At 42.9% G+C, this 72,089-nt stretch overlaps 1 protein-coding gene across 1 annotated transcript; it reads left to right on the plus strand.

The window, feature by feature from the left end:
• The first annotated feature begins 10,581 nt into the window (after nt 1-10,581).
• On the plus strand, nt 10,582-53,723 carry LOC121560976 (FH2 domain-containing protein 1). Its single transcript, XM_045211221.1, is given in 12 exon segments — nt 10,582-10,850; nt 19,488-19,524; nt 19,526-19,551; nt 23,349-23,451; nt 25,415-25,500; nt 26,175-26,275; nt 33,765-33,835; nt 34,152-34,259; nt 38,584-38,654; nt 42,479-42,596; nt 44,977-45,141; nt 46,763-53,723. Coding segments are annotated over 12 exon segments (3,438 nt in total). The 3' UTR covers nt 49,046-53,723.
• The last annotated feature ends 18,366 nt before the right edge of the window (nt 53,724-72,089 follow it).

Below are 72,089 nucleotides of genomic sequence, written 5' to 3' on the forward strand. Positions count from 1 at the left end.
TTGGAATTTTGAGTGGTAGAAAGTTGGCCTTAGCAGCAGAAACAGATGAAGAAATGTAGAGAGGAGGGAGTGAAAAGATGCCAGGTCCGCAGGGAGTCTAGTTTTCCTCCATTTCCGCTCGGCTGCCCGGGAGCCTGTTCTGTGAGCTCGCAATGAGTCATCAAGCCACGGAGCTGGAGGAGGACCGAGCGGCCGGGAGGATAGGGGGACATAGAGAGTCAAAAGATGCAGGGAAAGGGAGGAGAGGAGGGTTGAGGAGAGGCAGAATCAGGAGATTGGAGGGAGAAGGATTGAGCAGAGGGAAGAGATGATAGGATGGAAGAGGAGAGAGTAGGGAGAGAGAGAGCGAGGTTGCGACGGCGCATTACCATCTGAGTAGGGGCAGAGTGAGTAGTGTTTGAGGAGAGCGAGAGAGAAAAAGGATACAAAGTAGTGGCTTCGGAGACATGGAGGGGAGTTGCAGTGAGATTAGTAGAAGAACAGCATCTAGTAAAGATGAGGTCAAGCGTATTGCCTGCCTTGTGAGTAGGGGGGATGGTGAGAGGGTGAGGTCAAAAGAGGAGAGGAGTGGAAAGAAGGAGGCAGAGAGAAATGAGTCAAAGGTAGACGTAGGGAGGTTGAAGTCCCCCAGAACTATGAGGGGTGAGCCATCCTCAGGAAAGGAACTTATCAAGGCTGTACTAAGCGTGCATAAGGCCTAAGCTTTCTTCTTTTCCTAGCAAGTTTGGTTTGAAAGAGAATATAAATATACAGTTTAGAAACGAATAGACAGCCCAGGTAAAGGACTATGATATACAGCTGAAGTCGGAAGTTTACATACACCTTAGCAAAATACATTTAAACTCAGTTTTTCACAATTCCTGACATTTAATCCTAGTAATAATTCCGTGTCTTAGGGCAGTTAGGATCACTACTTTATTTTAAGAATGTGAAATGTCAGAATAATAGTAGAGAGAATGATTTATTTCAGCTTTTATTTATTTCACCATTCCCAGTGGGTCAAAGAAGTTTACATACACTCAATTAGTATTTGGTAGCATTGCCTTTAAATTGTTTAACTTCTGTCAAACCTTTCGGAGTAGCTTCCCACAATAAGTTGGGTGAATTTTGGCCCATTCCTCCTGACAGAGCTGGTGTAACTGAGTCAGGTTTGTAGGTTCTTGCTCGCGCCTTTTTCAGTTCTGCCCACACATTTTCTATAGGATTGGGGTCAGGGCTTTGATATGACGCATCCAATACCTTGACTTTGTTGTCCTTAAGCCATTTTGCACACAACTTTGGAAGTAGGCTTGGGGTCATTGTCCATTTGGAAGACTCATTTGCGACAAGGCTTGAACTTCCTGACTGATGTCTTGAGATGTTGCTTCAATATATACACATAATTTTCCTTCCTCATGATGCCATCTATTTTGTGAAGTGCATTCAGTCCCTCCTGCAGCAAAGCACCCCCACAGCATGATGCTGCCACCCCGTGTCACGGTTGGGATGATGATCTTCGCTTGCAAGCCGCCCCCTTATTCCACCAAACATAACGATGGTCATTATGGCCAAACAGTTCTATTTTGTTTCATCAGATCAGAGGACATTTCTCCAAAAAGTACGATCTTTGTTCCCATGTGCAGTTGCAAACCGTAGTCTGGCTTTTATGGCAGTTTTGGAGCAGTGGCAAGTTCTTCCTTGCTGAGCAGCCTTTCAGGTGCATGTCGATATAAGACTTGTTTTACTGTGGATATAGATACTTTTGTACCTGTTTCCTCCAGCATCTTCACATGGTCCTTTGCTGTTGTTCTGGGATTGATTTGCACTTTTCGCATCAAAGCACGTTCATCTCTAGGAGACAGAACGCATCTCTTCCTGAGCGGTATGGACGGCTGCGTGGTCCCATGGTGTTTATACTTGCGTATCTATTGTTTGTACAGATGAACGTGGTACCTTCAGGCGTTTGGAAACTACTCCCAAGGATGAACCTGAGGTCTTGGCTGATTTGATTTTCCCATGATGTCAAGCAAAGAGGCACTGAGTTTGAAGGGTAGGCCTTGAAATAAATCCACAGGTACACCTCCAATTGACTCATATGATGTCAATTAGCCTATCAAAGTTTCTAAAGCCATGACATAATTTTTCTGGAATTTTCCAAAGCTGTTTAAAGGCACAGTCAACTTAGTGTATGTAAACGACCCACTGGAATTGTGATGCAGTGAATTATAAGTGAAATAATCTGTCTGTAAACAATTGTTGGAAAAATTACTTTGTGTCATGCACAAAGTAGATGTCCTAACCGACTTACCAAAACTATAGTTTGTTAACAAGAAATTTGTGGAGTGTGGTTGAAAATGAGTTTTAATGACTGTATGTAAACTTACGACTTCAACTGTAGCGTGCTGATTTTACTATGGCGGTATCTTGAAAAGGAGCCTGAACAGAAAACACTGATCCGGTATGACACATTCATTCCATGATGATGAACAGTGAAAAGAGACAGATATGGACAAGATTCACTGTCACAAGGTCAACAAGCAGTCTTACTGAGGTAAACACTTGTAAAATATAGCTAAGAGATATGAAGAAGACATGAAAGAAGGCCATGGGCAATATGGACTACCTTACACACGTAGACAAGTCAAGATCGAGACCCTTTTGAGGGATCTAAAACATAGAAGTTCAAAAGCAAGGGGGAGCCATTCCCCCACTGAGCCTCCGCAAAGCTGCTCCTCCTCTAATAAGCGTTTCTGCTGCGATGATGGCAGATGCAGGATTGGCTTGATCCGAGAGGACCCTCTGCCCCGACTGTGCGAGTGAAAAGCCCTGGGGGGTTAATAGCACAGATTGTGTGTGTTTGTGTGTGTGGGTGGGACTGTGTGTCTGTGCTGAGGCCAACAAACTAAACAGCCACAGGAAGTAACCTCTCTCGGGGAGCCGGGACATTAAACTTGCCCCCTGACCTGGAGGGAGAGGATTTGTCTCCTTAGCCCCCAATATTGGAGTAGTGAATGACAAGATGGTGGTGGGATAGGGGGAAAAATATGAATGTAGTAAAGAATGTATAGAGTTGGGGGAACCAAAAACAAATAAAAATTTCCCATTAGAAGTAAGTATCCTCAGGGCTAAAAAGCCAGCCTGAATAATCCACACTACCCCTCCCCCTTTAAAGATAAACTTTTAGCGAGCCTTTGTGTCATTTAACCCTTTCTCTCTGTGGCCGGCAATGCCAGTGGTTAATGAGGCTGGGTGGGGCAGCGTACTGATAAAGACATAGGAGTGGGAACGCTGCAGGGACAACAGTGGAATACAATGAGACACTAAACAGTGTTGGGTACTCACTCTCAGTAAGCAGGTGGATGTATTGTAGTAGACACTCATTCAACTGTGACAGTCGCCCCCGAGGAATTTTACAGAGTTAACATAGTTTAATGTTTTTAGAAGTGAGCAGATACTCTTGTTGTTGTTTTTGGGGTTGTCTTCTCTTTTGTCTAAGATGCCCCAAACTAGCACTGTCATAAACTAGATTATATTTAATATAAATGATTGGCTATAAGGATTGGACTGAATGTGAAATATTTGGAATGTCCTTAGCTTGATGTTAGATATGATTGACATATGTTGGTATAAGGGTTATAATATAAGTGCATGTCTGTTGGAAGGTGAACCTGTCGAGGCACAGATCTGGGGAAGGGTACAAAAAATGTTGAACACGAAGTAAGAACACAGTGGCCTCATCATTAAATGGAAGAAGTTTGGAACAAAGACTTTCCTAGAGCTGGCCCCAGCCAAACTGAGAATCGGGGAGAAGTCTTGGTAGGAGGTGACTGAAAACCCGATGGTCACTCTGACAGAGCTCCAGAGTTCTCTGTGGAGATGGAAAAACATTCAGAAGGAAACCATCTCTGCAGCACCCCACCAATCAGGCCTAAGAGTGGAGATGAAAAACTCCTCAGTAAAAGGACATGACAGCCCGCTTGGAGTAAAAGGCACCTAAAACTCTCATGAGAAAAAGATTCTGTCTGATGAAACCAAGATTGAACTGGCCTGAAAAAGTCAGGATCGAGGAACGAGAACAAGAAAGAAGCAAGATCTCAGAAGGATCAGACTGGGGGCGAAGGTTACCTTCCAAAAGGACAACGAACCCTAAGCACACAGCCAAGACAAAGCAGGAGGGTTTGGGACAAGTTCTGAATGTCTTGAGTGGCCCAGCCAGAGCCTGGACATCTCTGCAGAGACCCTGAAAATGTTCTCTTGCTAGACGAGAGTGCAAGTTAGGTCAAGAAGGCCTTAACAGCTTTTACCCCAGCCATAAGACTGCTGAACAATTAATAAAATGGCCACCCGGATATTTAATTGACCCCCTTGTTTTTACACTCCTACGGTAAAAATGACCTTGATAAACGTTCCGCAATTGACTCGGTATGGTATCCTGTATATAGCCTCGATGATTATTGTGTTGTTATTATTATTTTTATGTATTTTATTTAGTAAATATTTTTTAATCGATTTATTGAACTGCATTGTTGGTTAAGGGCTTGTAAGTAAGCATTTCATGGTAAGGTTTATAGCGTTGTATTGCGCATGTGAAAAATAATATGTGCTTTGATTTTGATTTGATTTGATTTGAAATAGCTGTGAGGACGCTCCCCATCGAACTGACAGAGTGGAGAGGATTGCAGAGAAGAATGGGAGAAACTCCCCAAATGCAGGTGTAAGGTAACCCCGAGTGGCGCAGTGGTCTGAAGGCACTGCATCGCAGTGCAAGTGACTAGAGATCCTGGCGAATCCAGGCTCTGGTCGGAGCCGAGAGAGACTCATGGGTGCGACAATCCGCCAGGGTAGGGAGGAATGGCGGCAGGGATGTAGCTCAGTTGATAGAGAGAAATTGTGGGTTGAGCCACGGGGGCCAGTATAAAAATAAAAAAATTCACTAACTGTAAGTCGCCGCTGGATAAGAGGCTAAAATGACTAAAATGTAAAGTTGTAGCGCCAACCCAAAAAGACTTGAGGCTGTAATCAAACAAACTTGCCAACAAAGTATGTAAAGGGTTGAATACTTGTGTAAATGGGATATTTCAGTTTAGGCCAAGTCATCTTATGCAGCACTCCATACTCCCTTTTGGTAAATAGCCCTACACAGGAGGGTGTTGGGTTATTTTTCTGTTGAAAAATAAATGATAGTCTCGACGATGAAGGCGATTCACGCAGTTCCCTGAAGAGTTGGATGTTGAGATGTGTCTGTTACTTGAACTCTGTCAAGCATTTATTTGGGCTGCAATCCCCTGAGGCTGGTAACTCTAATGAACTTATCCTCTGCAGCAGAGGTAACTCTGGGTTTTTTCCTGTGGGGTGTTGATGAGAGCAGTTATCATAGGTTGATGGTTTTTGTAACTGCCCTGAAGAAACTTTTAAAAGTGGATGACTGACCTTATGTCTTAAAGTAATGAAGGACTGTCGCTTTGCTATTTGAGCTGTCTTGCCATAATATGGACTTGGTCTTTTACCAAATAGGGTATTTTCTGTATAACCCCCCCCAACTTGTCAGCAACACAACGATTGGCTCAAACGATTAAGAAGGAACGAAAATAATATATTAAAATATATTTTAATTGTTTAACACGTTTTGGTAAAGTAAAATAGGAAAAAAATAAAGAAAAACACTGAATGAGCAGGTGGTAAACTTTTGATGGTATGTAAATGTACAAAGAAATCTAACAACCTGTTTTGGCTTATCAATATGCGTTTGTGTAGATTGGATGAGGGGAAAAAACAATTTAATCAAATTTAGAATAAGGATGTAACGTGAAGAAAATGTGGAAAAAGTCAATGAATATTTCGTAATGCACTGTATGAATATGCAGCACATTCAGATGTGTGTTATTAAAGTAGTAGCTATGTGCCCTCCATCGAGTACAGAACCTGCAGGTGTGTGTGTTTGTGTGTGGGTTTAAATAAATCACATTATATTTGTATATGCTTTGTAAACAACAGGTGTATAATAGCAGTGAAATGCTTACTTACTGGACCCTTCCCAACAATGCAGAGAGGGAAAAAAATAGAAATAATAGAAAAATAGGAAACATAATAACAAGAGGAATAAATACACAATGAGTAACGCTAACTTGGCTAAGACACGGGGTACCAGTGAGGTAATTGAGGTAGATACACTATACATACAAAAGTATGTGGACACCTCTAAATTAGTGGATTCAGGTATTTACCACACCGACAGTGATAAAACCGAGAAGATCTCATAGACAAACATTGAGAGAATGGCCCTATGAAGAGCTCAGTGACTCACCGTATAGGATACACCTTTCAACAAGTCAGCAAAAATTTTGCCCTGCTAGAATTGCCCCGGTAACGTAAGTGTGTATTGTGAAGTGGAACTTTAGGAGAAAAACGGCCAGGGAAGTAGGCATACAAGCTCACAGAAGGGACCCGAGGAAGAGGAGGAAAAATAGCTCGGTTGCAACACTCACTACCGAAGTAAACTGCCGGATGCAACATCAGTACAATAACGTTTGTGGGAGCCTATGAAATGGGGTCATGGCCGAGCAGCCGCGACACAAGCCTAAATCACCATGCGCAAAGCAGGTTCTGGAGTGGTGTAAAACCCGCCATTGGACTCTGGAGCAGGGAAACACGGAGTGGAACTCACGCTCACCATCTTGCAGTGAGGACAAATCTGGGTTTGGTGGATGCCAGGAGAACACTACCTGCCTGAATGCATAGTGCAACGTAAAGTTTGGGAGAGGAATAATGAGGCTGTTTCATGGTTTGGCTACCCTCAGTCAGTGAAGGGAAATCTTAACGCTACAGCATTCAATGACATTGTAGATTATTCTCTGCTTCCAATTTTGTGGCAACAGTTTGGGGAAGGCTTTTTTGTTTCAGCATGAGCAATGGCCCCCATACAAAAAATGGTTGTCAAGATCGGTGTGGAAGAACTTGACTGGTGGAGAGCGCCGAGGGCCTTCCTTTGACACCGCCTGGTATAGAGGTCTGATGGGAGGGAGTGGCCAGTGATGTATGGGCATAGCACTACCCTAAGGGCCTTGGGGGATGCCGAAGTAGTTGCATACTAGGCGTGATGAGCCAGTCAAGATGCTCTCAATGGTGCAGCTGTATAATTTTTTTGAGGATCTAAGGGCCCATGGGGAAGAGGCATGTAGGCCTCTTATGAGTGTTGGGGTGTGTGGAATGATAATTCTTGTGATGTGGACACCGAGGAATTGAAGTCTCGACTGCTCCACACAGCGGATGTGGATTGGGGGCGACTGCAAGTAGTACAGATCATCTCCTTGTCTTGCTGAGAGAGGGAGAGGTTGTTGTCCTGGAACAACCCTGCCAGATCCGACCCTCTTCCCCTGTAGGGTATCGCCAGGAGATCAGGCCTACCACCGGTGTATACTGCAAAATTAAGATATGAAAATTAATGATGGTGGAGTAGGCAGGGGAAATGAATCCTGAGGGGCCCCCGGGCGAGGAGGGACGGATGTGTGTTGCTAGAACAAAGGGGTGGGTAGGAAGTAGGATAGTTGCAGAGGGAGGGTTAATCCCAGGGTTAATTTAGTGATGAGCTTGGAGGGCACTACGACTGAACCTGAGGTAGTCAGAAAATTCTAAGAAGATGTTCCTTTTGTCAGGTGGGAAAGGGCAGTGTGGAGTACAATAGGGATTGGGTATCTGTGGATCTGTTGGGGCAGTATGTGAATTGGAGGGTCAGGGTGTCTGGGAGGATGGTGTTGATGTGAGCCATGACATAAAGCATATGGACAGATGTGAGTGCTAGGAATAGTATTTAGACAGGTTATTGGTTGGACAGGGATATGGGGGTCTGCTTGAGAACATTTATGTATTACAGTTGGGTCAGGGGAGAAGTTGAAAATGTAATTGAAGACACTTGCCAGCTGGTCAGCGCTTGTCTGAGTATGGGCCCTGGCAATCCGTCTGGCCCTGCGGTCTTGTGAACGTTAACCTGTTTAAAGGCTCCTACACACATCGGAGACTGTGATCACACAGTGAACAACTATCCCGTCTATTCTCCAGTGATTGATGTTCGAATAGAACGGAGGGTTGAGGCGAATCACACCCGTAGCTCGCCCCGGGATATCCTACAGCGTAATCCCTCCTTCTTGGAGTGTGGAGATTTGGGCCTGGTCTGACATAATCAATATATATTTGTTCTGTCCAAACGAGGTTAGTGATGAGCTGTTCTGATGTCAGTAAGATCGGGTGTGGAATAACTTGACTGGCCGCGTAGAGGGAGGGTCCTTGACACCACCTGGAAGAGGTCTGGATGCAGGAGCCATACGATTACCCTCTTTAGCGCTTGATCGTATGCCAAGTAGGAAACAATTGATGAAACATTATGTACAAAAAAAATAACAAAAAATAAAAAAGAGCACAATGGTAGGAACCCTAAAAAAACCCACCCTCCTTGTGTGTGTGTGGGGAAAATAATGGAGGCAGCTGACGCCGCAACAAAACAGTATGACAACAACCAGATAGCCAGAGAGGAGAAGGGGCTGTAGCAGCTTTACCACCCCCCTCCCACTGCCTTTTTAATAGCATTAGCATAATAGCCATAAAAATAAAATAAGCAGCATCCTTTTAGAAGATGACTCACCATGGGGACAAGTGTCCTCTCAGGCCCCATGAATAAGACATGAGCGACGCGAGGCCTGGTAGGGACCGAGGACAGACAGCTGGAAGCGTGACCAAAAACGAGGCGGGGAACAATGAATTAAAAGACCTGGGACGGGAGAGGGGAAGAGAGGCCGCCATGACACAGCAAGATCAGGAAACAGCATGCTGTAAAAGAGACAAAGGATAGATAAAATTAAATCCTGACCCAGGGTAGTTTGAGTTTGTTTTGGCTCAAATGGTTAATGTTAGGGGTGGAGTAGGAAAAGCTGATCTTAAGTCAGTGCTTAGGGGGAGACTGGAGCACCTCCTTTTACTGATGTCCACGTAATTATATGCCAATCAGTTCCTTGGTTTTATCAGGTCAGCTATCCATTTCCTTGTTTGGACATGAGGGATACATGACCAAGGCATGTAGCTTGGCCAGGCTGTAAGTGATGTGTTGTTTGAAAGAGAGTTAGTACAGAACTATGGGCATTGATTTGAAAAGGAAGGATGACCACCTTATGGTGGGTTTTTATCAAACAGACAAAGGGATTAGGATGAGAGAAATGTGATGAGTGTAGATTCTGGAGGTACTCCTATAAATCAGACAATACCTGAAAGTATGTACAACAGAAGGTATTGTTAAAGCGGACCTTAAAGAGGTGGCTCACCCAAATTAAAAATGTATATATTGGTTTTTACTGGGGAGAAAACACAGCAATCCATGTTTGGTTTAGTTTACCTTTGCCATTTTCAAACATTTAGCATTTTTCAAAGACCAGTGCAAGTAATATCCTGAGTATTAATATGCTTTTGTATTTTAATGTACAAATCATCGAATTGAAATTTGACTGTGTAGCTAATAAAGTAATTTAAGATGATTTAGGTATGAACCACAAAACAACATTTAAGCAATCAGGCATTGCATGAAATGATCATGGTGCCAGGACTGGTTCAGCTGCTTCCCTTTCAGGAATAATTCATCATATTCAGGTTTGGTAGAAACCAAGGTCCTTTAAGGTGGTTTGTTTTGGTTTGAGCTACTTTTTCTCAAATTTGCTATGTGTGGTCCCCTGGCAACAGCTGTCTGGATATAGGTGTTGGCATGTTGAAATGTGGGTTATTATGAAGCGATGGAGTATTACTATTTATGCAAAGGTGAAGATGATGTACTCATGATAGATTGAGACTCAGTGATAAATGTAGGTAGTAGAACAATATATCAATCATGATATTAATTTACATAGAGAAAAACTCCATGGAAACTTGAGTATAAATGAAAAGCAATCCAATTAATGGTTTTATATTAAAACATAAGTGTGAAAGAAATGGATGTGTAAGAAAAAAATATGGAAATAGTATTGCATTGTGGTTGGAAAACATCAGTAACGAACGGACGTAAGTATGTGTAGACTAGTGTAGAATTTTACACTCCAACAGGTTGATCAATGACTTCAAAAAGAACAATGGAGTCTGTATATCCCTGTTGTGGTTAATGGGGGTCTCTTTTTTGATGTGTCGGACCCCAAATTTCGCCTAATTTAGATTTGTCTGGGGAGACACGGTGACTGCCCCCAATAATCCTGTCTTGAGTTGTTTTTGATCCCTATAGCTCATGGGGTTCCCAAACAAAGAACGCCCAGAACCCTAAAGGCCAGTTTGGAGTGATGGTATAGGATGAAGATGGAGACAGACGGAATCAGAGGGCATGCGCTAACCCCGTGACTGGAGATAGGACAGCAAATATATCTCATCCTAGGGAAAGTGAGTGCTCTATATTTTGGATAATGACGGATATTTGTTTTTAAAACCACAGAAGTTATAATCTTCGAATAGAATAACTTAGTTAAGTGGGAAAGGTTAGTGATTGGGCTACTTCAAACTGACGCACTGGCTCCTCTCACAGGAATAGGCCCCACCCCAGAAGGCTAGTGGGATGCGTGTTATGAGAAGAGTCAGCGATCAATGAGACAGAGAGCTGCAGCAGCGCTGCCACCACCGCCAGCACCACCCCCGACCCTCTCCCCAATGTCGGGCCACACCCCCCCCCCCTCCACTCCCCCCCTCCCCTCCCCAATGAACCCCCCTGCACCCCACCACACTACCCCACCACTACGCCCCACCGCCACCACCACCCCCGCCCCCAAACGCCCTCCCACCACCAACCCCCCCTCCAGCCACGGTGTGCGAGAGGCGGGGGGAGCTTTTTTGGAAGCCCATCCCGGGAGGAGAAGGTGCGGGCAGCCCAAGATCCGGACCATGGCGGCAGCGCTGCCAGCAGCAGTACCCAGATGACGGAGCCCGGGTGGAGGAGCTGTTGGCCAGCAGGAGGAAGTGCAGGGACAGGGAGGTGTGGCCGCGACCGGGCGGATCTCTCAGCCGCATCACCCGGTCAGGTCCTTCAAGGAGAACAAGACGAGGTGAGTTGATGGGTGGATTGTGAACGATGGATGGGGATAAGCTCTGACTGTTTATTTAGGAATTAGGAGAGAGTGTTGGTAGGTCCACTTCACTAGAAAAAGACGTAGCAGTATAATGTGCTTAACAATGAGTTTTGGGTTGCGTAACATGACTAAGGATTGACGGGTGGTATGGCAGTTTGACTTCCGTAGTAAAAACAATACAACAAAACATAAATTGAAACAAGACAAGTAAGAAGACACTATGTAATGTACACGAACGAATCAAAGTATTTTGAAGTAGTATTATCACAGAACACAAGCTTAAGAACCACTTCACAGCACAGCACAACTCAGCTTTGTTGAGGGATGGAAATAATGTAACCGATACAAAAGCCAATTGTACGGCATGGATATCTCGAAACAGGAAACGTAAGGGATGGGAGCATAGTGTAAATCATTGTATACCCCGAAATGAAGAGTAAAGATACCCACGTGAGCTTAGTGAAGTAATGTCAGAGTTTGACAGTTGAGCAACCTGGAGGGAAACTGGCTGTAGACAAATCATGCCTCAAGGGACTCCAAATATAGCAACATGCTACGCACTACTCCTGAGAGCTCCTTTTGAGTGTGACGTAAGGACATACAGTGCCGTCAGAAAGTATTCACAACCTTGACACATTTTGTTGTGTTAGCAGCCGAATTTAAAATGGATTTAATTGAGATTGTAGGCAACACAATACAAATGTCAAATGGAATGATGTTTTTAGAAATTGTTTACAAATTAATTATGAAATGAAAACGAAATGTTTGAGTCAATAAGTATTCAAACCCTTTGTTATGGCAAGCCTAAATAAGTTCAGGAGAGAAATGTGCTAACAATACATAATAAGTTGCATGGACTCACTCTGTGTGCAATAATAGTGTTTAACATGATTTTTGAATGATATCATCTCTGTAATCCCATAATATATTGTAAGAGTAAGAAGTGAATTTCAAACGATTCAACCACAAAGAATACATGGAGGTTTGAATGCTAAAGGGACCATTGAGATGGGAAAAATTTAAAAAGCAGACATTGAATATCCTTTTGAGATGGTGAAGTTATTAATTATTTTGGATGGTGATAATAACTCAGTCACTACAAAGATACAGGCATCCTTCCTGACTCAGTTGCCTGAGAGGAAGGAAACGATCAGGATTTCACCACGAGGCCAATGGTGATTTAAAACAGAGAAAGTTAATGGTTTGATAGGAGAAAACTGAGGATGAATATAAATGTAACTCCACAATACTAAATAAATCAAATAAATAACCTTTATTTATACAGCACATTTCAGACATGGAATGCAGCGAATGGAAGGAAAAACTAATAAAAAACAATGAAAATTAAAGAAATATATACACAAAAACATAAGATAAAAAAACAAAAGAATGACACATATGAACAACTAAAAAGCACCCTAAGGAAAAGAAAAGTAAAAAAATATAAGATCTTTTAAATATGAATCGACCCCTCAGGTCTCTGGCAGGCTATTGGGGGATAAAACTAAAGACTGCATCTCCATGCCTCTGTTCCTAGGGTTTGGGATAGTTAAAGGACAGTACATAGGACCTGAGGGACCTACTGGGTACACAACTTAAAAGCATGTCTGACATGTATTGGGGTGACAATCATGGATTGATTTAAAAACTAACCAATTGACAGAGTGAAAAGAAGGAAACCTGTACATAATAAAATATTCAAAAATATGCATTCGTTTTAATAAGGCACTAAAGCAGGGGTGTAAACGATACGAACAGCGGGCCGGATCAGACAGCCCGCAAACGTAATCGCCGCAGATGATTTAAAAAAAAATTTTTTTGAAAGATAAAATGGCTGCAATTCATAAAATAACGTCAATTGGTCACTGGATGGCGCAATAGAATTGTGTTAAGAAGCAAACTGTTATACAGAGTAAGTAGGGTAAGCACGCAGCCAACTGAGCTAGTTTGTTTTGCCCGGATATTTATTATGGTTCTACTTTTAAATTATGTGCTTTGGCACCCTCATTGCCCCAATATGTCTCTGTCAAAAAAGAGAAAAGTGGAGAGAGTGCAGAGTGTTCCAAGAAAAATGGTATCATTGATTCAGGAATTGAATGGGAAATTGTATTTTGGTGTGTTAGAGCATGTTGCAGTGTTAAAGAATAAACCCCGCCACTAGGTGAGTCTTCATGCCGACAAATATGAAACTTTCAAGGACAGCGAGATAAGAGAAGGGAATGAACAGAGGGTTGAAGAAACAGCAGTCTGTGTTACTCAGAGCCGAGACATCAGTGACGCTGCAGTGAAAGTAGTACCTCATTGCTAAGAAATCGGAGAGTGGCTTCAAAACCATTTAGTGAGGGTGAATTTGTAAAAACAGTGCATGATGAAGGCAGGGAGATTGTGTGCCCTGAAAAGCGGCAGGCTTTTGCAAATATCAGCCTGACAAGAAACACAGTTGCAGACAGGATTTCCGATCTTTCAGTGGATTTGGACAGCCAGTTGAAGCAAAAAGTAAAGTCATTTATTGCGTTTGGGTTGCAATTGATGAAAGCACGGACATTACAGATGTTGCACAACTGGCCATTTTCATCCGCTGGAGTTGATGACACATTGACCGTCACCCGAGGAGTTCGTGGAGTTGGTGCCGATGACAGATATAACGACAGCAGCTGATATTTTTACCGCACTTCGCCGGGAGTGCTGCTGGACAGGGTCGGAGTGGACTGGTCCCACGCTGTCAGCCTGGCTACAGATGGTGTGCCTCAATGATCGGGAAAAAAGCAGGCGTTGTGACAAAGTTCAGAGAGAAAGTGCAATCTGCAAATGGAGGAAGTGATTTTTTTGACTTTTCACTGTATTTTGCACCAGGAGGCTTTGTGTTGCAAGTCATTAAAGATGGATAACGTCATGAAGGTGGTCATCCAAACTGTTAATTTCATCCGATCCAGAAGCCTGAATCACCGTCAGTTTGACAGCCTTCTCAGAGAGAAAGACCACATCTATGGCCTGCCACCACACTGAGGTAAGATGGTTAAGCCGAGGTGCTGTGCTGAGGCGTTTCTTTGATTTACGAGAAGAAATTGAACAGTTCATGGAAGAAAAGGGGCAAACCAGTGTTAGAATTTCATTCCGCAGAATGGATGCAGGACCTTGCATTTATGGTGGATGTTACAGAGCACCTGAATAACTTGAACAAACAGCTGCAAGGGCGCAACAAAGTTGTCACGCAGTATTATGACAGCATACGTTCTTTCAAGTTGAAGCTGCGCCATTGTGGGAGAGCGAATTTGCCGGTGGTGATGCAGCTCACTTCCCCTGTCTGAAAAATGTGTGCGAACCAACATGTGGCAGACAGTGAAGCGGTTCAAAGATAAAATAACGGGACTGTTACGGGAGTTTGAGCAACGCTTTCAGATTTATGTTGATGTTTTTATGTTGATGTGCTATTGTTTTTAATTGTTTTTATTTGTATATTTAACCTATTCTTGACTCTGTGGTTCTTGCACTTGTTTGGGGAACAGGATTTCATTATTTTTATCTACATTTCTGCCTGAGAAATGACACCCTGATATAGTTCTGTGATCTGTGTGATATACTTCTGTGAATCACTGAGGCATTGTGTGTTTGTGTGTTCTTTTGTCCTCAGAACTTTCAAATAACTTGAGGTGTTTTATGATTGAATAGTGATGTTGTGCTTTTGGACACTGTCCTCAGGCTCCAGCTTTATGTTTATAAGTTTTTATGTTGATGTGCTATTGTTTTTAATTGATTTTATTTTATTTGTATATTTAACCTATTCTTGACTCTGTGGTTCTTGCACTTGTTTGGGGAACAGGATTTCATTATTTTTATCTACATTTCTGCCTGAGAAATGACACCCTGATATAGTTCTGTGATCTGTGAAACAGTTCTGTTAATCACTGAGGCATTGTGTGTTTGTGTGTTCTTTTTCTTTAGAATTTTCAAATAAACTTGACGTGTTTTATGATTAATAGTGATGTTGTGCTTGTACTATTTTGGACACACTGTCCTCAGGCTCCAGCTTTATGTTGTATGTTGATCGTATTAAAACAATACGGCCGGTCCGGCCCTCTTGGGAATAGATTTTCCTCCATGTGGCCCCTGAGCTAAAATGAGTTTGACACCCCTGCACTAAAGTAATACTGCAAAAAATGTGGCAAAGCAATTTAACTTTTGTCCTGAATACCAAGTGTTTATGTTTTGGGGCAAATCCAATACAACACATTACTGAGTACCACTTCCATTATTTTCAAGCATAGTGGTGACTGCATCATGTTATGGGTATGCTTGTAATTGTTAAGGACTGGGGAGTTTATCAGGATAAAAAGAAACAGAAAACCTAGAGGAAAACCTAGTTCAGTCTGCTTTCCATCAGACAGTGGGAAATGAATTCACCTTTCAGAAGGACAATAACCTAAAACACAAGACCAAATATACACTGGAGTTGCTTACCAAGAAGACTGCCAGGATTTGTGGTGCTGTACCTTAAAGGGATACTTTCGGGATTTGGGAAATGAAGCCCATTATATACATGTACTTCCCCAGAGTCAGATGAACTAGTGGATACCATTTTGATGTCTCTGCGTCCAGTATGAAGGAACTTAAAGGTAGTTCCGTGAACCAATGCTAACTAGCGTTAGCGCAATAACTGGAAGTCATAGGCATTATGAAGGTATTTTTATTACATATTTTATTGTTTTATGCAGTTCATTTGTCAGGGACCATGTACAATTTAAACAAATCACTGAGACTGCATTCTGATGCATTGTACGAGCTCATTGTGGCACCATTGTACAGCAAATTTTCATCAGCAGGCCCTGGGCAGGTGTACAGTAAAAACATGCATCAGAGTTCTTCTGGCTGGCATCTATGTCCCCGTCTGTGCCACCAGTATGTAACCAAACCTCAATGTTGCCCAATTTCTTAAAACCCATCAAAGTTGACAATAGTTTGAAGAAAACAGATATTTTCAAATGCACACTGATTTTACCAAGTCATTGTAAAAGGAAGTCTGCCCTATTTTGCTCTAATACGATCCCTTTCGCCATAGGCTAGTGTAAATGGGGATGATGGCTTGATGACAAAACTTTTGATTAGTTTTTCACCTTTAATTTATTTATTGCCTTAATGCACAATGCACTTCTTGGGCATCATGATGTCCTAATAAATCATCTCCATTTTTTCAGTAAAGCCTCAGTTTTGGATTTGTCCACTTTTTCGACAGAGTGCATGTAACGTGTACGCTGGGAGTCGGGAAGCAAGTACAGGGAGTGAATTTAATAATAAATGGAACAAAACAGGAAACACGAGTAGCGTACAAACATGCAAACACAGGAACAGGAATCAATAACGCCTTCAGGAAGGAACCAAAGGGAGTGACGTATATAGGGGAGGTAATCAGGAAGGTGATTGAGTCCAGGTGTGCCTGATGAGATGCAGGTGCGCGTCATGATGAATCCCAGGACCGGTGACCTCGAATGCCGGAGAGGGAGTTATGTGACAGTGCGGGTTGCCATCTCTCCTAGTATTCTTATTTTGAAACCTATGCCTCTATAACAGACACAAACTATTTGATATAAAGCAACTTTAAAGAGTGCAGACAGCCACCAATCATTTCAGACTCTCACTTCAGCCATGTATGCAGTCATCCAATACTTTTAAATACATGAAGAACGAGTGCCCACTTCTGGAGAAGGTTAGAGAATCGGAACAAAGCTGTAAAACATTATCTTAAAATAAACCATCAACTTAGTGAACACCATTGGTGTTTAAGATGATTGTGAAACAAGTTTGAAGAGTTCGAGATCTGGGGAAAATTGTTTGTATTTTGTAGTTTATTTGAAAATACAAACTTTTTAAAATACTTGAAATAGTCTAATCAAATCAAATCAAATTGTATTGGTCACATACACGTATTTAGCAGATGTTATTGGTGGTTTAGCAAAATGCTTGAATATAGCTCTTATAGAGTTTCAACTAAAAGGCAACTATTTTCTTTGATATTCAAATACAGGCCTCAGAAAAACAAATCATATTTGAAAGTATTTTGAATACCTCTCAGAAAACCAAATAATATTTGAAGGTATTTGAATATATGCAAGTTATTTGAAAAATAGTATATTTATTTGATGGCTGCCAAATATTTGATGAAGAACCAAAAAACTACAACAGTTTGTTGAATTAGTCTAAATATATTATCATTAGCACATGGTTTGAAGGGCTCTCAGATATGAATCCTAATATAGCCTATACCTTATAATTAAATATGAGGGACATGGAATCACCTCAACATTAGAGTATACCACTTTTGCAGCTTCAAAATAACTAACAAATATATTTTCATAATTTTCATTACATAGACTTTGTAAATCGCGTTATAAGTGGGAAAATAAGGAACAGTGATTATTCCTCTCTTTGTGTACAGTAGAAAAACTCTCACCCCATTGCTATGCAATTAAAATGCAATTACCAAAGTATTAAGTAACATGCTAATAAAATGTTTCTCCAAAAGTAATTACAGTTTTATTACACAGGCACAAGAACAGTTTAATGTTAAGTGTAACTGAGAATGCTAAAAGTAACACAATATGGCTATTAAGTGTCCAAGGAAACAAAATATCAGAAAACTGCCGTCTTGAATCGACTACAGCCAAGGTAAATGGGAAATCATGTTTTTTTATATTCTAAACTAGCCCTTTAGAGATGGTATAGTGCAGAGTTCCCCAATAAGGGGTGGACATAAAATACTGTAAAATCACCTGTAAATCAGCTCAATGTGATTTTAATTTAGGAAATCTGTTCCCAAGTATTTCCACGCATAAATAGTGAGGCATATGTGATCGTATCTCAATGTAATCAAGGTTTGAAATGATTCTGTTTTTGTCAAATACTACATCAGTTTGGGATTCATGCAGTCAAAATGTGCAATGTACAAATTATTTATAATTATGTTCCAGTCCCTCGACCACCCGCTCAAGGAAAAATCGTCCCACGGCTGAATGTAATTGGGGAACCCTGGTATAGTATGTTTGAAACAAGAACACTTCCACTCAGATGGACAAAGAGTTTCGGTTGTTTTTGCTAACCATTCAAATTGCTGTTTGCAATGTTTGCAAATGCCTTTTAATTTCTCTGCAGTATTTTCAGGTATCATCAACCAATTAATTGCAGCTTTCAACCCTTTCAGTGGCATGTTGGAAGAGTAGTTGGAAGAGTTGCAGCTTTCAAACCTTTTTCGTGGTATGTTGGAAGAGTAATGAGAGCTAATGGGGATCCCTAATAAATACAAATACAAATGTTGAAAGAGTCATACTTACCTGTACAAAATATATTTGGTTTTGTTTGACTTGATTATTTACACCCGAGGGGCAATGGACATTCAGGAGAATGGACATTTACAGAATGTTTAGATAGAAATGTATTGTGTAGATCAAATATGACTCAGAAAGATTGGAATAGTATAGGAAATTGTGTTCTATTCGTTCTATTTTCTCTATCTTCAATATGCAGTTCCAACCCTGCCATTAGTTGAAGGCAGCCAATCCAATAGTTTCTGAAAAATAGTCACTTCCTGAGATCTGTATTCAAATATTTTAAAAAAGTAGTTGCTTTCTCAGATCTGTAATCAACTATTTTTAAAAAGTAGTCATTTTTTGGAATCTGTATTCAAATAGCCTTAGTCACCTCCAAAGCCTTAGTCAACCCCATAGTATTTAACTATATTTAAAACTATAGTTATCCCAGGCTGGGATTACCATTGTTGATTAGCTGTTTATTTTTTCATTAATTAGGCTATTTTCTCTTTATCCATATGGTCTATCCACTTGAAACTCATGGACAATATGGACACAGATATACAAAAATAATACTATACATGAATACAGTTTTGAAAAAGTTATATACCATACCACGTTCAAAGGCACTTACTTTGTGTCTTGCCCATTCACCCTCCTACAGGCACACATACAAAATCCATGTCTCAATTGTCTCAAGGCTTAAAAATCCTTCTTTAACCTGTCTCCTTCCCTTCATCTACACTGATTTAACAAGTGACATCAATAAGGGATCATAGCTTTCACCTGGATTCACCCCCTGGTCAGTGTATGTCATGGAAAGAGCAGGTGTTCTTAATGTTTTGTATACTCGGAGTGTAGATTCAAATCAAATCAAATGTATTGGTCACATGACACATGGTTAGCTGATGTTATTGCGAGTGTAGCAAAATGCTTGTGCTTCAGTTCCGACAGTGCAGCAATATCTAGGAAGATTGCCATAGATTACCTGTTATTTACCAAAATTACTGAAGATCCTGGTAACTTTGGTAAATTACGGTAGCTTTGCAACCCTAATCTAGCATCACCATCATTCCCACATGTATCCCTCCTGTACTGAATCGTGTTCCTCTCTTTCTACTGTTCTCAGATCAGCATTCTGGACTCCAAAGCGGGGCATGAACGTGGGGCATTTTCCTCAAGCAGTTCAAGAAGTATGTCTTCCTCCTCCTTCCTCCAGTTCTGTTAGATTAGTTTACATAAAGCGTGGATAAAATTCCACCGATCGGCCTGAGGAGAGAAACACGACGCCATTGTGTAACTGGTTTTAAGTGGCGCGCCTTAGTCCGTAGAACGCTAGGCTGACCACTTGGGTATAATGTCACGTGTGCATAGATGTCTGTGTGTGAGGCTTTTTCTGTATTTACATTTTAGTCATTTAGCAGACACTCTTATCCAGAGCGATTTACAGGAGCAATTAGGGTTAAGTGTCTTTTTATTTTATTTCTATTTTTTTAGGGGCTAGATAAGTTTTAATATTGCAGATAGATTGTAACTTCCATCAACGTAATTGTCTGCATCACTTCCAATCCCCCATATATATTTTGCAAATATATATATATATATACAAATAAATACATACGCATACATACATACATACATACACATAGTAAATACATATACATACATATATATACATATCCTTTTTAAATATATTTTATTTATTACTAGTGAACAACAACGCCTAGGCCTCACTTCCAGCTTATACATACTATATACATTTTATGGACACAGTCAATTTTACAATAGATCATTTGGTTTATTTTTACTCCTGAACTTTCTCTACCCTCAACCTCTCTGATCATTTTCATGATGTCCATCTGGTTTGCTTTTATATGCCATATCTTTCAAACTGTGCTCTTTCACAAAAGTTCTTAACCTATTTACAATATGTGCCTTGCTCAAGGGCACATCAGCAGATGTTTCACCTAGTCAGCTTGGGGATTCAAACCAGCGACCTTTGATTACTCAGGCCCAACGCTCTAACTGCTAGGCTACCTGCCGCCCCTGTATAGTTGTCAATGGGTTAGGGCAAGTGGTATCTCAATCCTGGTCCTGAGGACCCAAAGGGGTGCACATTTTTGTTTTTTCCTCAGCACTACAAACCTGATTCAAATCATCAAAGCTTGATGATGAGTTCTGATTTTGCTACGGCAATAAAAATGTGTACCCCTTTGGGTCCCTAGGACCAGGATTGAGAACCACTGGGTTAGGGGTATTTCAATAGTGGGCGAGGTACAATTACAGTACAACTAGTATGTACTGTCTGTGCCTGTTGCAACTGTTGTTCACAGCATGACCTATGAGTGACCTTTATTTGTGTGTACCCGAACACGTGTCCTGTGTTTGTATGTGCATGCGTGTTTGTGCAGATGTTTATGTGTGTGTGTGTTTTTGTGTCTATCCTGTGCAGGTGTGTGCATTGCATGCTCCCAGCGCACTTTCGTGTGTAACATATTTGCGTTATTCATCTGTTTCTCTGTACTGTCTCAGCAACCAGGTGCTTAGTGGACAGTCCAGCTCAGTTCCCACTGGTCACCAGAGTAATCAGAACAGCTTTGCTTTATTTTATCTGTCTGACTTTTTCCATTGCGAAACAACGTAGCTCAAATGCTAAATGGTCCCAACTCCCAAGGTGACCTACCTTGCGCTCAGATTGAAGTGCTCAATGATTCAGCATTTCAGTGACTGAAGCCAATCAAGACAATTCTGAATTAATCCAAACTCAGATCACTAAGTAATATTATCGAAACCTACTACTCTATAGGACGATACTTTATTGTAATATAACTGCCATGACAGTATAGTGTTTAAATCAAAATGCTATTGAAATCCTTTGGGTAAATTCTAGCTTGTTTGCCAATCTGTTTATGCTTGTCATTGTCTTATTTGGCAAGGCAACACTGCTGTACAGTTGGATGCAGAAACAGTGTTCGCAGGCTACAATTTCCCTAAATGCCAACAAAAGCCAGTTGATGAAGGTTCCCGATTCTGTATTCAACTTTGTCAAAACTGGGTTGACCACGAAGGGCATGGCGGTATCGTAATTAAGTTACTTGTAATGTTGACTCGTCTAAGACTTGAAAACTCACATAGGGATCAGAGTCCCTTGTATGAAAGCCCCCAAGCTCCAAGCTTTACATAGATTCTATCCTATTCAAGTGTTTTAGGCCTAATTTATACCTTACGTGTACACAAATCAAATAAAGATTTAGCTACACAAATTGGATGTCCATGCTTCTTTTCATAGCAAAAAATATGCAAACGTGTGCAGCAACGCCATTTTGTAAATTGACGCAACTACAGGATCGCCATTTTGCATAGTTAATTGCGTTCTTGCGTTAGCATAACAAATGTAAAGTATAAATAAGGATTAGACTAATCTCGCCCTATAATCTCCATGCTTTATACAGCAGTACTTTTAATGAAAAACCCCTAGAAACCCTTACTTTCTAATCAAAGTATTTATTTACCCAGCCTTACCGGGCATATACTGTATTATTCAGTGTGTGTGTGACTGGCAGTGCTCTCCTCAGCTCAGACACACAGTTAATAAGTATGGTGTGGGGACATGATGGCCTGCAGAAGAAGTACAGTCTAGTGTTACATAAGCAATCTGGAGTGGCTAATGCTAACTCGCTGTGGGGTGGTAGACTGGGAGAGAGTTGTAGCTCGGGATTTGCAGGCCAGCACAGAGCATGTACTGTATACACTCAGCTTGTACAACTGATGTACAACACATTTGACACAATGGGTGTGATTCAACTGATATTTATATTTTTGTGATACTAATGGAGAGTTTGCACAAAAATGTTTACGCAACCATTGTGCGGTGTCTCCACAACGCTTGTGTAATTATTTTTGTTCTGAAAAACTCTCCCTTGTATCACAACGGTTGTGCCAAATGCGTTTTACATCAGTTGTATAAGTGTGCACGGGGCCAGAGGGCTGATCTCATAGGACGTTTTGCATGGCTCCCCCTGATATTTCCATTGCATTTGACTCTTATCACAAGAGCACCTATCAACACTGCCTCGTCCACACTGGATTTGGACACTTTCGTTTATGTAACACAGTCGCTAGTGCAGTACAGTATATTGTCACTCACAGACAAATTTGTTGCATGTGGCTATCGTCACCTCCAGCTGTTCTACTCTAGCATGTTGCCAACAGTAACTCTAACTACTTACAGTATGTTATTCATTATTCATGTCGATGGGAATCTTGAATGCAGAAAAGAGGCAGGTTTATAATGCTAACTAGGCTAACTAGACATTTCAAACATACATTCTCCCCTTTCAGTTGACCTCCAATGAGAATATCATATTTTAAGTGATTCCCCCTGATTTGATATGACACAACCCAATTTCCACAGAATGCATTCTTACTGAATTAGCGGCATGGTGTTGCAGTTGCACGGGCTCCCACCGCATCTCCCGAACCCCTTTCAATTAATGGATTCTCCAGTCCCATGGCTCATAGATCCACCTCAGGCCTGGGCATCGGGCTCACACATCGGGGTGCCTATGTGAGGAAGGGCTGGATTTACTGCTCTGTGCAGACAGAGAGTGAGAGCCTGTGCTGTTTACCAATGAACTGAGCTAACTGTCTCGGTACCATTTCAACCAATGGGTATAAGGCTTTATAACTTGTTTATTATGAGCCTTTAGGTTATTCTATTATAAGGTGTATAATATGTTGTGTTTCTTTAACTGACGGGTATAATGCGAGCGAGTAAGAGCCTCTTATAACAAAGCTTATAGTACGTTAAGTCACTACGCAGCAAATTGTCAACCGACTAAAAATTGCTTTTATTCAGTCAGGATCCTTATGAGATGATAATAAGATATTATAATGGGGTCATACTGTACATGCTTACACAAATCTTGCCATGCATTATAACCGCATCATAATGCACTATAACGGTTATCACTGTGTCCATCTCATCCAGGTCCAATCACTCCATCGTTGAGGACATTCGCCAGGGAGACGGCAAGCTGTACAGAGCTGAACTCCTCAAAGACCTGCTCAAACTCCTGCCTGAGTCTGAAGAGGTGTGTGTGTGTGTGTGTGTGTGGGTGTGGGTGTGGGTGTGGGTGTGGGTGTGGGTGTGTGTGGTATGTACAGTACCAGTCAAAAGTTTGGACACACCTACTCATTCAAGTTTTTTTTATTTTGTTTTACTATTTCTTTACATTGTAGAATAATAGTGAAGACATCAAAACTATGAAATAACACATATGGAATCTTGTAGTAACCAGAAAAGTGTTAAACTTCTTCAAATAGCCACCCTTTGCCTTGATGACAGCTTTGCACACTCTTGGCATTCTCTCAACCAGCTTCACCTGGAATGCTTTTCCAACAGTCTTGAAAGAGTTCCCACATATGGTGAGCACTTGTTGGCTGCTTTTCCTTCACTCTGCCTTCCGGCTCATCCCAAACCATCTCAATTGGGTTGGAGGTCGGGAGGATTGTGGAGGCCAGGTCATCTGATGCAGCACTCCATCACTCTGATGCAGCACTCCATCACTCTCCTTCTTGGTAAAATAGCCCTTCCACAGCCTGGAGGTGTGTTGGGTCATTGTCCTGTTGAAAAACAAATGATAGTCCCACTAAGCCCAAACCAGATGGGATGGCGTATCGCTGCAGAATGCTGTGATAGCGATGCTGGTTAAGTGTCCCTTGAATTCTAAATAAATCACAGACAGTGTCACCAGCAAAGCACCCCCACACCATAACACCTCCTCCTCCATGGTTTACAGTGGGAACGACACATGCAGAGATTATCCGTTCACCCACACCGCGTCTCACAAAGACACAGTGGTTGGAACCAAAAATCTCAAATTTGGACTCCAGACCAAAGGATACATTTCCACCGGTCTAATGTCCATTGCTCGTTGAGATGTGTCTGTTACTTGAACACTGTGAAGCATTTATTTAGGCTGCAATCTGAGGTGCAGTTAACTCTAATGAACTTATCTTCTGCAGCAGAGGTAACTCTGGGTCTTCCTTTCCTGTGGCAGTCCTCATGAGAGCCAGTTTCATCGTAGCGCTTGATGGTTTTTGCGACTGCACTTGAAGAAACGTTCAAAGTTCTTGACATTTTCCGTTTTGACTGACCTTCATGTCTTAAAGTAATGCTGGGCTGTCGTTTCTCTTTACTTATTTGAGCTGTTATTGCCATAATATGGACTTGGTCTTTTACCAAATAAGGCTATCTTCTGTATACCCCCCCTACCTTGTCACAACACAACTGATTGGCTCAAACGCATTAAGAAGGAAATCAATTCCACAAATTAACTTTTAAGAAGGTATACCTGTTAATTGAAATGCATTCCAGGTGACTACCTTTATTTATTTAACACCCTTTTGGTTAGTACATGATTCCATGTGTTATTTCATAGTTTTGATGTCTTCACTATTATTCTACAATGTAAAAAACTGTTAAAAAAATAAAGAAAAACCCTTTAATGAGTTGGCGTGTCCAAACTTTTGACTGGTAGTGTATGTGTGTGTGTGTGTGAGGGAGAAAGAGTGAAAGAAAGATAGAGAGAGGGGGAGAGTAAATGACAGAGAAAGGGAGAGAGAACACAATGTACCAGCTAAGCAATGCACCACAGTTTTTGAATAGGATACTAGCACAACCCAGCTAGCATAGGTTTCCTCTATATCTATGATAGAAATACCTGTAAATCATTCTGAAATGGATGGAGCACAATAATTCAATGATTTAATGACAGACATTTTATAAATTACTGTGTACATCATCACATTTTTTAGGTACATTTGTGTTGTTGAGGTTGGGTTCTTATGGATTGCACATATTGGAGCACAATATAATTTTTATGCCATTTAGCAGACGCTTTCATTAAAAGTGACAATCAGTCATGTGTGCATACATTTTCATATGGGTGGCCCCAGTGGGAATCGAACTCATGATCCCGAGTTTGCAAGCACCATGCTCTACCAACTGAGCCACACAGGAACATGTTTGTATATTTATTGTCATATCCACAGGTAAAGAAACTGAGGGCGTTCAAAGGGGACTCCAGCAAACTGACTCTGGCAGACTCCTTCATGTACCTGTTGATCCAGGTGCCTCGGTAAGCTGCACGCATTGGTATTACAGCACAAAAACGGATTGGCAATAGGGCAGTTTGGACAAATGCTGGTCCATCTTTAGCCTAATGAGGGCCGGTCTAAATCTTTTTGTTGTTGTTGTTGTGCAGAACAATCAATATTTGCCTAATAAAGAGGGCCTCAACAAAATAAATGGGCCGTTGTGGGGGCCTTGAGGAAAAACATGGGACCCTGTCCGTCCCTGTTACTGCATGAATCAATCAAATCTTGATTCACTTATCAATCAAATCAGCCATTTTAAGCATAACTCCATGAGTCTACCTACCACAACTGTTCATTCTGAAATTTAATTTGCTCAAAAGGAAAATGAATGGTTATATGCTATAGCAAAATTGTGCAGGTTTGAGAAATTGACTGAGTACTTATTTCATTTAAATAAACAGGTGTGCAGTAAATGATACTGTACCTCAGGTCTATTCTACTGCCCTTCGAGGGCTGAGCTTCTGCTGGTTTTCTTTTCTCCCTGGTAGTTAATTGATCAAGGCCAAGTGTAAATCAGTACCTGATTAGGAAAGAATGAAAAACAGCAGTGCTCTGGCCCTCGAGACCGAGTGCCTGGAGTTGTATAGCAAACTGTACTATTCTGTTCCCTGTGCCAGTGAATCTGACACCCCCTGTTCTCTGTCGCCCCTGCCAGATTTGAGGTGCGCATCGAGGCCATGGTCCTGCGCGAGGAGTTCTTTCCGTCCTGCGCCATGATGAGCCATGAGATCGATGTCATCCGCGTGGCCACCAAAGGTAATGATGATGACACATAACCGCCCGCTGGCGCTGCCACACACCATCGGCTGGTGACCCAGATATCAGAGTCGCAGCGCTGAGGTGTGACAAGGACCCGGTGTGTGTGTGTGTGCGGTGCGTGCCTGTCATCTGAGCTGCCGCTGTATTCGGACAGAGATATAAAGTAGATGAGTGATAGATGCAGGTAAGGTTTGGAACCGGTTCAGGGAATAGAACCGAAAACCGGAAAATATCACAATTATTTGAGGAACAGAACCCAAACCGAAACAAAAGTGATCTATACTGTTCCGGTACAGAACTGTTATTTTAAAAGCATGGGAACCGGTTAATAACATTATGTTCAGGGCATTTTCTAACAGTCCGACAAAAATCGCAACAAAGCGCCTATGTAAAGCCCTCACTCTGTCACTCAGAAACGTATTCCGGCTTCTGCCTACCAACTGGAAATCTTTGCCAGCGTGTGTGTAGGCTACCTGCCCCTCCCATCTGAAGCATAGGTTACTGTAGTCTATTGACGAAGTTACAAGCGTAATTCAGAAGTTAGGGAGAGATGTTTAATTAGAGAAGAATGGATTGACTTTTTCAATGCTAGTTAAGATACTATAGTTATCGTTTCACATTGGATTGATTAGCTACAAAAGTTAAGAAGTGTTTTTAATTCTAGCTAACGTTTTCTCTGGTCCAACGTTAAACCAACTCGGAAGTACAAAGACATTCAAAGTTCCTCCATAGAAGCCGCTCCTCCGTAGGTATAATTATGTGGGCCTAATTGAGATAATGTGTAACATAACAAGATGCCCAGCGCTTCAATGCAAGCTTCCGCCATCCTCTCTCGCTCTTTTCTCACCCTCAAAATGTCAGTTGCATCTCGTGCCCTGCACTATGACTTGGCAGCACAGTGTGTATGTTTGTCTTTCATTATGATTAAACCATGCAGGTACGGCAAAATACAATTTGCTCTTAAGGACTTTCCTATACAGATTAAATTGCTTACCTGCACCACAGCAAGTTGCTCTATCCGCACTGATTGGTGAAGTAATTTAATGTTGAGCTAAATGTAAAAAAATATATATATATATTTGAGAGGTTTAAAAAGGAACAGAAAGAAACAATATAAACCAGTACTTTTTTTTTGGTTCTAACCGGTTCAGAACTTGTTCTGTTCAGAACTAAATGATTTAAAAAATAATTTTGGTCCCAAAGGTTTTCAGGTTAATGACAGAGATTGGGGTTCATGCAATGAAGAGACATGTACATACAGAGATACAGAGATAGTAAGATACAGTGGGGAGAACAAGTATTTGATACACTGCCGATTTTGCAGGTTTTCCTACTTACAAAGCATGTAGAGGTCTGTAATTTTATCATAGGTACACTTCAACTGTGAGAGACGGAATCTAAAACAAAATCCAGAAAATCACACTGTATGATTTTTAAGTAATTAATTAGCATTTTATTGCATGACATAAGTATTTGATACATCAGAAAAGCAGAACTTAATATTTGGTACAGAAACCTTTGTTTGCAATTACAGAGATCGTACGTTTCCTGTAGGTCTTGACCAGGTTTGCACACACTGTAGCAGGGATTTTGGCCCACTCCTCCATACAGACCTTCTCCAGATCCTTCAGGTTTCGGGGCTGTCGTTGGGCTATACGGACTTTCAGCTCCCTCCAAAGATTTTCTATTGGGTTCAGGTCTGGAGACTGGCTAGGCCACTCCAGGACCTTGAGATGCTTCTTACGGAGCCACTCCTTAGTTGCCCTGGCTGTGTGTTTCGGGTCGTTGTCATGCTGGAAGACCCAGCCACGACCCATCTTCAATGCTCTTACTGAGGGAAGGAGGTTGTTGGCCAAGATCTCGCGATACATGACCCCATCCATCCTCCCCTCAATACGGTGCAGTCGTCCTGTCCCCTTTGCAGAAAAGCATCCCCAAAGAATGATGTTTCCACCTCCATGCTTCACGGTTGGGATGGTGTTCTTGGGGTTGTACTCATCCATCTTCTTCCTCCAAACACGGCGAGTGGAGTTTAGACCAAAAAGCTCTATTTTTGTCTCATCAGACCACATGACCTACTCCCAATCCACCTCTGGATCATCCAGATGGTCATTGGCAAACTTCAGACGGGCCTGGACATGCGCTGGCTTGAGCAGGGGGACCTTGCGTGCACTGCAGGATTTTAATCCATGACGGCATAGTGTGTTACTAATGGTTTTCTTTGAGACTGTGGTCCCAGCTCTCTTCAGATCATTGACCAGGTCCTGCCGTGTAGTTCTGGGCTGATCCCTCACCTTCCTCATGATCATTGATGCCCCACGAGGTGAGATCTTGCATAGAGCCCTAGACCGAAGGTGATTGACCGTCATCTTGAACTTCTTCCATTTTCTAATAATTGCGCCAACAGTTGTTGCCTTCTCACCAAGCTGCTTGCCTATTGTCCTGTAGCCCATCCCAGCCTTGTGCAGGTCTACAATTGTATCCCTGATGTCCTTACACAGCTCTCTGGTCTTGGCCATTGTGGAGAGGTTGGAGTCTGTTTGATTGTGTGGACAGGTGTCTTTTATACAGGTAACGAGTTCAAACAGGTGCAGTTAATACAGTTAATGAGTGGAGAACAGGAGGGCTTCTTAAAGAAGAACTAACAGGTCTGTGAGAGCCGGAATTCTTACTGGTTGGCAGGTGATCAAATGTGATGCGTCTCTCACAGTTGAAGTGTACCTATGATAAAAATTACAGACCTCTACATGCTTTGTAAGTAGGAAAACCTGCATAATCGGCAGTGTATCAAATACTTGTTCTCCCCACTGTACATACTGTTTATACAGATACAGTGAGGGACAAAAGTATTTGATCCCCTGTTGATTTTGTACGTTTGCCCACTGACAAAGACATGATCAGTCTATCATTTTAATGGTAGGTTTATTTGAACAGTGAGAGACAGAATAACAACAAAAAAATCCAGTGGAAACATGTTATGAATTGATTTGCATTTTAATGAGGGAAATAAGTATTTGACCCCTCTGCAAAACATGACTTAGTACTTGGTGGCAAAACCCTAGTTGGCAATCACAGAGGTCAGAGGTTTCTTGTAGTTGACCACCAGCTTTGCACACATCTCAGGAGGGATTTTGTCCAACTCCTCTTTGCAGATCTTCTCCAAGTCATTAAGGTTTCGAGGCTGACGTTTGGCAACTCGAACCTTCAGCTCCCTCCACAGATTTTCTATGGGATTAAGGTCTGGAGACTGGCCAGGCCACTTCAGGACCTTAATGTGCTTCTTCTTAAGCCACTCCTTTGTTGCCTTGGCCGTGTGTTTTGGATCATTGTCATGCTGGAATACACACATCCACAACCCATTTTCAACACCCTAGCTGAGGGAAGGAGGTTCTCACCCAAGATTTGACGGTACATGGCCCCGTCCATCGTCCCTTTGATGCAGTGAAGTTGTCCTGTCCCCTTAGCAGAAAAACACCCCAAAAGCATAATGTTTCCACCTCAAAGTTTGACGGTGGGGATGGTGTTCTTGAGGTCATAGGCAGCATTCCTCCTCCTCCAAACACAGCGAGTTGAGTTGATGGCAAAGAGCTCGATTTTGGTCTCATCTGACGACAACACTTTTCACCCAGTTCTCCTCTGAATCATTCAGATGTTCATTGGCAAACTTCAGACGGGCCTGTATATGTGCTTTCTTGAGCAGGGGGACCTTGCGGGCGCTGCAGGATTTCAGTCCTTCACAGCGTAGTGTGTTACCAATTGTTTTCTTGGTGACTATGGTCCCAGATGCCTTGAGATCATTGACAAGATCCTCCCGTGTAGTTCTGGGCTGATTCCTCACCGTTCTCATGATCAATGCAACTCCACGAGGTGAGATCTTGCATGGAGCCCCAGGCCGAGGGAGATTGACAGTGCTTTTGTGTTTCTTCCATTTGCGAATAATCGCACCAACTGTTGTCACCTTCTCACCAAGCTGCTTGGCGATGGTCTTGTAGCCCATTCCAGCCTTGTGTAGGTCTACAATCTTGTCCCTGACATCCTTGGAGAGCTCTTTGGTCTTGGCCATGGTGGAGAGTTTGGAATCTGATTAATTGATTGCTTCTGTGGACAGGTGTCTTTTATACAGGTAACAAACTGAGATTAGGAGCACTCCCTTTAAGAGTGTGCTCCTAATCTCAGCTCGTTACCTGTATAAAAGACACCTGGGAGCCAGAAATCTTTCTGATTGAGAGGGGGTCAAATACTTATTTCCCTCATAAAAATGCAAATCAATTTATAACATTTTTGACATGCGTTTTTCTGGATTTTTTAGTTGTTATTCTGTCTCTCACTGTTCAAATAAACCTACCATTAAAATTATAGACTGATCATGTCTTTGTCAGTGGACAAACGTACAAAATCAGCAGGGGATCAAATACTTTTTTCCCTCACTGTATATAGAGACGGATGGATGCACCTAGAGATTTTTTCGGGGGTAGGGACAATAGACCTAATTTGGTTAACCATTTGGTTAATGGTTAATGATTGCAAAGGACAAAACAGACCGTGCTGACAAACAGTTGAAAACAGTGGATGGCCGCGGTATGTCATTGTTATTATGCTGTAGGATGCCCATTAAGCACTGCGTCTGAAACAACCATATTTTTTATTTATTTATTTCACCTTTATTTAACCAGTTAAGCCAGTTGAGAACATGTTCTCATTTACAACTGCGACCTGGCCAAGATAAAGCAAAGCAGTGCGATTAAAAACAACACAGAGTTACATATGGGGTAAAACAAAACATAAAGTCAAAAATACAACAGAAAATATATATACAGTGTGTGCAAATGTAGCAAGTTATGGAGGTAAGGCAATAAATAGGCCATAGTGCAAAATAATTACAATTAGTATTAACACTGGAATGATAGATGTGCAAGAGATTATGTGCAAATAGAGATACTGGGGTGTAAATGAGCAAAATAAATAACAATATGGGGATGAGGTAGTTGGGTGGGCTAATTTCAGATGGGCTGTGTACAGGTGCAGTGATCGGTAAGGTGCTCTGACAACTGATGCTTAAAGTTAGTGAGGGAGATAAGAGTCTCCAGCCATTCCAGTCATTGGCAGCAGAGAACTGGAAGGAATGGCGGCCAAAGGAGGTGTTGGCTTTGGGGATGACCAGTGAGATATACCTGCTGGAGCGCATACTACGGGTGGGTGTTGCTATGGTGACCAATGAGCTAAGATAAGGCGGGGATTTGCCTAGCAGTGATTTATAGATGGCCTGGAGCCAGTGGGTTTGGCGACGAATATGTAGTGAGGACCAGCCAACAAGAGCGTACAGGTCACAGTGGTGGGTAATATATGGGGCTTTGGTGACAAAACTGATGGCACTGTGATAGACTACATCCAATTTGCTGAGTAGAGTGTTGGAGGCTATTTTGTAAATGACATCGCCGAAGTCAAGGATCGGTAGGATAGTCAGTTTTACGAGGGCATGTTTGGCAGCATGAGTGAAGGAGGCTTTGTTGCGAAATAGGAAGCCGATTCTAGATTTATCTTTGGATTGGAAATGCTTAATGTGAGTCTGGAAGGAGAGTTTACAGTCTAACCAGACACCTAGGTATTTGTAGTTGTCCACATACTCTAGGTCAGACCCGTCGAGAGTAGTGATTCTAGTCGGGTGGGCGGGTGCCAGCAGCGTTCGATTGAAGAGCATGCATTTAGTTTTACTAGTGTTTAAGTGCAGTTGGAGGCTACTGAAGGAGTGTTGTATGGCATTGAAGCTTGTTTGGAGGTTTGTTAACACAGTGTCCAATGAAGGGCCAGATGTATACAAAATGGTATCGTCTGCGTAGAGGTGGATCTGAGAGTCACCAGCAGCAAGAGCGACATCATTGATATACACAGAGAAAAGAGTCGGCCCGAGAATTGAACCCTGTGGCACCCCCAGAGACTGCCATAGGTCCAGACAACAGGCCCTCCGATTTGACACACTGAACTCTATCTGAGAAGTAGTTGGTGAACCAGGCGAGGCAGTCATTTGAGAAACCAAGGCTATTTAGTCTGCCAATAAGAATGCGGTGGTTGACAGAGTCGAAAGCCTTGGCCAGGTCGATGAAGACGGCTGCACAGTACTGTCTATTATCGATTGCGGTTATAATATCGTTTAGGACCTTGAGCGTGGCTGAGGTGCACCCATGACCAGCTCGGAAACCGGATTGCATAGCGGAGAAGGTACGGTGGGATTCGAAATGGTCGGTGATCTGTTTATGATATGATCCACAGTCAACTTGTTTTTGTCATTTGGGCTCTGAAATATGAACGGCGTTGACATTTATTGCAGTACAGTGGGCCTATGCATGATTTGTTGGTATGCAGCTACTGTAGCTAATACATTCAAATGAGCTTGGCGGTGCCTAAAGAGTAGCACCAATTTAGCAAATTAATTGCCCTGATACATTTAGTAAGCTAAACATGTCTTGAGAGTGCAGGCTGCTGTAAAATCTGCATTGTGAGGCCTTTTAGGGCATGATGCAGGGTTTTTGAATGATTCGTAAAACGGCCCGACACAGAGTTTCATCTCTCAGCGAATTTGGGGCTTTACAAAGCGTCCAATAAATGGTGGGACATATTCGACCCCCCTGCTCTAAGCCAAACGCGGCTCAATGTCATTTTAGCTGAGTCACAGCTTCTCACCCCTCAGCCACGCTTTATTGGCTTTCCTCTCAGAAAGCCCATGCACCACAACCTCTTCTCAGCAGTGCTGAATTGAGATGTCAGTTCGGCAGGGCACTTGGCCAACATGAAGAATCGTTTCATTAACATTAGGCCTCTGGGCGGCGTTATGTTTCATAAAAGAGGTTAAAGCTGCACGTTTTTTTTGGGATGCTTTATTAGACAGGTATAGATGGATGGAAGACAGTGAGAAGGGAGACACAGGAGGAAGGGATTGAACCCTGATCTCCAGTGCAGAGCCTTATGTGGCACGTGCCGGGAGTATTATCCACTCGACCGCAGCTCTGCACATTGCTGCAATGTTGGATAAGTTGGTATGAGCCGTCATTATTTTGTGGGTGTTTTTTTAATTTACTCCATCTCATCATGAATAGCTTTCGATCTAGGATGTGCATGTATAGATATGATGCATTTTGTTATGCTGTTGTCCATTCGCTATTTAAACAAAGTGCAAGTCACAGACAAGCTAATTGTTGATTGTGATTACTAGTGAAACCAGACTCTTGGTGGGGGCCGACATTACTCCTTATCAGACCTGGGTTGAAAAACATTTAGTGTTTGCTTGAGTCTGCCTGGAGTGCCAAATGGACAGGGTTTGCAGTTTTAGGACTTTTCTATTGGTTTATTAAGCCAGGCAAGCTCAACAAACACAGATAAAGTATTTGAATCGATTTTTGAAGTATTTGAAACCCAGGTCTGATTGAGGTTGCTGCTGAATGCTCTGCTTGCTATGGCTTTGTATTGACCCCTCTCTCCTCTCTCTCTGTAGAGCTGATGACCTGTGAGGAACTACACGCCATCCTCCACCTGGTCCTGCAGGCTGGAAACATCATGAACGCTGTAAGTTAACGATGCCATTATCTCTCAGTTTCCCCCCCTCCCTTTCTATTTAGCTATCCTCTCTCTCTCTTCCTCTCTTTCTCTCTCTTTTCCTCACTCACTCACTCACTCACCCTCTCACTCACTCACTCACTCACTCGGGGTCTCTCTCTCTCTCTCTCTCCATCAATCTGTGACATCTGTCTCGTTATTTCCCCCACATCTCTCCTCTCTCCCTCTCTCCTTATCTGTCTGAAATGACGATGGCTAGGGTGGGATAATGGCTTTTATGGCACCACTATGACACTGCTCGGTTATCCTCCTCCCCGTCCCACAGGGTGGCTACGCGGGCAACGCCGTGGGCTTCAAGCTGTCATCGCTCCTCTCACTGGCCGACACCAAGGCCAACAAACCGGGCATGAACCTGCTGCATTTTGTGGCTTTGGTGAGTCTGACAGAGAGAGATGGGAGGAGACACTGAAGGAGACACACACTGGAGGAGACACACAGACATGCACACACACCACAGGAGGTTGGTGGCACCTTAATTGGGTAGGACGGGCTCATAGTAATGGCTGGAACGGAATAAATGAAACGGTATCGAACTCATCAAACACATGATAAACATGGTTTCCATGTGTTTAATACCATTACATTCACTCCATTCCAGCCATTATTAAAGCCGTCCTCCCCTCAGCAGCCTCCTGTGACACACACACACTGGAGGAGACAGACACGCTAGAGGAGACACACACAATGGAGGAGACAAACAGACATGCACACACACACACAACACACACAGGAGAAAACATATACACACTGTAGGAGACACAGAGAGACAGATTAGTGGAGAATCACTTTGTAAAGAAAGCAGTGTGCAGGAATATCCTCAGGTTTCTTCTGGTCATGCTCACTTTAAAATGAAATGTCACCGTTTGGGAGTATGAGTCAGTGTGCTGACCTGTGGATCCTTTTGGCATTCGACCAGAGTACAGACACTCACTGGTTGAATCAACATTGTTTCAATGTAATTTGTCAACGTATTGTGACATGGAATCTAGGTGGAAAATACATTGGATTTGCAAAAAGTAATCAACTGTTGTTTTGAGGGTAAACTTTCAACCACAGGATTATGTCATCATGGTAAACAATTTTCAACATATAACCTTGTATAAAATTCAACCTTGATGAATTTGTACGTTTGAAACAACATCAGATCTTCAACGTTATATCCACTATCAGAAAGAAACTATAAGCTGGGTAGCACCTCCTACTGGAGAATTGATCTATCTACAGCTATCCATTTGGTCTCCAGGATCCAGGATTTTAACTAAGCCCAGCCCTGCTTAGCTTTAATATTTGTCCCTGACTACTACCAATGTATTATCGTGAGAACAATTATTGAGAGATCTCTTAATAACTAAATAGATTCACTGTTGTTGTCAAAGTAATTTCAAGGGGTAGGTTTTACAGTACAAATTTAACCATACTTTATAAGTCATATATCATCAATTATACTATTTATATTAGGCCTTTATTATTATTATTATTATTATTATTATAGCATTTACAAAGTTATCAACAGCTATTGTTTCAAGTCAACCCAGCGTTCAACTAAAAATAGACAATGCATATGGGCGTAGGATTTCAAGCTTTGTCTTTTTAAATGTAATCTTAAAGTTCATAATTAATGTTGGACTTACGTCTCCATCTCAACCAAAAATCTATGTAAAAGAATAGGACTAAATCAAATCAAACTTTATTTAGGGTTTAAAGTTTGATTTGATTTAGTCCTATTCTTTAACTTGAGTTGGAGACATGAATCCAACATATAAATGATTAATTTGTAGACAAACTGGATATTGAATTGTGTTTGGTTGTCAACGCAACCAAATATCACCGGATGTATTTTCTGCTTTGATAGTTCCATCTGTGCACTGACTTAGTCTGGCTTTAAATCCACATTGTCTACAAATTAATACTTGATATGTTGGATTCACGTCTCCATTTCAACCAAACGTTGAACTTAAAGAATAGCACTAAATCAAATCAAATCAAACAATAAATGCACTTTAAATAAAGTTTGATTTTGTTTTTTGATCTTTAACTTAGATTTTTGATTGAGTTGGAGACGGTTATTTCAACATATGAATTATTAATTTGTAGACAAACTGGAATTAAAGTCAGACTAAGTCAGTGGTACAAAATATACATTTCCTTCAAATGTTGATATTTGGTTGCGTGGACAACTAAACACAATTCAATATCACTTTTACAATGCACTTTAGCCTATTAACTTGTCCAGAAGTTAACAAATGGTATGGTGGATTCACTTCTCCAACTAAACAAAAAATATAAGTTAAAGAATAGAATTAAGCCAGTGGCTAAGATGAAACTATCCAAGCATCTCCTTTAAATGTTGATATTTGTATTACAAATATAACTTTTATAATACAGTCAATAGCCTAAAGTTAGGCTATCTTACAAACTAATGTAACAGTATTTATTCAACCATAAAATGAGTAACACATCCAGAACACTTTTTGAGGTTACTATAACTATAAAGGTCTTCTTATGTAATCATAGAAAGCGTGCATGTTCAAGATAGCTTGCAAAGGTCGCAGGTCTGTGGGAATCTTCATAATTGCTATAATAATCTGTGCTGAATTTTGAACAGCATTGATTACTTGCACTATGTACTTTTAATGTAATCTTAACTACAATCCTGTCATTAAGGGTCACAGTGAAGCACAGAGAAACTAGAGGCCATGAGTAACTTCAAAAAGAATGGCTGAGCTATTGACAAATCAAATTTTACGTGTACATTTAAATCCTTTGTAAATCCACGCCACAATTGCCTATCAACTTGAAACTGTTTAGGTTCATCAGAGACATTACCATGATGAACCATGTTAAGTTTGGCATTGATATCCTAAAAACATAAGGAAACTATTAACAATTCACTTTTTTGACTATGTTACGCTAATGCTTAAAATAATCATAAAGAATCTTCTCAGGACTAAAAGTCAGATTCACTCCAAATGTGGTTTTTGGACTGCATTCAAAGATGGCCACACCAAATGTGGAATGTAGGCCTATGGTACATGCCTTTAACTTAGTTGAAAAGCTAAGGGATTGGCCAAAAGATGGCTAAGTTATTGATAAATCAAAAATCAGATTTTCCTTGTCCATTTAAACCAATGTAAATCGACTCCATAGTGGCCTATTTTACATTTTAGTCATTTAGCAGACGCTCTTATCCAGAGCGACTTACAGTTAGTGAGTGCATACATTTTTTTTTTTCATACTAGCAACTTGAAACTTGGCATCGCTATCATGGCCATCCCTAAAATGAACCACGCTGAATTTGGTATTGATATTTCACAAAACAAGGAAACTATTAACAACTCATTCTTTGCATGTGTAACGCTAATGCTCAAAATCATCTGCATTCATGTTATCCTTATGAACCATACGTCAGATTTTGTATTTAGACTCATTACATCAGTCTTTAATGGTTTTGAGAAAATATTGTTGCTGCATTCAAATATGGCCTCACTGTACCTATAAATGCATGTTAGCACAAATGCTAATGCTACAAATACTTTTGAAAAATTGTATTTTCAAAAGTATTTTTAGCATTATCTTATGTGCTTAGGTATAGTGTGGCCATATTTGAATGCAGCAATGATTTTTTAAGTAAGATTGACTCGAGATTTGGTATATAGACTCAATGAATTAGCCTCAAATGAATTTGAGAATGATTAGTTGCTGCATTCAAAGTCGGCCAAGCTACATCACTAGATTTCCCCATATCACACCAGGGCTATAAGAACTGAACTGATGGACATGGGACTATGAAATGTGGTATGTAAACCTTATGTGAATATCCTTACTAGTTATATGAATATAAAGTCACTGCAACCTTAGATTGCTGCACCAGACCAGTTGGTGGCATTATAGATGTCATTGGCACCATAGGGATACTTTGTCTCATGCAAATGACTGTTAGATTTAAATTATGCAGGCTAATTATTGTGATTTTATATCTGTATAATCACATATAGTTGCCCTGTTATGTAGTCTGAACTTAGTGAAAAGTGGCTATTTTATTTGGGTCCTGTCTCTTGCGCAGTCAGCGTATTACAGCTGTGAGTCTATTGAAGTATTTGTTTTATGTTAATGTGGCGTGTACCAACTGGGATTAAAAAAGTACCAGAATTCAAAGATGACCACAATATACCAATAAACACAAATATGAACATAAACCATTAGTCAAATTGACCCCAGAATTGGAATATAAACTCAAAACATTAAGTAATGACTTTAAGAATGATTACCTGCTATATTCAAAGATAACCAACCTACAGCACTAGACTAAATTTCACTTGAGTCAACCAAATATTACCAACATTTCCACGTTTAAATGACGTGGAATTTGTTAGAATTTGAGATGAGTGAATAAGTCTTTTTTAACACAGAATAAGGAGAGGCTTTCCACAGATGCCCTTTCGACGGCAGAGAAGTTGTCACTCGTAAATATTCCATGACGTCGATGTTTGAGTAAACAGAGGCTAAATGAGAGAAATGTTGAATATTGCAGGAAGGATGGCAGATGTTTTTCTTTTTTAAGGAGTTGAATTCCATCATCCTAATTTATTTTCGAGCATTATTAAACAGATTGGAAATTACAAGGGGGATATGGGTGTACATAACACGTAATAAAGCATTATACTAGGTAAATTATAATTCCTTTCCTATCTACTCAGGAAGCACAGAAGAAGGACGAGAAGCTGCTGAAGTTCCCTGAGAAACTTCAGGACATCCAGAGCGCTTCCAGGTAAATAGTCCTTCATTATGCGGTCTTCAAGATGTCGGAAACTTGCAAACTGGAAAAAGCAATTTGAACAGCCCTCCAACTCATAATTTCCGTAAAGTAGTACACTCTGTTGTCAACTATGTGCCGCAACTTCTTTGACATGCTGAACTCTGACGTCACCTATTGAGGAAGTGTTCAGCAGTTAAATGCAACAACAATCTATTTATACTGTTTTTGAACACTGTAATTTGTTTGTGAGCATAATAACTGTAGTTTATGGTTGATGTACCTAGTTAGCCGTTAGCCAATTGGCATTTATAACGACTTCAAAGCACGTGAATACATACAACTGTAAGGTTCTGTATTTATTTTCTTAGTCAACCTTGTGTTCTTCCACGTAGCCCTGTTTCTTTGTGTTCTTGAACGTAGCCCTGTCTTTCATTTTTGTTCATTGATTTCACCTGTGTTAGTTACTCACCTGGTCTCATCAGCTCCTAATTTAGTTCAGTTCATTCTGTTTGTGCCTTGTTCGTTTTGACTCTACTAAGCCTTTTCCTAGCTCGTTTGTGATAACCAGTTATAGCCTTCAGTCCTAGTTTTTGATTCTCCTGCCTGTTTGCCTACCTGTGTATGACCATTGCCTGCCTGTGACCACGATTCCTGCCTTCTGCGAAGGCGAAATAAACACTTGCTGTGCCCTGCGCGAGAATCTACACCTTTTTCTCCCTGAGTATTCATTACAACAACTTAGTGCTCAGAGTTTGCACGTTTTATTTCCGAACACTGACATGTCAAGAACGCAGCATTTGCACTGCTTTCCTTTGACAGGACTCTTACAACTAGTTCACCTAGAAGACTCCCAGTCAATTTCACACCCGTTATCTACGGATGCCCTATACTGTAAAGGACTTTTATTGGGCTCTTTTCACAATCAAGATCACTAACTCAGTTCCTGGAATGCTATGTGTAGGCTATAGGTTCTTGCTTCAGCCACTGCTCTTAGAGAGCATTAGCGCGATTATTTCCCTCCATTAGCTCTATCTGTATATGTTCCCTTTATATGATTACTATTGGATGATGATTTGGTCTTAAAGCTGCAGTCTGGTAACATTTCTGCAGCCCCACCTCCATCCCTTAGCTGTTTACCTAAACAAGTGGTGCGGTGTCCTGTTTGTTGTTCTCTGAACTGCATACTGCTGCTTTAATAAGACTGCAGCTTTAAGTCTGGTTACATTTCTTCAGCCCCATACCTCAGCTGTTTACCAAGTGGCGAGGTGAACAATTGTTGTTTTATGAATCGCAGACTGCAATTTTAATGCCATAGAAAATAGATATGGTACAATACATACTCATAGTTTAAATGCTATCAAATGAAGAGGTTGATAATTGGCTAGAATAACAGCAGCACTGAATTAAATCACAGATCCCTACTAACGCCTTGAATTGAATTTCAAATGAATTGAAGCTCCCTATGGCTCTGACAGTATACTGCACTGTTTAGGATGCATTATCTTCCCTGTGGCTGTCAAGCTCTTTCACAAGGTCATCTCTACATGCTACATTTCAGCTCTCCCTCTCTCCTGGTGTGCCAACAGATAATGCTCCGCTGTGGATATGCTAACACATCGTTCTTCCTTTCAGCCTCTCTAACTGTCCGGTCCTCTGTAGCTCAGCTGGTAGAGCACGGCGCTTGTAACGCCAAGGTAGTGGGTTCGATCCCCGGGACCACCCGTACACAAAAAAATGTATGCACGCATGACTGTAAGTCGCTTTGGATAAAAGCGTCTGCTAAATGGCTTATTATATTATATTCACCTTTATCGAATGCACTGTAGATAGGTCTTTGAATTAAATGGTCAAATATAGATGGGTGCCATACAGTGTAACATGGTCCATTTCTGCCACAATTTCTGAAGCACCATTGACCGATACAAGGCATTTCAGGGTCAGCAGTACTTCAAGTCTGACGAAGGCAAAGTCACATTTTATGATGCTAACATAGCCATCTGCTACAGCAGTCCACAAGGTTTTAGAATCTTAAACTATTCACATTTATTATAATACAGTGGGGAAAAAAAGTATTTAGTCAGCCACCAATTGTGCAAGTTCTGCCACTTAAAAATATGAGAGAGGCCTGTAATTTTCATCATAGGTACACGTCAACTATGACAGACAAAATGAGGGAAAAAAATCCAGAAAATCACATTGTAGGATTTTTAATGAATTTATTTGCAAATTATGGTGGAAAATAAGTATTTGGTCAATAACAAAAGTTTCTCAATACTTTGTTATATACCCTTTGTTGGCAAAGACACAGGTCAAACGTTTTCTGTAAGTCTTCACAAGGTTTTCACATACTGTTGCTGGTATTTTGGCCCATTCCTCCATGCAGATCTCCTCTAGAGCAGTGATGTTTTGGGGCTGTCGCTGGGCAACACGGACGTTCAACTCCCTCCAAAGACTTTCTATGGGGTGGAGATCTGGAGACTGGCTAGGCCACTCCAGGACCTTGAAATGCTTCTTACGAAGCCACTCCTTCGTTGCCCGGACGGTGTGTTTGGGATCATTGTCATGCTGAAAGACCCAGCCACGTTTCATCTTCAATGCCCTTGCTGATGGAAGGAGGTTTTCACTCAAAATCTCACAATACATGGCCCCATTCATTCTTTCCTTTACACGGATCAGTCGTCCTGGTCCCTTTGCAGAAAAACATCGCCAAAGCATGATGTTTCCACCCCCATGCTTCACAGTAGGTATGGTGTTCTTTGGATGCAACTCAGCATTCTTTGTCCTCCAAACACGACGAGTTCAGTTTTTACCAAAAAGTAATATTTTGGTTTCATCTGACCATATGACATTCTCCCAATCCTCTTCTGGATCATCCAAATGCACTCTAGCAAACTTCAGATGGGCCTGGACATGTACTGGCTTAAGCAGGGGGACACGTCTTGCACTGCAGGATTTGAGTCCCTGGCGGCGTAGTGTGTTACTGATGGTAGGCTTTGTTACTTTGGTCCCAGCTCTCTGCAGGTCATTCACTAGGTCCCCCCGTGTGGTTCTGGGATTTTTGCTCACCGTTCTTGTGATCATTTTGACCCCACGGGGTGAGATCTTGCGTGGAGCCCCAGATCGAGGGAGATTATCAGTGGTCTTGTATGTCTTCCATTTCCTAATAATTGCTCCCACAGTTGATTTCTTCAAACCAAGCTGCTTACCTATTGCAGATTCAGTCTTCCCAGCCTGGTGCAGGTCTACAATTTTGTTTCTGGCGTCCTTTGACAGCTCTTTGTTCTTGGCCATAGTGGAGTTTGGAGTGTGACTGTTTGAGGTTGTGGACAGGTGTCTTTTATACTGATAACAAGTTCAAACAGGTGCCATTAATACAGGTAACGAGTGGAGGACAGAGGAGCCTCTTAAAGAAGAAGTTACAGGTCTGTGAGAGCCAGAAATCTTGCTTGTTTGTAGGTGACCAAATACTTATTTTCCACCATAATTTGCAAATAAATTCATTAAAAATCCTACAATGTGATTTTCTGGATTTTTTCTTCTCAATTTGTCTGTCATAGTTGACGTGTACCTATGATGAAAATTATAGGCCTCTCTCATCTTTTTAAGTGGGAGAACTTGCACAATTGGTGGCTGACTAAATACTTTTTTTCCCCACTGTATATGCCATTTAAAAGACACTTTTATCCAAATTGACATACAGTTGTGTGTGCATACATTTTATGGGTGGCCCCAGCGGGAATCGAACACACAACCCTGACGTTGCGAGCGCCGTGCTGTACCAACTGCGCCACACAATGTATTTTAACAGCCTTTGAATGATTTGCATATCCCCGCAGAATATCAGTGGAAAACATAGAGTTGGAGTTCTCGTCTCTCTACGTCAGGACCAGATCCCTGGAAGAGAAGGTCCAGAGTGACCCGGAGCTCCTGGAGCAGCTGGATCCTTTCCTACAGGTGGGAGCACATTCAGTCAGAATTTAATTTGGGAATTCTGCTCTGTGAATGCTGATTATGGTGCATGAGGGCAGCTCACAGTGAAGGCATCCTTAGCCAGTCGTGATACCAAAGCGGATCCTAGGGTGACTGTAACATGACTTCAATGTCATGTGAGGTGGGTCTGTACATATAGTAGACAAACACATTTATATCAGATAACTTACTACTATGGTCTCAATTGGAAGAACACCCCATAAGCATAACAAATATGGGCCAATATGTAATTTGCATGTTAAGTGTTTACCGTTCATACTATCCTACATCCCTGATATCACCAAACCCCCTGTTTTTGATATATTTTGATGGTAATTATATGTTATAAAATACCACCGGCTCTGGCAGTCATCATTACGCATACAGTGAGGGAAAAAAGTATTTGATCCCCTGCTGATTTTGTACGTTTGACCACTGACAAAGAAATGATCCATCTATGATTTTAATGGTAGGTTTATTTGAACAGTAAGAGACAGAATAACAACAAAAACATCCAGAAAAACGCATGTCAAAAATGTTATAAATTGATTTGCATTTTAATGAGGGAAATAAGTATTTGACCCCCTCTCAATCAGAAAGATTTCTGGCTCGCAGGTGTCTTTTATACAGGTAACGAGATGAGATTAGGAGCACACTCTTAAAGGGAGTGCTCCTAATCTCAGCTTGTTACCTGTATAAAGACACCTGTCCACAGAAGCAATCAATCAATCAGATTCCAAACTCTCCACCATGGCCAAGACCAAAGAGCTCTCCAAGGATGTCAGGGACAAGATTGTAGACCTACACAGGCTGAAATGGGCTACAAGACCATCGCCAAGCAGCTTGGTGAGAAGATGACAACAGTTGGTGCGATTATTCGCAAATGGAAGAAACACAAAATAACTGTCAATCTCCCTCGGCCTGGGGCTCCATGCAAGATCTCACCTCGTGGAGGTGCAATGATCATGAGAACGGTGAGGAATCAGCCCAGAACTACAAGGGAGGATCTTGTCAATGATTTCAAGGCAGCTGGGACCATAGTCACCAAGAAAACAATTGGTAACACACTACGCCGTGAAGGACTGAAATCCTGCAGCGCCCGCAAGGTCTCCCTGCTCAAGAAAGCACATATACAGGCCCGTCTGAAGTTTGCCAATGAACATCTGAATGATTCAGAGGAGAACTGGATGAAAGTGTTGTGGTCAGATGAGACGAAATCGAGCTCTTTGGCATCAACTCAACTCGCCGTGTTTGGAGGAGGAGGAATGCTGCCTATGACCCCAAGAACACATTTACATTTACATTTACGTCATTTAGCAGACGCTCTTATCCAGAGCGACTTACAGTTAGTGAATACATATTTTTTTATACTGGCCCCCCGTGGGAATCGAACCCACAACCCTGGCGTTGCAAACGCCATGCTCTATCAACTGAGCTACATCCCTGCCGGCCATTCCCTCCCCTACCCTGGACGACGCTGGGCCAATTGTGCGCCGCCCATGAGTCTCCCGGTCGCGGCCGGCTGCGACAGAGCCTGGATTCGAACCAGGATCTAGTGGCACAGTTAGCACTGCGATGCAGTGCCTTAGACCACTGCGCCACTCAGGAGTACACCATCCCCACCGTCAAACATGGAGGTGGAAACATTATGCTTTGGGGGTGTTTTTCTGCTAAGGGGACAGGACAACTTCACCGCATCAAAGGGACGATGGACGGGGCCATGTACCGTCAAATCTTGGGTGAGAACCTCCTTCCCTCAGCCAGGGCATTGAAAATGGGTCGTGGATGGGTATTCCAGCATGACAATGACCCAAAACACACGGCCAAGGCAACAAAGGAGTGGCTCAAGAAGAAGCACATTAAGGTCCTGGAGTGGCCTAGCCAGTCTCCAGACCTTAATCCCATAGAAAATCTGTGGAGGGAGCTGAAGGTTCGAGTTGCCAAACGTCAGCCTCGAAACCTTAATGACTTGGAGAAGATCTGCAAAGAGGAGTGGAACAAAATCCCTCCTAAGATGTGTGCAAACCTGGTGACCAACTACAAGAAACGTCTGACCTCTGTGATTGCCAACAAGTGTTTTGCCACCAAGTACTAAGTCATGTTTTGCAGAGGGGTCAAATATTTATTTCCCTCATTAAAATGCAAATCAATTTATAACATTTTTGACATGCGTTTTTCTGGATTTTTTTGTTGTTATTCTGTCTCTCACTGTTCAAATAAACCTGCCATTAAAATTATAGACTGATCATGTCTTTGTCAGTGGGCAAACGTACAAAATCAGCAGGGGATCAAATACTTGTTTCTCTCACTGTACACTTATAAATCTCATCTGTGTCTGTCATCCATTGTCTGTCATCCCCAACAGAGCTCCACAAGGACCCTCCAGGACCTGAAGAGGCGCAGGCTGGACCTGCGGAAGGAGGGCAATGCGCTTATTGACTTCTTCTGTGAAGACAAGGATACCTTCATGCTGGACGAGTGTTTCCGCATCTTCCAGGACTTCTGTCTCAAGTTCAAAAAGGCTGTCAAGGTGAGGCGTTTTGTTTCTTAAAGTATTTCAATTCAAATATTTTAAGTCTCTACAATGTAGTTTCAGATAAGTAATATAACTGACGACTCACATACTCTATCCAACATACAAATTCACATACTTCCATTAACCTGCATTGCATTTCCTGAAGTAAAAAATCATCAACTCTTTAAAAGGACATACTGATGTAGGTGTATGTAATCATATATACTGTACATATACAGTGCTGTGAAAAAGTATTTGCCCCCTTTCTAATTTTCTCTACTTTTGCATATTTGTGATACTGAATGTTATCAGATCTTCAACCAAAACCTAATATTAGATAAAGGGAACATAAGTGAACAAATAACACAACAATTACATATTTATTTCATTTATTTTATAAACAAAGTTATGCAACACCCAATTCCCCTGTGTGAAAAAGTAATTGCCCCCTTACACTCAATAACTGGTTGTGCCACCTTTAGCTGCAATGACTCCAACCAAATGCTTCCTGTAGTTGTTGATCAGTCTCTCACGTCGCTGTGGAGGAATTTTGGCCCACTCTTCCATGCAGAACTGCTTTAACTCAGTGATGTGTGGGTTTTCAAGCATGAACTGCTCGTTTCAAGTCCTGCCACAACATCTCAATTGGGATTAGGTCTGGACTTTGACTAGACCATTCCAAAACTTCCAATTTGTTGCTTTTTAGCAATTTTCATGTAGACTTGATTGTGTGTTTTGGATCATTGTCTTGCTGCATGACCCAGCTGCGCTTCAGCTTCAGCTCACAGACGGATGGTCTGACATTCTCCTGTAGAATTCTCTGATACAGAGCAGAATTCATGGTTCCTTCTATTAAGGCAAGTCATCCAGGTTCTGAGGCAGCAAAGCATCCCCAAACCATCACACCATCATCACCATGCTTGAACTGTGGTATGATGTTCTTACTGTGGAATGCAGTGTTTGGTTTTCGCCAGGCATAATGGGACCCATCTCGTCCAAAAAGTTGACTCAAGTTTGCCAAAAAGCACCTGGATGATCATCAAGACTCTTGGAAGAACGTTCTATGGACAGATGATTCAAAAGTATAACTTTTTGGACGACATGGTTCCAGTAATGCCTGGCGAAAACCAAACACTGCATTCCACAGTAAGAACATCATACCAAAGGTCAAGCATGGTGGTGGTGGTGTGAGGGTTTGGGGATGCTTTGCTGCCTCAGGACCTTGAAAACCCACACATCACTGAGTTAAAGCAGTTCTGCATGGAAGAGTGGGCCAAAATTCCTCCACAGCGACGTGGGAGACTGATCAACAACTACAGGAAGCATTTGGTTGGAGTCATTGCAGCTAAAGGTGGCACAACCAGTTATTGAGTGTAAGGGGGCAATTACTTTTTCACACAGGGGAATTGGGTGTTGCATAACTTTGTTTATGAAATAAATATGTAATTGTTGTGTTATTTGTTCACTTATGTTCCCTTTATCTAATATTAGGTTTTGGTTGAAGATGTGATAACATTCAGTATCACAAATATGCAAAAGTAGAGAAAATTAGAAAGGGGGCAAATACTTTTTCACAGCACTGTACTCTATGTTATCACATTTTGAAATTAGCCTGTCCTTTCTCTGTCTCTGTCAGGATAACCTGGAGCGGGAGCTGAAGGAAGCGGCCAGGCAGCGACGTCTCAGAGAGCTGGAGGAGAAGCGCTTTGCCTGGACTTCCGACAAGCAGCAGGCCGCCGGCGCCGGTAACGGCGGATTCGGCCGCAGCAGCAGCGAGAACGACGTGGACATGCTCACCAAGGAGGGCCTCCTGGACTTCCTCCAGCAGCGTCCTGCCAGCCCCCACAGCCCCCTGGGTCGTTCGGCCAGCGCCCGTCGCCACCGCCACACCGTGGCCGCCATAGCCGACCGCGAGCTTCACGGCTATCTGGAGCTGTTCGGCAGTGGCGCGGTGCTGCCAGCAGACTATGCCAACAAGTTCAACAGCCTGCCGCGCTCCGGCCGCACCCTCCAACGGAGAACCGCCCCGTGGCTTGTGTCCCAGGACGACAACCGCGAGCTGGGGAACGGGCGGCAGATGCTGGCCACGTCACACCAGGCCGAGACGGAGCCCATCAGCCCCTTGGCCAGGTACTCTTCCACAGGCTTTAATGCCAATGAGGAACCGTATAGCAATAATAACAACTACACGACCATGTCCGAGGGAAGCTATCTGCCTCGATCGTGTCACAACCGTAACCTCTTTCAGAAGACGCCCACCCCCAGAGCGAGCGTCACGGCACACATGAACGTCAGCGTGGAGAGGCACATGCTAGTCTTGGGACTTCAACCGTTTGAACTCCCCAGTCCGAACAATAACACGAATCACATGCACTTTGTCGACCATGGAGACGTGGTGGTGGCGGACTTGGAGAGGGAACCTCCAAAGACACTCATTTTGGATACCCCTCTTCCTTGTCCAAAGAGTTTGGAAATAGGGCCAGAGCCCGCGGCGTGGGAAGGTAAAATGACGTCCTCTCAGTTTGTGGTGGGCTCGCTTCAGAAGGAGGAAGAGGAGGACAGCAGCACCGTCTCCTCAACCACCTGCGACACGCCTCTCCCTCTTGACCCCTCCGTATCCAATACGAAACCGGTGTTCTACATCTTAGACTGCACAGAAACGGATTGCTCCGTAGCGTTTGACTACTCTGAGATCGAAAGCTCGCCTCTAATGAGGGAAGGATTGGTCCCTGACGTAAAAAACACTGACTGCAACAACATCCAGGGGAACCTTCGAGACCCCAGCTTGCTATCCTCCAACTCCAACTTTGATTCCACATCCACAAACGATCACTCCTTCTCCGCCTCCACCAATGAGCTGTCGGCATCAAAGTCCACAGACGAACATGCACCATCCGTCAGCTCGTTCGTCACCACGGAAGAGGGGGACACAGATAGCTGGGACACGGCGGAGGGTAGGCAGGTGGGCGAGAAAGCTGTACAGACATATAGCCCTAAACCAACACAAGCCAAGACAAAAGTTTCCAAAAACAGCGGAGTGGGTCGCGGCGTCAGGATGTTGACCACCACTGAGAACCAGGGCATGCGGAAGGTGGTGCCCATCACCAAGCTCAGCCGGACTGGCAGCAACGCCAGGCGGGTGGAGAGATCCGCCGGGGGCCTTGAGGGTGCAGAACCCAGGCAGCCGCTCCGCGACAAGAGCACCCCGGCCAGGGGGCGGAGCGAGAAGACAGGTAGGCCCGCCCGCCACTCCAGCTTGCCCCCAGAGGAGACCAAATCCCAGGGGAGCGCTGGCCTCTCTGGCTGGAAACGTGACCTCAACCCGCGAAAGCCCTCCTTCCGCAAGCCCAGCGCCAAGCCGCTGAGGAACCTGCCCAAGCCACCGCCGGAGGAGAAGATGTGCCGCTCCACCATGAGAGCCCTGGCTGCCCAGGCTCAGGCCCATGGTCAGGTTGGGGCACCCTCTGAGGCTAGCGCTCCCAAGACACCTACCCACAGCTCCAAAAACCCATCAGCCACCCTGCCTGGCTGGGCCCGCAACACTGTGGCCTCCTCCTCTAGGACCACCAAGAAGGAACTTGCTCCCCCACTCTCCAACCCCGCGACCCCCTCCAGGAGCCCCTCTCTCCTGTCCCGGAGCAGCTCCCAGAGTCAAGCACCCGCTCGGCCTCCAGCCGCCGCCACAACCACACCTCCTACCAAAGGGGGGCAGCATTCACCCAGGGGGGAGGAGAAGGCCCAATTGGGTGGTCTGCAGAGGGTGCAGAGAGTCAGGGCGTCAAGCCGGGCGAGCACCCAGCGCAGCGACACCCCCCCACCGCCGCCCACCCACGAGCGCTCACGCAAGAACAGCAGCTTCTCTGAGAAATCTGTCCAATCCAGTACGTCATGTAGGACCATCAAGCCCACCTGGAAGTAGAACTCAAATATGGTGGAGCTCGATTGGAGCCAGAGAGGAAGAAATTTACTATGGTTTTCCCCACATACTGTAGACTGACATTTTGTGTCCTCTTTCATTAGCGACTCTAAGACATCCCAACTCATCCATATCAAGTCATTGTACAGGGCTCCGTCAACACTTATTATATGAACTGCAAAAATATATAATGCACTGTATGTAGCCACTCTGTAGATAAGATTATTTTTTCATGAGCCCCCGTTTGTTTTTTAGCATTCTTCACGGGGAGACAGATCTGACAAATGGCAAAATCCCCCTTTTTTCATAGGAGCTTTCTTTGCCTGCATTGTGGTCTTAAACTGTATGTAATACTGTAAAATGACATGTCTAAATAGAAGAAAAATGATCATGCTTTTTTAAACAGCACATTTTAAGATGGTATTTACTTAACTATGTGGTAGTAACAATGGATATTTTCTGGTACTCACCTCAAAGAATTCAACACTATTGGTAATTTACTATTACCAAATGGTACATAGAGGCACGTGTGTCAATGAATCTCGTAGAAACTGAAGTGTGATTACTATGCAATTATTAGATAATTACCATTTTAACAAGTACTTTCTTGGTAACTACCTGGTAACAGTGACTGTAAAATGAAGTGTTACTGAAAAACCACTACTGAACATGTTTGAATGCTGCTAATTAGCTTTGACAATTTGGGGACTGTGTTAGTGTCTTCATTCAGGGTATGAGCTTTGTGAGACGCTGCCTTGCTGCTGTTGTGATTGTGACTTTGATTTCTGTGGTTCTCTACTTTCCTTTGCACAGCCATACTATACAGTAGCCTGGAGTCTACACTGAATATCGCTCTGTTTTTCTATTGCTTCACTAATTTAGTCTGAGGCTGATCCAATAGGGATCACTTGGAATTGGCAAAAAAAAAGCTGGTCCAATCAGTGTCCTCTCAGATACTATGGATGGGACAATAGTGAAAATAACTATTCAGGGCCTTATTCACTAGAAACGAAACGGACTGAAAAAACTGACAGAATTTTTCCGTTTGCATTAATGAATACGACCCTGCTCTCAGTGTCATTGTACTCCTCAGCAGTTGGCCACTGAGTTCCTTTCCTGCTCCACTGAAGTTATACCTCGGTTATACTTGACATTGCGGAAATAGTAATAAAAATAAGGCATAAAAGAAATGCCCATAGGCCCTATTCAATCCAACCGGGTATCCAGGTTTCCGAGGTTAAGTTAAATATACATTATTGTTGATGTGCTGCAGTGTCTTGGACAAAATAATATGTGCAGTCAGACATTAGGAAACTGAACTATATTTGAATTTAATGTCAATGAAGTTGTTGTTTTTCACTTGTTTTGGAAACCTGGTTGTCAGGGTTTGATTGAATCGGGTATCCTATTGTGTACTGTATCAAGTACATTAACTGTTACTATTAGCAAGTACAGAAAGTTCTTGAGCCATTATCCTCTGTTTATGATACTCCAGTTAGTCCTTTGGTATGATTCCACTGTAAAGTTTTACCTTTACCTCTTAGAATACAGTACATGCCAAGGGTGTACTTTGTCATGCAATGTATTTTCATGTAGTTTTGACATTTGTATTTATGTATCAATAACAAGCAATGTTTCTAAATGCTCTTGATAAAACGCCTCCATTCTAGCATGGAGTAGAAGTGCACACAATGGAAATATTTGTCCTGCTTTATGCTATAGCTAGACCAACGCTAATGCTATGAAGACCAGCATTGAAGATATAGCTCTTCAGACTGAAGTAACACCCAACATGGTGTTGTTTGTCTCTGCATTTTGTCACAATAATCGTCTTTGTAATCCTTGACTTTTCTACTGTGAATGTTGTCATCTCCTGATTTTTGTACTACTTGACATTATGTAATTGTGTTCCTTGACCGTAAATGGTCGTGATTCAAGTAATACTGTAGATTCTTCAGCCCTGCAATTGCTCCTCACTAGACTGATCCCAGCTCAGTTTGTGCTGTCTTGCCGACTCCTATGGTCATTGGCAAGCCAGCACAAATAGATCTGGAACCAGGCCAGCTTATCACACCACTTGCCTTTCAAACAGCATTGTGCCATTGACTTAAACAACAACAACTAGAGTGCATTAACTTAAAGCTTGATGTAGCCGTCCCATCATCAGTAGTGTCTCCTGAATTGTAAATAAGAGTAGAAATCCTCCCTACATTCCATTTCACCCACCGAAATAGCTATTAGACTGGATACTACAAATCACGGGCATAGCCGATTAGCCGTCCACTCTGTGTACATAGTGTAAAGATATACTATTTTTGATTATACGTAGAGCTCGCAATATGTTTACACGTAGGAAACTGTATGTGAAGGTGAAAGGATTCTGTTGACAATAGCCAATGGTTAACCAGACTATTTCCTTTCTTGAAATTGTCACAATGAACAGCATCGTTGTTCACAGATGATGCATTGAGGCGCTCACTTCAACTTGTCTTGAATCAACTATGTCAATCTGCTGTACTCTAAGTCTGAGGATATCTCAAGAAGCATCTCTATACAGTTGTTGTACAATTTCTGTCTGCAACTCTCAGAGCACGCCTAAGAGAGTCCATTTTAAATCGATCCTACAGGCCACATCCCTGCAGTAGGCCATGATATTTTTATCTCCCTGCTCTCTACAATGCAAATGAAGTGAGGCGGTGAATGGCACAAAAGACCCAGAGGCCATACGTCACCCCATACGGGGTGCGTCTCAAATGGCACCCTATTCCCTATATAGTGCACTACTTTTGACCAGGGCCCATAGGGCTCTGATCAAAAGTTGTGCACTATATAGGAATAGGGTGCCATTTGGGACGCTGGCCTATGACATGCTAATGACTAAAGTGCGAGACACAATGCTCCTCTCTCTCCCTCTCTTTTCCCATCTACAGTCACAGTCAGACTGTATGACAGATCTCCGGTCCGCCAGACATAACACAATGTCTAGTCTTTTACAAGGATGGCCCTTTACAAGAGCGACCTCCCACATATTATCCCACAATGCCTCATGCTGCCGGGCTCATTTTAAGAGGGGCATGTCGACAATGGGTGGTCTTGCGTCAGAGCCACTAAAGACGGTGGGACTTCAATACGGAATGTCTCCCCTTGCATACCCCCCACCACTCTGCCGCCACTTCCTTGTTATGGGATGGTAACCATGACAACCCGGTCCAGCAGCTCAGTCAGGACGCTGTGGGACAGAACACTAGCAGTAGTCCGTCTGACTAATAGCCTTAGCCTTTCTAAACTTAGGCCCGACTCCTAATCATGACAGAGCAGGCGCCTGGCAACCCAAAACGGTGTTGAAACATTTGTCCAATGTTGCCCAACCCAAACCGAATGGTGGCGATTAGATTTTCCCTTTGATTGACTGATGTTGGTGGTTTTTCAAGCCAACGTGAGAAGTTGCAAGCACACAATACAGTGACTTCATCCACAGTAGGCTACAGTTCATGTTCAACTTCAAATGTTGACCTTAAATGACAGTGTGCGCTATTGGCATGGATTCCATAGGACCTAGGTGGTGGTGCTTGTGTGTTAGAACTGAAATCAAGGAGGAATGTTTTCTAGCCTGATCCCTGATCTGTTTGTGCTCAACAGCCAACAATATGGTTGTTGTCATGGCCTGACAGCACAAACAGATCCGGGACCAGGCTTGGTGTTTTTTACTGTGATTCTTTATGGGGATCAGACTACGCATGTCTTAGCTGGAGTTCCCACCGCTCTATATAGCTGCTCCACTTAATTGCCTTGGTTCTGCTTTGCCGCCTTCTTCTCTGTCTTTGATGTTAATAAACGCAAACTTCTACCTGGAGAAAATGACTGTAATCACTAGAGTACACAGGGCTGAATATTATAATGTTATTCTACAGCACTGATAATCTTTTTCAGTTTTGATGTGAAACAAAATCAATAAAATCACCCGATGCTGTGTCACATTGAAGCCGTGAAGCTTTTTCCTCTGTCCTTCTCAGCTTTTTTCCATCAGGAATGGACATTGCTGTGAGTCTGAAACTCTACGTGGATCGTATCGGTTTTTGTATGAATTCTCCAGGGGGCTGTTCTAAGCAGAGATACTGAGGGCTGCGCTACAGCGCGCTAGATTTTTAACCCCCTTTCTCTCATCAGTTTTATTAATTAAAGGGAGAGTAAACAATCATGACGTGTAATATGGCCAGCTGGGCCATGTTCAGTTGCCAAACGTTCTCGAACAGTTGCAGATAGAAATGCCATGAATAGAGCCGATGTGATTCCTTATTCTACATGTTAGAGAGGCATGTTTGTTCCACATAGCTATTTCTATCTGAACGTTCCAAAACGTTGCGTCCTGCTAATCGCGCCCCTGGTCTTTACAACATAATAAACTCGCATTGTACTGTTCAGTACCTTTTAGGGTACATGTGCAGATAACCTAGTATAATGGTACATTTTTGTACCCTATATTTTGAATATAAAATATACAATCATCACACTCTACTGTGAAGCTACATTTCAGATTTTTCGAGGATACAAACCTACTGTATTTTGTGTACCCTCAATACCCACCATAAGGTACAATGATGAATTTTTGCCACTTAAAAGGAACTAATGGCTTTGTCACTGTGGTCATACCGTAAAAGTCAAATTTGTACTATAATCATTATAATAAAAATATTTCCCAGCATGCTCTACTGCAGGTTGACTTTTTCGAATTGTTTTGAATATCTGTGATTTTAAATTAACGTAGATCGATTGATTAATCTTATGCTACATAAAGATAAATAACATATTTTTCTAAACTAATGCAATCAGTTGCATTTTCTACACCCTTTACTGAAATGGTTGTTCCAGTTTCAATGGTTTAGGTAGTCTCCTCATAATATTCCCATTCTGAATGTAGGTTGTGGGTGAATACATTTTTGGGGATATCCTAACTCTGGCTGGGTTCTGATTAGAATTACACATCACTTTCCATGCCATCATAATGTGAGTTGCAGGTAGGGTTGCAAAATTCTGGTAACATGCCCAAAATTCCCAGGTTTTCCAGGAATCCCGGTTGGAAGATTCTTGGAAACGGGAGGGAATAAGCAGGAAATCTGTAAAGTTACCAGTATTTTGCAACCCTACTTGCAGGCCTGATGTGGCCTGTAAACCATGAGCTAAGGCCACTATATTAGGGTAAAACTAGTCTGCAAAATAAGGCCTTATGAGATATGTAATTTATTGTTATAAAGAGTTATTTTTTAATAATAACATTCGCATAGGAACTCACTCGAAAAGGCAAGGCACATTGTGAAATTACATTGGAGGCGTATTTACATACAATGAGGGAAAAAATTATTTGATCCTCTGCTGATTTTGTATGTTTGCCCACATATGGAGTCATGTAGTGACAAAAAAGTGTTAAACAAATGAAAATAGCCACACTTTGCCTTGATGACAGCTTTGCACACTCTTGGCATTCTCTCAACCAGCTTCACCTGGAATGCTTTTCCAACAGTCTTGAAGGAGTTCCCACATATGCTGAGCACTTGTTGCCTGCTTTTCCTTCACTCTGCCGCCTGACTCAACCCGAACCATCTCAATTGGGTTGAGATCGGGGGATTGTGGAGGCCAGGTCATCTGATGCAGCACTCCATCACTCTCTTTCTTGGTAAAATATCCCTTACACAGCTGGGAGGTGTATTGGGTCATTGTCCTGTTGAAAAACAAATGATAGTCCCACTAAGCCCAAACCAGATGAGATGGCGTATCGCTGCAGAATGCTGTGGTAGCCATGCTGGTTAAGTGTGCCTTGAATTCTAAATAAATCACAGACAGTGTCACCAGCAACGCACCCCCAGACCATCACACCTCCTCCTCCATCTTTACGGTGGGAAATACACATGCGGAGATCATCCGTTCACCCACACTGCGTCTCACAAAGACACGGCAGTTGGAACCAAACATCTCGAATTTGGACTCCAGAACAAAGGACAAATTTCCACCGGTATAATGTCCATTGCTCGTGTTTCTTGGCCCAAGCAAGTCTCTTCTTCTTATTGGTGTCCTTTAGTAGTGGTTTATTTGCAGCAATTCGACCATGAAGGACTGATTCACACAGTCTCCTCTGAACAGTTGATGTTGAGATGTGTCTGTTACTTGAACTTGATTTGATTTGTTTAACATTTTTTTGGTTACTACATGATTCCATACATGTTATTTCATAGTTTTGATGTCTTCACTATTATTCTACAATGTAGAAAATCGTAAAAATAAAGAAAGAGTAGGTGTCCAAACTTTTGACTGGTATTGTAAGTATTCAGAGCCTTTGCTATGAGGCTCGAAATTGAGCTTAGGTGCATCCTGTTTCCATTCGTCATCCTTGAGCTGTTTCTACAACTTGATTGAAGTCCACCTGTGGTAAATTCAATTGATTGGACATGATTTGGAAAGGCACACACCTGTCTTTATAAGGTCCCACAGTTGGCAGTGCATGTCAGAGCAAAAATCAAGCCATGAGGTCGAAGGAATTGTCCGTAGATCGCCGAGACAGGATCATATCGAGGCACAGATCTAGTGAAGGGTACCAAAAAATGTCTGCAGCATTGAAGGTCCCTAAGAACACAGTGGCCTCCATCATTCTTAAATGGAAGAAGTTTGGTACCACCAAGACTCTTCCTAGAGCTGACCACCCAGCCAAACTAAGCAATCGGGGGAGAAGGGCCTTGGTCAGGGAGGTGACCAAGAACCCGATGGTCACTCTGACAGAGCTCCAGAGTTCCTCTGTGGAGATGGGAGAACCTTCCAGATGGACAACCATCTCTGCAGCACTCCACCAATCAGGCCTTTATGGTAAAGTGGCCAGATGGAATGCACTCCTCAGTAAAGGCATATGACCGCCCGCTTGGAGTTTGCCAAAAGGCACCTAAAGACTCTCAGACCATGAGAAACAAGATTCTCTGGTTTGAAGAAAAGAAGATTGAACTCTTTGTCCTGAATGCCAAGCGTCACGTCTGGAGGAAACCTGGCACCATCCCTACGGTGAAGCATGGTGCTGACAGCATCATGCTGTGGGGATGTTTTTCAGCGGCAGGGATTGGGACACTAGTCAGGATCAAGGGAAAGATGAATGGAGCAAAGTACAGAGAGATCTTTGCTGAAAACCTGCTCCAGAGCGCTCAGTATCTCAGACTGGGGCGAAGGTTCACCTTCCAACAGGACAACAACCCTAAGCACACAGCCAAGACAACACAGGAGTGGCTTTGGGACAAGTCTCTGAAGATCCTTGAGTGGCCCAGCCAGACCCCAGACTTGAACACGATCGAACATCTCTGGAGAGACCTGAAAATAGCTGTATAACGACGCTCCCCATCCAACCTAACAGAGCTTGAGAGAATCTGCAGAGAAGAATGGGAGAAACTCCCCAAATACAGGTGTGCCAAGCTTGTTGCGTCATACCCAAGAAGACTCGAGGCTGTAATTGCTGCCAAAGGTGCTTTAAGAAAGTACTGAGTAAAGGGTCTGAATACTTATGTAAATGTGATATTTCCTGGGGTTTTTTTTGTGTTTTTTTGCTAAATGTTCTATAAACCTGTTTTTGCTTGGTCTTTATGGGGTAATGTGTGTAGATTGATGAGGGGGAAAAACTATTTAATCCATTTAAGAATAAGGCTGTAATGTTACAAAATGTGGGAAAAGAAGGGGTCTGAATACTTTTGTGAATGCACTGTGTATAAGAAAGTTACTATCTGAGGTATGAATTGGGGTACAATTATTACCTATAACTAAAAGGTACAAAAGACCCCTTTAAGCACAAATCTAAGCCTTTGTTTCTATGAGTGTAGATCAGTCAACTCCAGACTGTAATTGTGTCTATAGATCACTTTTACTACCTTGAGGTGTATGCCTGTGTATTCTGTTGATATCTAATGGTTGTCTGCCAATCTTTAGAGCTACCCAATGACCACGGTCGTGTTCAGTAGGGAGAAAACGTTTTGAAACGGGGAGGTATTACTTATTGGACAAATTTATGTAGTAAGTAAGTAATACATTTAATTTTTAAATTTTGCTATGGTTTACCCTACTAAACACAACCCAGGGTTCATACGTGAGATTGATGATATGTGGGATTGACTGATGATATTACAAAATATTGTTGTCTACTATCACTGGCGATGAAAGAAACAGCCTTGAGAATTCTGTTGAATAATTTATTTTCTCAGAGTGAGTTTATGATAAACCACTAGAGGGAATAAGAGTACTGTGTATAATTTCTCTCAAAACCCTTTACTGCAGGGTTCTCCAACTCCGGTCCCAGAGAGCTACTGAGTGTGCAGGCTTTTGTTCCTGCTCTTCGGTTTTTAACCTGATTCAGCTAAACATCATTGAGACTGAAGAGTAAAATCATCAATTTATTATTTGAATCGTGTGTGTTGGTGATGGGCTGGAATAAAAGCAATACGCAGAAAACATGACTCAAAGTTGTTCTAAAGACTATACATAGCCTACGATTTCACATAGGCCTTAAAGGAAATGAAATGTCCAGAACACTGCTGGCACAGTTATCAAATAAAAAAGGTTATTGGAAACAGGCTACTACCATTGTGTGTGAACTATTTTCATGATCTTGAGTTATCATGTGCTTCTTTTAACTGCCTTCCTATGGCAGCCTAGGTCAGTGTGGTCTGATGAAGGGTTGCTGTGCAGCTCTGGCCACACTTCTGCATTCACCAAACTCAGCTGGAGCTGAGAGACAACAGCCTGTAGGACTCAGGACTTACCAGTGGTGTAGTGGGGGCTATAAGCAGGTGTACACCGTATTCCCACTTTTCTTCAGTGGGCATTGCGTATACTCAGGGGGCGTTTCTAGGATTTGAAGACATTGGGGGCTTAGCCCAAAGCCAGTAGGGGGTTCCGGGGACATTCTCCCCCTGCAAAAAAAAAAGGAATTTCAACAGCTAAATGCATGAACTTGGTGCACTTTGAGATGAACATTGAAAGATTCGAATATTGAGAGATTAGATATTTTTCAGGTGACTTGCACCTTCCACCTGCCACAGCAGACACTGCCAGTACTCAATTCTAGTTGCTATTGTGAGTCTCTCTACTCTGGAACACTCATCTACATACATCTACAGTGTATTACCAAAAACCCCTCAACAACTTCAAACATAGACTCTGACCTGTGCAACGAGCCAAACTGACCGCTTTCCTTCAGTCAAATGACCAAATCGCCCTCTAGTGGCCTCATGGGTGGAATATTATTAATATTCTTCATAATTTTATAATGAATCAACATTTTTTTAAATGTAATGTCAAACGGTTTTGTTATATTTCAGTCTTCTGTGATGTATATACAGTTAAAGTCGGAAGTTTACATACACCTTAGCCAAATACATTTAAACTCAGTTTTTCACAGTTCCTGACATTTAATCCTAGTAAAAAGTCCCTGTTTTAGGTCAGTTAGGATCACCACTTTATTTTAAGAATGTGAAATGTCAGAATAATAGGAGAGAGAATGATTTTTTTCAGCTATTATTTCTTTCATCACATTCCCAGTGGGTCAGAAGTTTACATACACTCAATTAGTATTTGGTAGCATTGCCTTTAAATTGATTAACTTGGGTCAAATGTTTCAGGTAGCCTTCCACAAGCTTCCCACAATAAGTTGGGTGAATTCTGGCCCATTCCTCCTGACAGAGCTGGTGTAATTGAGTCAGGTTTGTAGGCCTCCTTGCTCGCACACGCTTTTTCAGTTCTGCCTACACATTTTCTATAGGATTGAGGTCAGGGCTTTGTGATGGCCACTCCAATACCTTGACTTTGTTGTCCTTAAGCCATTTTGCCACAACTTTGGAAGTATACTTGGGGTCATTGTCCATTTGGAAGAACCATTTGCGACCAAGCTTTAACTTACTAGAGATGTTGCTTCAATATATCCACATAATTTTCCTTCCTCATGATGCCATCTATTTTGTGAAGTGCACCAGTCCCTCCTGCAGCAAAGCACCCCCACAGCATGATGCTGCCACCCCCGTGCTTCACGGTTGGGATGGTGTTCTTCGGCTTGCAAGCAACCCCCTTTTTCCTCCAAACATAACGATGGTCATTATGGCCAAACAGTTCTATTTTTGTTTCATCAGACCAGAGGACATTTCTCCAAAAAGTACGATCTTTGTCCCAATCTTCACAAGGTCCTTTGCTGTTGTTCTGGGATTGATTTGCACTTTTCGCACCAAAGTACGTTAATCTCTCGGAGACAGAACGGATCTCCTTCCTGAGCGGTATGACGGCTGCGTGGTCCCATGGTGTTTATACTTGCGTACTATTGTTTGTACAGATGAACGTGGTACCTTCAGGCATTTGGAAATTGCTCCCAAGGATGAACCAGATTTGGGGAGGTCTACAATTTCTTTTTCTGAGGTCTTGTCTGATTTCTTTTGATTTTCCCATGATGTCAAGCAAAGAGGCACTGAGTTTGAAGGTAGGCCTTGAAATACATCCACAGGTACACCTCCAATTGACTCAAATGATGTCAATTAGCCTATCTGAAGCTTCTAAAGCCATGACATCATTTTCTGGAATTTTCCAAGCTGTTTAAAGGCACAGTCAACTTAGTGTATGTAAACTTCTGACCCACTGGAATTGTGATACAGTGAATTATAAGTGAAATAATCTGTCTGTAAACAATTGTTGGAAAAATTACTTGTGTCATGTACAAAGTAGATGTCCTAAGTGACTTGCCAAAACTATAGTTTGTTAACAAGAAATTTGTGGAGTGGTTGAAAAACCAGTTTTAATGACTCCAACCTAAGTGTATGTAAACTTCCGACTTCAACTGTAAAGTGTAATATTGGGATGCAAACTCAAAATGTAAGACATTTAAACTCTGACATGGTACGTGTCTTCTTTTTTTAAGGCCATAACCATGTGTAGAGGTGTATCCTTTTTGTTTCAAAGTAGATTTGTTTATGACTACCAAGAAACACTGTGTGACCCTGATTTAGCCCACTGCAGTAAAAGGTTAAATAACTCTGATTGACACACAATAGCTTAAGGATGCTGAGTGCTAACGCTAGCTTATTAGCGTTAGCCAACCCTTATGCTGAAGGAGACTAGCTACTTAGCTACCACCAACCCTGCACAAACCTGTGGCTAACTCTGCTGCTGCTGCACTTTGACTTTCTGGGTGTTCTGCTCTCACAGCAGGCACCGCGTCACTCCAGGGGCTTCTTGCAGTGCCTGCTACTGCCTAGCGCAATATATTGTATTTTTTATTATTGTCATTAAAAAAAATGTCATACTGAATAGCGTAAGTGATGTGTGGTTATGGAAACTCATATCAGACTGCTTTTATTTATTTATTTTTATTTATTTCACTAGTGTTGAGGAGATGGTTGTGGATGTACCACAGCCCATAGTGAACGTTTGTCAACTAAGAGAACAAGACATGTTGTATGTAAAGAAAGTGGATTTTGTGGTGTTCATTGCAACTGTGATAAACTGCACGGTTCAAGTAGCAAGGGGCATCATTGTGGCTGTGGCAGGAAATTATCTGGGGCTTCAGGAATTCACCACGGAAGAATTGCAACGTTTTTTGGCGACGGAAGATGTGCCACCCTCCCAGGCTTCTGAGCCTGTGTAGGGATCAGACATGGGATTATTGATTTTAACAGTAGAGGCAAGGACCATGTTCAGTGTCTTTCTGGTAGTCAGTATGAGTATTTCTATCTACATAATTTGTTGTCTTTTGGGATCTTTTATTTTCATCCCGCACAGCTGGTGGCAGCAATACAACTTTTTGGATGCAGTCCGCCGTAAAAGCCCAACAAAGAAGAAGACAAAAACATCCGGGGCTGAAACCCTGGAAGCCCAGGCCAATGACGTCACTGCATATACTCTCTTCTTAATCCCAACTGATGCATATCAAAGTAGTGTACACATTGGCGAATTTCTGCAGAATAGCATCTGTCAAGCACAGGGCAAGATTAAGAAATCACAGGCCTCATGGCTTTATTTTTTTTATAGGCCCCCCCCCCCGAAGGAAATATATATACAGTATATACAGTACCAGTCAAACGTTTGGACACACCTACTCATTCCAGGGTTTTTCTTTATTTTGACTATTTTCTACATTGTAGAATAATAGTGAAGACATCAAAACTATGAAATAACACATATGGAATCATGTAGTAACCAAAACAGTGTTAAACAAATCAAAATATATTTTATATTTGACATTCTTCAAAGTAGCCACCCTTTGCCTTGACAGCTTTGCACACTGTTGGCATTCTCTCAACCAATTTCATGGCGTAGTCACCTGGAATACATTTCAATTAACAGGTGTGCCTTGTTAAAAGTTAATTTGTGGAATTTATTTCCTTCTTAATGCGTTTGAGCCAATCAGTTGTGTTGTGACAAGATAGGGGTGGTATACAGATGATAGCCCTATTTGGTAAAGACCAAGTCCATATGGCAAAGAACAGCTCAAATAAGCAAAGAAAAACAACAGTCCCTCATTACTTTAAGACATGAAGGTCAGTCAATGCGGAAAATGTCAAGAACTTTGAGCGTTTTTTTCAAGTGCAGTCGCAAAAACCAACAAGCGCTATGATGAAACTGGCTCTCATGAGGACCGCCACAGGGAAGGAAGACCCAGAGTTACCTCTGCTGCAGAAGATAAGTTCATTAGAGTTAACTGCACCTCAGATTGCAGCCCAAATAAATGCTTCACAGTGTTCAAGTAACAGACACATCTCAACATCAACTGTTCAGAGGAGACTGCGTGAATCAGGCCTTCATGGTCGAATTGCTGCAAAGAAACCACTACTAAGGGACACCAATAATAAGAAGAGACTTGCTTGGGCCCAGGAAACACGAGCAATGGACATTAGACCCGGTGGAAATCTGTCCTTTGGTCTGGTGAGTCCCAAATTTGAGATTTCTGGTTACAACCACTGTGTCTTTATGAGGCGCGAGTAGGTGAGCGGATGATCTCCGCATGTGTGGTTCCCACCATGAAGTATGGAGGAGGAGGTGTGATGGTGCGGGAGTGCTTTGCTGGTGACACTGTCAGTGATTTATTTAGAATTCAGGCACACTTAACCAGCATGGCTACCACAGCATTCTGCAGCGATCGCCATCTCCTCTGGTTTGGGCTTAGTGGGACTATCATTTGTTTTTCAACAGGACAATGACCCAAAAACACGGCTATTTGACCAAGAAGGAGAGTGATGGAGTGCTGCATCAGATGACCTGGCCTCCACAATCAGCCGACCTCAACCCAATTGAGATGGTTTGGGATGAGTTAGACCGCAGAGTGAAGGAAAAGCAGCCACAACAAGTGCTCAGCATATGTGGGAACTCCTTCAAGACTGTTGGAAAAGTATTCCTCATGAAGCTGGTTGAGAGAATGCCAAGAGTGTGCAAAGCTGTCATCAAGGCAAAGTGTGGCTACTTTGAAGAATCTCAAGCAGCCCTACGGGCTTGGGCCCAGCCCCTGACTCACACAATTGACCAGTCACAGTATTTATTATGCAGTTTATTTATTTTATTTTATTAATCAGTTACCCAATCAAGTCAGGGCCCCCCAGTTACCCACGTGAGCCCCCTACCTCCTCTCCTTCCCCCATCTGATGATTAGCAGAGTGGCAGCTGGTAGCAGCAGGCTGTCTACACTCATTGAGAGTGGGCTCCTGAGTCCTCCTGTGGTTGGCGGTTACAGTAAAAAAATAGAATATATATATATACTACATATAATATATACTGTGTATATTTTTTTACATATCAGGCAGCAAGAGAGTGCAGCTCTCAACTCTTTGTGGCATGGAGCAGCTCACAGAAGAAAGACATCGGTAGACTTTCAACTTATGATACTGTATCTACCAGTAAATGCTAACTAAGGCAACAATGGGTAGCCTTTGCAAACCAGGTTTTGAAAAAGTTTGGTCTGAAGTCTTGAATCTTTGCAATGTGCAATTCAGTCATCAGGCATTGTTTGAATAGATATTTCTAAAGGCCTTCCCCAAAAACCTTCCCAATTAAATGTTGGCTGCAGAGTAGGCCTACCTGGCAGAATGATGTCATGATGATTGGTATCGATTTGTATCAATTTGTTTTACGCGTAGGTCTACATTGTTGTACAGTACAGGGGTCTCCAACAGGTCTATCGCAAGCTACCAGTAGCTCGTAGCCCATCTATGAGTAGCTCGCCAAAAATTCTGAAAGTACATGCAATTTTAAGTGTTCCACCGCAGTCAAACAGTCAGTCATAAACAAATCTCACAAGTATTAGCCACCGTAAACTCCCAGCTACTATCTAATCAACACAACATTGACATTATCCTACCCCTGGTTAGCCACTATTGGCTTAAAAAGTCAAACCTAACAAACTATCAGCCACTTAATTTCCAGCAATATTGCCCGTCTGCCTGTGTGATGCTTGCGTTTGTCTATCACACTCGTGTGCCAGTTGATATAATAACACCTCTTTTGGGTTGACAGAAATACTTTCCCCAAAACCTTCTCAATTAAATGTTAGATGCAGGAATGCCCACATGCAGGAATGCTCAGAATTGCAGGCTGCTGTTGCACACTATTGCAAGATGGTTATCTTAAAGGGACAGTGTGACATTTTGGCAATTACCCAGAGTCAGATGAACTCATGAATACCATTTATATGTCTCTGTTGCAGTTTGTAGGTAGTTGAAGGTATTTATCAGAGCCATTGTTAATAGTGTTGGCGCAATGACTGGAAGTCTATAGGAACCCTATTAGCAATGGCTCCAAAATGACCTTCCACTAACTTCAAACTGCCTGCAAGGCATAAAAATGCCCAGTGAAGAGAAACATTTATGTTTTAAAGTACATTTCCTGCAATTCTACACATTTTGCCATTGGGGTGGAGAGAACATTTAGCAATTTTATAACACATTTCATGCAATTCTACTCATTTTGCCATGGGGCAGAGATATTTATTGTAGTTTAAAGCTAATTTCCTGCAATTCTACCTATTTTGCCATGGGTGGAGAGATTATTTTGCAGTTTTAAAGCTAATTCCCTGCAATTCTACACATTTTGCCTTGACTTATACCATGTTAATGATATCTGAGTGAGAGTGACTAACAAAATCAATGGGGGGGGCCCCTGGAGTCAAGGCCCTTGGGTATGTGCCTGCATGCCCGGTCGGTATTCGGCCATGATTACTACAAGTTTAGATAACTGGCTAGACTAATTTCGCTTATGCCTAAGCTGGCCCTGCTTACCTGAACCTAACTCTAAAATTAACCCCAACACTAATTGTGGCAGGAAGAGCTTTGTGCTGTGTGTGAGTTATACAACATAGACAGCTGTTTTGTGTGTCTCTCTGTAGGCTGTCAGGCTGTGGAGTCACAAAGGATGGCTGTGCTGCTCTGGTTTAAGTTTTGAGGTCAAATCCCTCCTACCTGAGAGAGCTGGACTTGAGGTAGAATCACCCAGGAGACTCTGCAGGGTGACTGCTCTCAGCCGGTCTAATGGATCCCAGATATTATCTTAAGTTGCTGAAGTAAGTTAAAGATTATATTAGACCTGGTAGTATGTGGAATACTTTTGGCACAGTGTGTTTACACTTTGCTTCATATGTGTTCAATAACTGTGTTGTTTCTCTTACAGAGTGGATCATGGTGGAGAGTGCAGGCTGAAATCAGGGCTAAGAAAATGTAAGTTGTTTCAAATTATTGTGCCTTATGAGCTATGCATATTGCATTATATAATGCAATTATCAGTCCTTCCTGGATTTCGCAGTATTTTTCTGTGATAGTTGCATGCAATAATGCTTGATTTTGTTGCTGCAATTCTAACATTATTCATGCCAATTTGCAAAGATTTTAGTTCAATTTGTCCCGTAAACGCTACTTTGGCGGTGCATGGCTTGAGTTATCAATTTTATGCCATAAAAGTATGGTAATTGGTTAAAATTGCGAGCCCTCTTTTTGTAGTGCTATGGTCGGTCAGTTTCGGTAATATTGCTGTGATTTGACTATTTTATTGGGGTAATAGTGTGGTGATTGGTCAAAGTTTTAAGCCCTCACATATTGGTCAAAGTTTTAAGCCCTCACATATGCAGGGAATTGTTGATTTTGCTAAATATGTTGCGATCACAGTCGCAAAATGCTGGAGGGACTTAACAATAATTATATGTGCTCATAACTGCTCAGAAAGAAATCTACATTCGTAAAGCATTCTGAGCAGGCAGCATAATGTATTATTAAGCAAAGTGTTATAATTAAACAATAATGCCCGAGGAGGTGTGGTATATGGTCAATCAGTGGAGGCTGCTGAGGGGAGAACAGCACATAATAATGTCCGGAACGGAACAAATGGAATGTCATCAAACACCTGGAAACCATGTATTTGATGTATTTGATACCATTTCACTGATTCCGTTCTCCCCAATTAAGGTGCCACCAACCTCCTGTGTAGCCAATATACCATGGTAGCCATGGTATATTGGCCATATATCACAAACCCCTGAGGTGTTTTTATTGCTATTATAAACTGGTTACCAATGTATTTAGAGCAGTAAAAATACATGTTTTATAACTGTCTGTTATAACCTGGGTGGTTCGAGCCCTGAATGCTGATTGGTTGACAGCCATGGTATATCAGACCATATACCATCTGTATGACAAAACATTTAATTACGTTGGTAACCAGTTTATAATAGCAAAAGGCACCTCGGGGGTTTGTGATATATGGCCAATATACCACGGCTAAGGGCTGTGCCCTAGCATTCCGCGTTGCGTCGCGCCTATGAACAGCCCTTAGCCGTGGTATATTGGCCATATACCACACCCCCTCGGGCCTTATTGCTTAAATACCATGGATGTCAGCCAATCAGCATTCAGGTCTCGAACCACCCAGTTTATAATTCCCTATTAGCTCATTAGGAAATAGAACATTATATGTCCTCCTTAAGTGTTATATTCCCATCCCCCTGTTGACCCTCTCATACACACACACACACACACACACACACACACACACACAGACACACCTGTCTCTCTCTGTCTCTCACTTACAAACACACACACATACACACTGCACACACACACACTGTACACCAAGCATGGTTAAGGAATCCCTCTTGACTGTAAGTCGCTTTGGATAAAAGGTTCTGCTAAGTGGCATTTATTATTATATATATTTTGCCTCATAAAACGTTATGCTGCCTACTCATAGTGTTTCTGAATGTAGTTCTAGATGTCTATGAGCAGCTATTAGCACCAATGTTGTGCTTTATAGTGTATATTTCATAAATCATAAGGCATTATAAATGCTTTATGAAGAGGTATTCATAGGAAGTGTTATCACTGCATCTTTAGATGATGATCCCTGCTATAGTGTGTCCTCTGATACACTGATACACCTTCACACAGTCCACACCACATTCACTGATCCCCTCTAACCTGGGTTTAGGTTTTGGAACCAACATGGCTCCATGTCATTGTGTCACTTGGAATAATAGACCATGTGGCCCCATATCCAACAACACATTAGTGAGAGGGAGAACATACTATTTTATGGCATGTAAATGCCATATGAACACCATGGTGAAAACAGGTTTTTAGAGTTCACACTGACTTTTGATGTGTGAGAGATTCAAATTATGTTTTCAATGTGATGTGTGTGGATAGAAGGTGGAGTATGTGTGGATAATTGAGATACAGACAGTGTGGGCAGGGTTATGTATGTATTTTTGTTCCTTCTAAAATAGGTGTATAACGCACACCATTTCAATCAGCCTCTGAGCTCGTTGTTAAAATTCTGGGTTCTAGTAACAAACAATAGCAGTATACTGGTACAATTATTGAGGATGTCCATTGCTTCTTTCCACTGTCGTCTTCTATATATCCGTTGAGGTTCTCATTGGAGATTAATGCCTGCAGATTTCTACTAATGCATACAGCGGGATAACTAAGACAAGGTTACCTCATTGTCTGTAAGGTGGACCTTAAGTCCTTCAACCTGGAAAATCCAGTTAGGGGTCTTTACTACTGTCTCTTACCCTACTGTGACGTGAGTGCAGTATTGAGAACAGATGGTAATGGAGTTATAATGCTGAATGTAAGCTGTTTTTCCTTCTTGTGACTTTGACTCCATTTCATTCATAAGGTATATGAGCTAATCTGTAAGCAGTATTTAAGGGTATTACAACAGAATAGATTGATATAGGTACTCATAGCTACTTGCACACGTCTCCATATAGTAAAAAGATACACCATATGTATATCTTCATGGATATGTTTTTTTTCAATACCTCAATGTTAGGAATCAAAAGAGGAACTTGCTTGTACATCACTTGTACTAACTGCTATAATGGTAGGCCTACATCTACACACTTATTGTTTCAAATAAAGAGTGAATGAATTCTGCCTGGGTTAAATGTTGTTGTAACAATTGAGGAGGAATAGCTGAAGCGGTGCTTGAACCAGCAACTCTGGGGTTTCAGGGCAAGTGCTCAACCTCCTGTGCCATTAGGTCCAGATTACCTAGACCAGTATTTTGGACCTAACACACTTCAACCCCTGCATGCCAGCAAGTGAAGGAACAAGGGGTAAGCAATCATTTAAATACATCACAAGATGTATGCCCCCATTGGTGAGAAGAGAGCAAGGTGATTATTGCACAGGTAAGCCCATAGGTTATTTAGCAAGCATGGTGACGTTACATTATTCTGCTGTGCTCATTGGCTAGAGGATAACAAGTGACTGACATTCCGCACGTGGCTAATTGATAGTAGAGGAGTGACATGAAGCTGTGCTGTTGAGAACATTTGTAAAGCTCGCAGATAGAAATTCCTGCTGTGCCCATGATAGAGGATAATCAGGGGGCGCTCAGGGGCCCAGATTCGATCCCTGTCAGTTACAGACAAACTGTCTTAGTGACGGGCCCCCAGTTTGACAGACTCCTGTGGCCGTTGACTTGGCACGTTTATCTGTATGTCAACCTATGTGCTTAGGATTACATCCCTCCCTCCCAGTCCGTCCCAATCCCTCTTTATCCCCCGGCTCAGCCCCACCACACCTGCGGAGTGACGTCTTCACTTTCACTCTGTGTCTCCGAGGGACTATCTTCTCACAAATGAAGTGGGGAGCGGTTGTAATCACCAAGAATTCAGATAAGTTAATGAAATGATTTATTCTATCTGTTTTCTCTCTCAGTTCTTTTGAAATGAGACGATGAAGGAACAGTTGGACTAGTAGTCAGACTATTTCAATGGTGAATGGGTTAAAAATAGCACATTGTTTCTTACCCAAGTCAGAAAGAGAGATGCCGCCATTACATGACGGGGGCGGCACAGCTGGATGCCTATCAGACGGAGCACTTACCCAACTCCAATGCCGAACTGCAGGTGAGTGCCATTGGGTATCCTATCAAGGCCTCTCAGAATGGCCTCTCAGCATCTGTGTAGCCTACTTGGTTGGATGCTCTAGTGCCTGCTACTGCAGAGAGACAGGCACCACTCTCTGATGTCCGGTCAGATTAGGTAGGTTCTTGTCTTTATTACCATGGTTGGAGTGAGGAGGTCATTGTTTTAAAGGGTGATAGGCAATGACATTTAAGACACTCTGTGAGGATGCAGTGTGATATGAATTAGTGATAGTGCTCAAAGTGAGATTGCGTAATTCCAAGATATCCTGTAATGCAACAGACAAAAACGTATCTATTGCCTTTGTCATCATTATTATTATTGTCCCCCACGATTAAAAACGGGGAGGGGACTGTGTCATGAGCACTCTCTCTCCCTGGTAGCAACATTAATTGCATTCAATTATCTTCCACTCTGCTCACCTCCCTCTCTCTACTCAGCCTAACTAGCTCCACCTGCCCTCACTCTGTTCTAATTACTCTGCCAGCTGAACTGCATTTCCCCACTACCTCTCCCAGTATATCAAGCCCTGGTTTTCAGCCAAGCCCTGTCAGATCGTCTTCAAACCCGGACCAGTAACCTGCCTGTCTGCGCTCTGACTCCTGTTTGTGATACCGATCCTTTCTTGACTGCCTCCTTGTTCTACTGCCCCGTCTATCCCAACCTGCCTTCTGGACCTCGACTACTCTCCGATCTTCAGCCCCTCCGGTAGCTCGTTTCTGCCGTCTGTCTCTCACCACGATATTTGCCCAGCCCTGATCTGTACTTCTGCCTGCCATTCATATTGCTGTTGTGTGTGTGTGTTCCCCCAGGTCTCCGACACCAGATGAGCGTGCCCAGGCGTTTCACCACCCTCAGCCCGATACGCCGCTCCATCGCTGGGGAACACACACACTACGCACTTGGACTGGACACCCCCGGACATTTGGTGACCCCCGGAGCACAGGTACCCACAGAGGACCTGAAAGACCCCTGACACCCCTGGGACTCCTCTTCCCGCCTGTAACCTTGAATAAAGAACTCTGAATTTGAACTTGCGCTCTTGGGTCCTCTTCTGTTCCTGACAGAACGATCTGACCATCATGGACCCAGCGCACTCCCTGACCACGATGGAGGAAGAGCCAGAGAGGACTGCCCTACGGCGACTGGGGCGCTCTGGGGAGACATAAATCGGATGGCTGGCGACATCGCTTCCCTTCTCCAGCTATTCAGCCAGCAGCAACAACAGTTCCAACTGCAGCAACAACAGCTAGCCCAAGCCCTGCAACTACTCTCAAGCCGGCTACTCCACCTGCACCCCCCCCCCTGGTCCTTTTGTTCCTGTACCACCGATACTCCTTCATCCCTCCGCTGGAGAGTCCCAATGCTCCAGGCCCGGCAGTCTGCCACCGGTCCCCCACGCTCCTGAACCAAGGATTGGGAACCCGGAGTTTTGATGGCAACCAGAAGCAAGTAAGACCATTCTTGAGCAGCTGCCGGATCCAGTTTGCACTACAGCCCAGGACTTTCTCAGCAGAGGGAGCCAAGGTGGGGGTATGTCATCACACATCTCACCGGTCGAGCTCGGTTGTGGGGAGCGGCGAGTCGACCGGCAAACCCCAGCCTGTGCCTCCTTCAGTGCCTTTGAGGAGGAGATGTTAAGGTCTTTGACTGGGCCGCCAACAGCCGGGCGTCACAAGCTCTGCTCACCATCCGTCAGGGCAATCGGACAGTGGCAGACTTCTCCATTGACTTTCGTTACCCTGGCCCAGTCAAAGCTCGCTTTAACCCAAGAGGCACTGGTGCAAGCCTTCCTCCATAGCCTGGCCGGACTATATCAAGGGCGAGCTTGTTTCCCATGACCCGCCCTCAACGCTTGATGCCGCCCATTGACCTTGCCGCTCGCATTGGCCGCGTAACAGACCCGGGAGGAGGGAGAAGGGCCGTCTCAATCAGCCTGAGCCCATGGAGGTTGGCGTGCCTCTCTCCCCGAGGGCGTCGGCGCCGTCTAGCTCCAACCTTTGCCTCTACTGTGGTGGCGAGAATCACCGTGTCGCTACTTGTCCGGCAAAAGCCGCAGCTCACCAGGTGTAGGGGAGATCCGGGTGAGCTCAACAAGCCTTCAGTCTCCCTCCATCCGAAAGACCCTGCTTCATCTCCGCCTTCAGCTTTCTGACAAGACTCATACATTGGCCGCCCTTGTGGATTCCGGGCCGAAGCAAACATCATGGACCCTGAGCTTGCACAGCAACTGGGCGTGAACCATCATCAACTGACACAACCCATTCCTGCACGGGCCCTGGATGGGCATCATCTTAGCACTGTCACTCCATATCTCCGCCCCTGTGACAATCCTGCTGTCAGGAAACCACCAGGAGTCCATCCAGTTTCACCTCCTACACTCACCTGGCCAACCACTCATTCTTGGATACCCGTGGCTCCGTCAGCACAACCCCCACATCGGCTGGGAGACAGGAACAGTCCGTGAGTGGGGAAGGAGTTTCACCGGACCTGTTTAAAGGGGGCCACCCTGCCCGTTCAGGGAAGGATCTAGCGCTACCTCCGACATATCCAATGTTCCGGCCTGTTACCACAGCCTGAAAGGAGTGTTCAACAAATCCAAGGCGACATCTCTACCCCCCACACAGACCCTATGACTGCGCGATTGATCTCCTGCCTGGCACAGCACCTCCCAAAGGGTGCGTCTGTATTCACTGTCAGCCCCGGAAAGAAAGGCCATGGAGGACTACATTATGACTCTCTTGCCTCCGGGATAATTGGCCGTCGTCTTCCCCGCCCGGGAGGCGGGATTCTTCTTTGTGGCAAGAAGGACGGTTCTCTTGTCCATGCATAGATTCCGGGGTCTGAGCGACATCACGGTTAGAATCGCTACCCACTGCCCTTACTTTCGTCTGCCTTCGAACTGCTGCAGGGAGCCACTGTATTCACTAAGCTGGAAATGCCTACCATCTGGTGCGGATGAGGGGGGAGGCGATGGAAGACAGCGTTCAACACACCAACCGGCCACTATGAATATCTCGTCATGCCCTTCGGCCTCACCAATGCCCCAGCAGTTTTTTCAACCCTAGTGAATGATATCCTCAGGGACATGCTAAATACGTTCGTATTTGTGTACCTTGGCGATATTTTAATATTCTCAAAGACTCTGTCAGGTTTACCACCGCTACCACGTCCGGTTGGTCCTGCGCCGCCTGCTGGAGAACTCTCTTTTCGTGAAGGCAGAGAAGTGCGAGTTCCATGCCAAGGCCGTTTCATTCCTGGGGTTGTGGTGACCGAGGGCAGCATTCAGATGGATCTCACGAAGGTGTCGGCTGTCACTTCCTGGCCAGTTCTGAGTCTCGGGAGAAGTTGCAACAGTTCCTGGGCTTGCCAACTTATAGGGATTCATCAGAAACTATAGCACAGTGGCTGCACCCCTCACGGCGCTAACCAGCACTAAACAACCGTACCCAATGGACATCAGCTGCTGATAAGGCCTTCAATATCCTCCAAGACATGTTTCACTTCTGCTCCCATCCTCCAGATGCCCAGATGCAGCAAGGCAGTTTGTGGTGGAGGTAGATGCTTCGGACGTGGGAGTGGGTGCAGTGCTTTCTCAAGAGCAGCTGAGGATGGCAAGATGCACCCCTGTGCCTT

The sequence above is a fragment of the Coregonus clupeaformis genome, chromosome 36 (genome assembly GCF_020615455.1).
Source record: "Coregonus clupeaformis isolate EN_2021a chromosome 36, ASM2061545v1, whole genome shotgun sequence".
Lineage (NCBI taxonomy): Eukaryota > Metazoa > Chordata > Actinopteri > Salmoniformes > Salmonidae > Coregonus > Coregonus clupeaformis.